Below are 68,020 nucleotides of genomic sequence, written 5' to 3'. Positions count from 1 at the left end.
TGGTGCGTGCATTTGCTGCTCCACTGAGATAAGGTCAGAGTATATCCATTGCCATTTCCATACGTTTTTCATTACGCAAAGTAGCGTGATTTAACGTAAGCGGTTCCGACGGCAGTCGTGTTCCCACCGTGCTTCAGGTAACCACTGAGCGATCAGGCCCTGGTCCAAAGCAACTCTCCGGAGCCTATGCTTAGAAACACCAGACGAATAGGAGCACACAAACGAAACAGGAACGCCCGGCTTTAGTACAGAACAGCCTTGCAGACGATGCCAGAAATGTAGACTTTCCAAATCAACTCAATGGTAGATACAACGAACACCAAAAAGAAGAAAAATAACTGGCCAGACAGATGGTGCCAGAATGAAACCAAAACTCTGGAAGTATGAGATGACAACACCACCCACCAAAGTACTGCTGTAGCACTGAAAATGAGACAATGACAGTGGCCTAGCAAAGGACACCCGCCACAGGCACAATAAGCCTTACAGCAGGGCTGTAAATTTAGACAATGCAGAAGTTAAATAAAACAATGGAATATTCTTCATTTTTTTGAAAGGAGCTCTGTCCATATTTTTTTTTTTCTCTCAGCCGTCAAGTCCAGAGGAATCAAGGCAGGTATCAGACGTCAAGGGAAAACAAAAATGACAGGAAGAACACAAGGTGGATGCAGAGCGGGACGGTAACGACAAGCCCGAAAATGCAACGTACATCAGCATCGTCCCCAGTCCACCTGTGACATCCTGCCTCACACTTCGTCTCCTTTAGAGTGCACCTGACCTCACTCTCTATTTTTTTTTTATAAAATGGCAAGAAAAAGAAAGTGTTGGGAGTTGGAGGGAGAAACGGCACCTGCTCTGGATTGTGCTCTTTTTGGTTCTATGTTCAAATTAATTCAATCAAATTCCGATAGATCATCGGACCGGTGTTAACAGCACCAAGAGGGGGCGGGGCTTATTTGGGGGAAAAAATCACACCTCTGGCCAATCAAAATATGGGATCTTTCTCTTCAATAAACCAAACGTGTCAGCACTGCACTTTAAACCAAAATCGGATGTTAAGTAAATGTGATAAGCGATGAATGGCGACGGCTGTAATGGAGAATGAAAGTACAACATGACACAAGTCAGGGTTATACTCGATATTCAAAATTGAGCCAGATTTCTGAAATGATTTTTAAATAAAACACTATCACAGACCTCTAATTTCGCCTTGTGCCTCAAATGGCTAATTGTCTGTCATTTGAGCCTTAATGACTACAAACTCATTTGTAATTTCATTCCATTCTCTTGCTGGATGTAATGAATCCAGTACAGAATTGTTTGATTCATGGCCACATTGTTTTATTATTAATGAGAGAGAGGCAGAGCTTAAGGCTAGCTTGAATTTTAATGTCTGGCTGAAGTGTAGCAGTCGAAACACCCGAAATTCAATCACACCTCTGTCTCAATACCAGCAAAGCCTTCAGGTTCAATCATCTGTATTATGGTTCAAAGTAGGTGCATTAAAATACCATTAAGCATCACACATCATTCAAGGTATTTGCGCTGCTAAATAACTCACGGGGAGACATTTTTTTCCCCTTCCTTCCTAAATACCGTGAATAGCGTCCGTTCATTTATCAAGAGCAAGGTGCACAAGAACAATACTGTACTTGCTGTCAACCTGATATGTGAGTAGTTATACTAAAATGCCCCATTTTCCAAGCATAACCTATAGTGATCAAACCTGTGATTTTACAGTATCCATACAGGGATGTATGTCAGGTAATTGTGCATATATAGATATAAATCAAAGGTGTAGGAAGCACTCTGAGAATTGTCCCCCATTCACTGAAGATTAAAAACAGCACCGAAAATATTTATCAATCTCTTAGAACAGTTAACAAATTCTCTTCCTGTATGATGTGCAACTCACCTGTTTACTTTTCTGAGTAACACATTAATGTAGTAGTACACTCTTACTTAATGTATTAATTAATCAGAAACTATGTGTTAGTTATGTATTAATCCCATGTTTGTTCATTATTAATCAATCATAACGATTCATGTATTTGTATCTGTTCATGATTTGTACTTGAGTAGTAACTGAGTTATTAAGCTACTTGTGCCCCCTAAGAAAAGTGCTACCATTTTCTTTGTAGCTGTTGTTTGTTTCTTGACTTTTTCGTGGATGGGGCCCTCTATTTCATTAGCTAGCTATAACAAGATTGCGTTACGAACTCTGCATTTGTGAGCAGCTCCTTGTCTGCCTGAGTGGTGTGGCAGTCCATAGTAACGCCCTTCACCTGCTTTTTTTCCCTTTTTACCTGAAACCGGACATGAGAAACTCAGAAAGGACAGCCGACACAGAGTAGACATTGTGCGATTGCTTGTCCTCCGTGGTCTGCTCTGTTGCTTTCTATTAATAAAAGATTTTGATGCATTTGTTTTCAAAGAATTCCCTAATGGCAGTCCTGTTTGGTTAGCTGGTGCGGCAAATTCTACAGAATCGGCATACAAACATCATAAAGACAAACAAAAGGAACAAAATCACAATAAGAGATGGTCCACTTCATCACACAAGCACTAAAAGCATACTGATAATCACAGATATGCCCTCTTTATCTTATGTCTTCTAAATCTGCACACTATGTAAAATATCTCATCCATCCAGTTCAGCCTGAAGTTCTTGTGTATTTCTCTGGATTTGAAACCAGGCCCCAGCACTTATTTAACTTATTCAGTATGCAGCTTTAGACAAGAATGACAGAGGATGGGGCAGCTTGTTAAATGTGGTGCAGCAGATAGTTACAGTATACTACTGCATAGCCCAGGCCAGTCAGATGTGAGGGGCGTCTGGTGGTTTCCACAGTCACCTACCCCACAGGGAGAATCCCTTCACTGGGCTGGAGTAAACCAGAAACCTTCAGCGGTACATAACCACCAAAACCACTATGACACCTGCTGCCCAAAACACACCACGCAGAGGGATGACAGTTATGCCTATGACAAACACTAACGACACTTATTTTCACAAAACAAACAAAAGCACACGACGGTATGCCAATACCGCATCACTTAGTAAACAAACATGACAAAACAACACGGTATATATTTCACCAGGGGCTTGTCCTTATATAACCCCGTGCTCAGGATTGTAACCCTAAAAATCAAAACCAAACAATACAACCCCCCCCCCCCCACAATAATCACAAAATGGGTGGAGACCTCAAACCCTCCCCCCCCCCAATGTTCAACCCAAAGTTACACCCTGGTCTGCGTTTTAAACACGCGTTTCAAAAAAACACCCACGGGCTGCCGAAAGAAACGGACACTTACGTTTGCACATACAACGAAATACATCTGCAAATGACGAGACATGCGGAACACTGAAGAAGTAAAATACGTCAGAAGCAAATGAAAATGAATATTTAAAGATATCCGCAGAGATTTTTTTATTATAGACAATATGTATACTACTCCCTAAATATTATGTTCTTACATCAGTTTTAAATCATTTTAATGCATTAACAAATGTTTATATTGTGAACGTGCGTGCCATTTGTTCAGAATAAGATTTACACTAATGTATTATAATATTTAACTCTCACACCTGCCCTGGGGTCAAAGGCACATGTCAGGTGACTTCTAATATAATTTTCGTAGGAGCGTCTAAGAGTTAAGTGTTAAATTATTACAAAGAAATCGTAAAGTCAAAGAGGACGTTTGACCCAGACCAACCCAATATTGAACGCTATGTAAATACAATGACAACTGTCAAGTTAAAATTTTATTTTATTGTTTTTTGATTATATTGTTCGAAATGTCATGACATGTGGGCGAAGAAGCAAAAAATAAAGACAGGGGCTGCACTGTTTTATGCTGGAAAGTCGCATGAAAGTCTCTTGTTTGAAGACGAGCGATGCCCATACTCTGGGTTCCCCTTTTAACGAGTCGCCTGTGCTCATCCTCATTATCACCCAGCTAAAGAGCCATCGCTAACACACCCATAGCCTGCATGCACATCACAAGTCCCTCTCTGGTCCTTCATTTGCATACAATTAAGAGTTCCAGCACCACAAACAGAGCCTGTTCTGTGTAAACCCGGCTGCTGTGTGACACTCTAATGTTGACTGAAATCAGTGAAAGGGCTGGATTAACAGAGAACCTGCATATTGCTTCTGGAAACAGAGGATTCTGTAGCCAGGCAACCATCCCCCCCCCGTCATCTAAAATCCCCAGAATCCATTGTATTCCATTGCTGCTCAGTTCCAGACAGTGCAGCTATTTATTAAACCTTATAAAAAGCACGATCAGAACAATGGGCCACAATGGGCCGGTCCGTATGTCCAAACGCACACATAATCGAAGTAGCATGGATGCCTGTTTTCGTATCACACATTCACACTGATCGGCACTCTCGAAATAACGTCATGCCTTTTTATTTGGGCCCAAAGCAAGTCAAAAGAGCTTCTTATTAGTAGACGACACGACTGAAAGAAAAAATAAAATAAAATTGTATGGTTCTTCCAAACTATGATTTATTCCCTCTTCAGCTGAACCTAAAAATCAATAATTTTCCTATTTCAGCTGTTGCCCTAAGATAACAGATTAATAACGCAAACCTATATAAGCTTGCAACTCTTCCCTGGTTGGGGGGCGAAAAAAATGCTTTAGCGCAATTTATTTGCGGCCAGCTATGAAAGCTTGATCGATACATTAATAACAATGTTTGTGCAGAACATGTCAATCCCCAGCTTTAACAAATCACTATATATTTAGAGACACATGACACCAGTCTGAAATTACTTTCCTGGCTTTCTATAGCTATGTAACCACACGCTTGTTATTTTGTGACAACCTGCTTGAATCCGTTGGTTTTGGAGAAAACATTCTTTTTGCAACAAAACTGTTTTTTTTCACCTTATAAGTAAAATTACAGTTAAATCATGCTCTAAACGTTATTCCCATCTGCTCTTAACAGTAAACACATCCCCAAAGTTAACAAAAAACCATAATGACTCCAATTTACTCAGAAAAAAATCAGATGTTGTAGCTTGGAACAAATTACCCAGCACAAAATGCTGAAAGATATTAAACAGTGGTTAGAGAGTGCCCAGTTCCATTACATAAAAGTTACACAAAATATGTGAATATGCGAGCAGTAACGTTTTGGGAAACTGAAGCTGATAAAGTCTGGTTCATCAAAAGAGACTTTAGTTACATTTTTCCTTAAAATCGTCAAGTTAGAAAAAAGTGAGACAGGTATAATTTCACTTCTCTAATGTGAACAATGTCTTAATGGAAAAAAGGCACTAGTGGAAAATACAATTATGCCAACAGCAGCACTTGAGTGGCAGTGATTCATCTCAGGGTAAAGCTGTCCGTTAATGGCTTCAGGCTCTCGGAACGGATGTGATTTGTTCCTTGGCAAAATAGTTTGCCATGCGGCATATTAATGTCACCATTAACATTGATGAAGGCAGCTCATTTGTAAGTGAATATACAGGCAGACAAAATGTGCGCAAATCAGTAAAAAAAAACAAAAAAAAAACAAATTGTTTTTGGATGTGAAAATGAAACCTGTGTCAGAGCCTGTTTTCTTACACCTTGCTGCTTTACCAATGAAAGTGGACGCTAATGGATTTGCTTGTGGGAGTTCTACTTGCACAAAAATGTTCTGAGGGCAGAATGAAAAAATGATTGGTTCAGAGAGTCAACCAATTAGATTGTAGAGGAGGTGGGTCCAAGAAACCAGAAGAGGCTGGACCAAAACATCTGATTGGTTGGTCCCGCCTCCTCTATGTACTTGGACCCGCCTCCTCTACAATCTGATTGGTTATCCTTGAACATTTTTTTGTTCTGCCCTCAGAACATTTTATGTATAAATAAAACTACCATGAGGAATGGGATTGTTTCTGCGTAGAATCCAAGTATGCTAAAAATATATTTAACAAATATAATAAGAAAAACTGTAGTTGTCAGTCTAACATTTTCCTTATATGTGTTTCCTGATATGCATTCATTAATAGTAGGTGATACAAGGCATGAATAGAGACAGTTTTTTTTAGGAAGAATGAGATAAGACAGGTGTAGGATGTTTGAGAGCAGTGTTTGACTTCAAAGCAGATCTCCATATGTTTAAGAGAGGAGCCGGACACTAAAAGTCAGATGCCAACCTGATTCTGACAGCCCTGACAACCATTCTGACAGGTGAACCTCTCTGGGCCCACTGAGATCCGGCGCTCGAGCGAGCTGACGGTTATGACACCTCGGAAAAGAAAAAATAAGTCTTGAAGCGAGTCATGCTCACTGTCGTCACTAGATTGTTTTAGCTGGTACAGGACCCACTGGCCTGATCGCCCTCCATCTCCTCAACCTACGAATTCCCTCTAGCTTCACCGGCCTGATCCTCTATGGACCCCGAGTTCCAAATTTGCATAAAAGGGCCCAAGTGGTAGTTGGTACTCTCCTGAATACGTGGCATTTATAGCGGGATACATGGAAAAAGAGAGAGAAAATAAAGAAGGGAGGGGGATTTCCTTTCATTTTCTTAATGATTCTGAATAATGAGGCATAAGAGAAAAGCAGAACTGTAATTTGTTTATGATTAGCATGCCCGGTGGGCGAGGCATGCCAATTGGGCTTGGCACCTACTTTGGGAGTTTTGGATTGTTGTTCATTTTCTCCATTGACTTTTTCATCGCGTTTTCATGCCGGCAATTAAAGTTGCAAAATACTAAACACTGTTTCTTCTATTGCTAGTGACATACCTAAGTTTGTTTGCAGAATCTGCTAAATCTTTCCTCTTGAAGACATTGGGAAGCCATGCTAGGAAGTGCTCAGAAAAGAAACAGAACGAAATTAAACTGCATTTAATGAAATTATGCAGTTATTAAATGAATGCATGGTGTTACGCAGTTTCAGACTCAACTACGGAGCATCCAGCTGACTTACCCGCCCCTGCAATACGCCCAGAGCCCAGTAAACATTTCAAATCTGCATATTATGCTAAGATCCATTCTGGCCATAACCAGAGGTTCTTAAGATGATGTAATCTGGAAAGAGGTGACCTTTTATCATTCTCTGGTTCCATCTATGTTCTGACTCTCCAGATGAGAATTTAAAACCCTTGAATGGTCTTTTGAGCTTTGTTATTATCCAAGGACCGAAATGTGATTAGAACAGCAAATTAGAAATGTTAAAGGAGTGATTGAAGCAATTTCATCAGCCTGAAAGAATTTACCATAATATGCAATAATATATATTTTAATATTGCATAAGACCTGTGACGGACTGGCTTTTGTCCTGCAAAAAGCCATGCGCGCATGCGGAGTTTGTCCATTTTCCTCAAGGTGTGTGGGCTTCCCTTGGGTACCCCGGATCCTCCCACGATCCAATGACAGGAAGTAGGCTAACTGCTGTACGTGCCCTGAGACAGGCTGGCATCCCAGCCTTGTTCCTGCTGCCGCATGGGATAGACTCCAGCCCCCTTTGTGTCCCTGTCCAGGATCATCCGAAGATGGATGGACGTTAATATAACTCACAGTTGCACAAACAGCTTGAGAGGAAGCATATTACCACTTACGCAAAACAAGCACCTAAATATACAATTCAAGACAAAGTGGAAGCATGGTTATCAAATTAATATGGGTGCAGTCATATAATATAATATTGATTTTTGCCCCGCATCACTTCAAAGCGATCCGTCTGACAGATTCTTGTTCACTGGGTGTCAGTGGATTTATACGCATACAGTATGACGGCTCTTGTCTGTGCGGCTGCTTTTTATAATATTCAATGCTGGGTTACTGGGATCCGGGAAGGGCAGGGCACTGGGTACGGAAAACACAGCCTCCGCACAAACAGCCAGGGGCAGCAATCGAACCCGTAACCCAAAAGGCGCAAAGCAGAAGTGCCACCCACTCCACTGTGTGTTTGTGCATCGATAACTGCAAATTCGCTCCTTTCGTGAGAAAAGTTGTGGTGACAGATACACGCGACAGAGATTTAATAAATCTTATTAGACCTGTCCTTTTTTAGGGATTAAATGAAAACAACCAAAAAGGCCTGGATTCGCTAAAAAAAAAGTAATCAAGAAAAGAGATGAGGAAAAACAGAGCTTTAAATATGAAAATATGAACACAGTATATGAATGCCATGCTTATAAGACTCTACATTCTCATTCATAACACATTATAAAGCATTCATAAAGCATTATAAGTATGACTATACATATTCATAAAGACATAACACATTATAGCCATGTTTATTATGCATTATGACTGCTTTATGAAGCTCTCATCTAATATAGATACATTCATAATGCAGTACAAAGTATCCTTCGTTTTTATACCGAACATTGTAATGCATTATCAGGGTATCTATAGTCTACTATAGATGACAGCTTAATTGGAGTGTATGAAGTATTATAATCAACACTATACAGTAATGTCTTACAACTGTCAGTAGATGCTGTAGCGCTTTATTAATTCTTATACTGACCTATTTATAAAGCATTATAGATGAGAGCTTCACTGGAGCTTATGAAGTATTATAATCAACTCTATAATACCAACAGAATATGTCAACAGAATACGCTGCAGTGCTTTATTAATTCTTATACCGGCCATTATAATGCATTATGTACCTATTTACGGTATATAGTGCATAATGGATGAGAACTTCATTGGAGCTTATAAAACATTATTATCTACACTATAATGCATTATGACTGTCAAAAGAAGATGCTGTAATACTATTAATTCTTATATAGATCATTACAATGTTTTATAAAGGTATCCATAGTGCATTATAGACGAGAGCCTCATTAGAGCTTATGAAGTATTATAATCGACACTATAATGTGCTATGACTGTCAATAGAAGACACTGAAATGCTTTTTTCTTATACCGACCACTGTAACACATTATGATAGTATTTATAATGCATTATAGATACCAGCTTCAAGTGTTACCAAATACATGTTATTAGCCATTTGTACAAGTACATATGATTTACTTATATCAATAGCCTGTCAAACCTGCTGTAAGAGATTCAGACACACATGCACAAATGGGCGAGACCAGGCCTTCTGGGGGGAGACAGTCTAGCCCTCCAGAAGCAGCTGAGGTTAAGGGCCTGGCTCCAGGGTCCAGCAGTGATACCTTAACCTGACCACAAGATATAAACCCATGACCTTCCGGACCCAGATAACCAAGCCGCTGGGCTGTAAGCCTCCCCAGCTCCCAGTCCACCTCCGGCTCCATTTCAGGGCTGCCTTACAGCTTCTTCATGAAAAATACAAAATAAAACAGCTGGTAGAGATCAAACTGAAGGAGGATCGACTGTGACCTCTGTAAAGTTACTCATCAAAAACAGCGGATTTTAGTACAATTATCAATACCAGACATTAGTGCATAGCTGTTATCATCCTTAAAACTTCTCAGGCAATAACTTTATAATTGGTGCCTGTTTAATATTACAAGTTTTTACCCTCAAATATAGTAAGAAAAATAAATATATTTCTAACAAAATAAATTTCTGACAAAACTGGTTGTTTTTCATCCGATGAATGATACAGATTTCCCATTTTTCAAACAATATTTGTCTATTTTCTTGAATCTTTTGAATCCACACTACATGCAGCATGCCAGGATCTGGTTTGAAAGATAATATTCCACATGTAAATACAAGTGTGGCTCATATTAAACCCATTCTGTCTGGCAATCAGGCCTGAGTCACTGACAAAGACGTTTCACACGTTAGCTACAGTATATGCTAACTATTATCAGGGTTCCAGGTAGCCTCATCCTCAGCTATTCTGCCTCTATGGCTTCAGACAAGGTTTCTAAGTCACCAATGCCCAGGTTCACTGCATGACCCAATCCCCATGCCTGGTAAACAATCCCAATGTGTAGCTATTTATGCTTGTTTAAGGCAATTTTTAACGTTTTTAATTTTTACAGTTCTACTTATCAAACATACTTCAACACCGCAATTACATCCAAATTAACGTCCCCACTCCCAAGTAATGACTCATCGCGTATTATTTCAGCACGAAATCAGCTGGAGGATACAAGAGGATTCCAGTCATTTGTACGCTTCCTTTAATCCATTTTACGATCATTTCATCAAGCCGACAAACAAACGGCAATCAAGCCCATGGACAAATATTTTCTTCCTTCCTTCAGACCGGGGCTCCTTGAAAATGTCTCCTAGGTGTTTTGGCCCATGACCCAGCTATTGATTTTATTTTCCTCTTTATATCCGTCTGAAATAACAGCGTGTTGAACTCCCGACAGCGGGGCCACTCGCAGAATGGATCTGTGCTCCTGTTAGTAAAGCCCAGTTTAAGGGGGGACTGTGACACAGAGATCTGCAACAGATCTGATCTACAATTCCAGCATTTTTGCTACTTTTAATGTGTTTATCCAAGAGGCTCTTTTACATTTCAAAATGAGTCAGTGCACACAGCAGAGTGCTTTTTTCTTCCTTCGCGACAAAAACACAGCATGCAATACAGATAATATCTGCTCCGGGGTTTCATTTCACATAGTAATAGTGAATTACTTTCAATATTTTAAAGTACAGGGCATTTCACAATCATCGCATTTGTTCGTGAACAAAGGAAACTTCCAAGAGCTTATTAGTACTACCTATTAAGACATGTTTGGCATGGTAATATACAGCATAAAATAACATTTCTTCACATAAAGTATGTAAAATGTGTGTAGTCAGGACTGATGAACTTGTTCACTTAACTGAACTGGCCACATAGCCTCCAAAAGAATCGCCTGTCGTTGTGTGAACAATTGCACGAAACCACAGTAACGTTGTGATCAGGATCAGAAACAAAAAACACAACTCACGGAGCACCACAGGTCATATTATATGTTTATGTATATGATTTATACCGGTATATGATTTATATTGCTTAAACACTCCCAGTTGGTTAGCTGTTTTGTACGCAATAGATGCTTTTGGAAACGTGATAGCTTATACCGAATTTCCCTTATGGATGTCACGCAGAACATTCTTGACAAACGTTTGTTCTTGGCAACGCAGGACATAATTGGTCTATTTAACAGTTATGCCAGTTTTGGTATGGCCAGATATTGATTGATTTAATTAGCTAATCAGCATGATCTGGGATTGTTTGTGATCTCCCGTGACGTGTAGCTGAAGAATGTAACCACTGCCTGTCGCTATTCGACACGGCACGCTATACCGCGTTAATCCAATTCCACCGCACTCCGTAACTGGGTACCATCCAGATAATTTAGATTTATTTCAAGGCGCACGCGTCATGTTTGCTGTCTTGTAGCTATTAATATCGCAGCTGACAGCCCTCCGCCCTGTTCTGTCGGAGGCACAGCGCGGGCTGTATATGCTGGAGCAAAAACCGCTAAAACTGACCCGTCCCATGATGGCTGACGCCGGCGGGAAGCCGTCGATCTGTCACCACCGGGGCCTCGCTCGGTCCTCATCGTGTGGACTCATTAGAAAGGGCAGACGAGCACGCCGCCTCGCCATTCGAATTCGCTGCCTCATGCAGAAACATGTCACTAGCAACAGGGACAAGTGGCAAGACTGGTCAGGGAGGTTCAGTCATTTCTTTACTTATTGGCTACACATTCCTCATATAACCTACAGCTAGTCATATATGGGTATTCAGACAAATACAGAAATTTATAAATTCTGTATACATCGGGGGTGTCAAACTCCAGTCCTGGGGGGCCGGAGCCCTGCACATTTTTGGGTTTCCCCTCATTTAACACACCTGATTCAGCTCCTTGTGCTAATTACCACACAGCTCTTGAGCTGAATCATTTGTGGTGGAACAGGGAAAGAACTAAGCTACACAGGGCTCCGGCCCCCCAGGACTGGAGTTTGACACCCCTGGTGTACATTTATAAATTCTATACATTCTACACATTTTTGAATTGTTGAGTAATATTTAATTCATATTGGTTCGGTGTGAGGCCCTTCCCTTACTGCAAAACACATACGACATGTATGACATCTACAAAAAATAATCTTCCAGCAGCATCTGGACAGGGTTTGGAGGGCCTATATTAGGAAATATAAGGTACAAGACAGGAGTACACCCGGGACAGGATGCCAGCCTATCACAGGGCAGCAGTTTAAAGACGACATGTAACCCAAATGCACGTCTTTGTGGTATAGGAGGACACTCATGTGGCGAGGGGAGAACAGGGGTCTGATTCAACCCAAAACCCTGGAGGTGTTCGGCCTCCGTGACACCATTAAACGATTTCCGGTGAAAGTAAATTCTCTCTATATTCAAACAATGAGTGAGCTAAATGAGATTATATAGTAACACAATATTAAAGGTTTACCGCGCCAGCGGTAGAAGCTTATGGGGGAGGAGGCCCTGACAAGGAGGCTTTAATACCATCAAAGACTGAACAAGACACATTTGAAAGGTTGCAGCCGTAGTCGGGTTCTGATAGCGAGCGCTAGAGTGTAAGTGCTCCGCTTTGATCCGCGCGCGAGAGGTGAATCGCGCCGCTCATTGAACGTCGACTAGCATTCAGAGTGCGGCGCAATTACAAACCAGTCATCGCATTTGACACATGCGTTAGTGTGCAGTGCCCCACGGTGCGGAGGGGAATACGCATGATTGCAAGGGGACGGCGTGCCCCCTTCGCGTCGTCCTGAACAGCGACGGCAAGCACAGAGCCGCGGAAAACGTTCTGTTATTGTAACGCTGATGAGTGGCACTTGTACTAATTAAAAGGTAATTGAAAAACAGTTGTTTCTCAGTATCAAACAAATGAATAAACTCCCACTCAACATGCTTTTCTTTTCTCTCCATAAGTCAATAGCAAAAAGTCAGTGGGTATGTCATGTAAAATTCATCGGTTTATATAACTTAACATAAATTCCGCATTCTTGTTCCGAGTCCGCCACCCACCTACAACCCAGACAAAGCCTAATAAAAAACCTTATTTTTTATAAACAGAATGGGAATCAAATAACTGTCAGCCCTCCCTAAATCCTTAACAACAAGGATCTGTCTGTGCGCCTGCATCATGCTGTAGTCAAGCCATTCTCTTTCACATCCCACCTCTTCCTTTGTCCGTTGCCTGGGAAACCAAAACGCACTGTCAAGTCTTGGTTGGCTTGCGAGCGAGCAGAGGCGCCCTGCTGCATGCGGCCCGGACAGGCTGCCATGCCGGACCTCGTCTGTGCAGCGGTCCGCAGTGGTAAAACACAGGGCCTTTTCTCCTGGGGTTCCCCTTCAATTTCCACCCCCCCCCCCCCCAGAGAGAAATCTACGGTGGAAATGTATGAATCTGACACACCACAAACACACTTTCTAAACATTGCTTGCTCCCAAAACGCCGTTAAATGAGAATCAGCCTGTCGCTACACATTTCTGTTCTTGCGGTTTAAATAATCCAGGCAGCTAGGAATAAATAAAACAAATGTTTCTTAAAAAGTGGCTTAACTGTAGATTTGAACATTTTGTACGAACTGAGACGCGCGTGAATTCCACAGGTAGCTTTACTGCGTATAGTGCGGGTTTGTACCCGACCATACAGACATTCAGACTGTTATCGACATTTTTATGTTATATTGATAATCAGATATAACACATTTATATAAAAGCCTGGGTCAGTAGTGACATGTACCAGCTAAGGAAATAGATCATTGTCCCAACCAGGAGGCAGGTTCAAATCCCAGGTGGAGAGCTGGTTGGATGTCCGGATAAGAATATCTGCAAAGCTAAATAAATAATGCTTTCCTGATGCTCCAAGGACTGCTGGACCCAGAAAGCCACAGCCATCTCCCCTTATTCCCCAGCCACTGCCCCCTTTCTTGGCCCCCTGCAGATACCTCCCTCCCCCCCAGAGAAACACCTTTCCCCGAAGACCCCCGAATGACGAGGGCACGGGGAGCGTCTTCGGCCTCAAGGCGGTACTCTAACCGCAAGTTCTCTTACTGGGATTGATCGAATAGGACCATTTATATTCAATACGCCACATATAAAATTAAATGTTCCTCGGAGACAAAAATAACTATTGGTATTTCAAGGACATTTGACAGTGCGAGATAAACATTAAAATAAATCAGCTGCACGTCAACCAGCCGTAAATGTTAAATGCCATCTGAGCACCAGGCTTAAGCTGAACTACCAAAATACTGGGTAAAAGTGCCTATTGCGGACTCCTAAATGAATGAAGATTGAAATGAAAAATACATGTTATTAAGGGTCTTATTTAAAAGCCCTCTCAGACACATATCATTCTTTGTGTTATAGTACGTTTGTGGCCATTTTCCATATAAATATCAATAGACTTGGGTGAAATTGAAGGTAATACAGATGTATCCTTCCAAGCGCAGAAAGAAATACTCCCATTTAGGAACATCGATCTCCTTACCTGATGCTGAAAATTTTGAACGGATTACCACAAGATTTGAGGATTTTATAAAGCCCGTACTGCACATGTAATACAGTGCTGCCGGGATTTTTAACCGCGTGGCTCTATAAACCATAATACCCAGGCATGAGCATTTTAACAGACTTCATTTCTATCCATTTCCCCATAACCACTTATCTGGTACAGAGTCGGGTCAGCATGAAGCCAGTTGTAGGAAGAATAAGGCACTAGGCAGGGAACAGCCTGGAAGCGATACCCGTCTATCGCAGGGCACACACTCACATACACAATGGTGCCGTAAGATGCCAGCTCATCTAACCACATGTTTTTGGGGGCCGTAAAAGGGTTTTTCCTGGGGAAAGAGTAACAATCGAAAACAGAAAAACTATAGAAAGAACATCTGTTAGACAAAAGAAAAAGAACTGCGGATTTATAATCCCTCAGCATCCCGTTAGTGGGCTAAATCGGGCCAGAGGACTTAATCTACATTACAGGCGATATGCTCCCTGGCCAGACAGCATGGGAAATACCCCCAGCTGCGACAGATGCCCCTTAGGGTGACCTCCCCGGGCCATGTCACCACCAAGTGTGAAAGGAGTAGTGAAAAATCCTGCTCAAGTAAACGTATTGTTACTTCTAAAAAGCTAAGCAAAAGTAACCTCCTCTAGAATCTACTAAAGTACAAGAGTAGCTTGTTTAAATGGTACTCAGAGTATAAAGTATTTATGAATTGTTTTTCTGCCTTTGTTTACTTTTTAAAAATGTATTTAGTAGATGCTTTTCTGCAAAGCGACATACATTTGGGTTAGACAGCATGTCTGGTGCAATTTGGAGATAAGGGCCCCTGCCCAAGGGCCAAACCGTAAAATCACGTCAGACATGGGATTTGGACCGGCAACCTTCAAATTACAAGCAGTCTCATGCCATAGAGACACACGCAGTCCTACAAACAATATGCACCATCTAAATAAACTGAAAACGGTACAAAAAAAAAAAAAACAGTAAGGACTCACATTTACAATAAAATGGGCTTCCAACAATTTTACCCTGTGGGCTAAAAACATTCTGAATGAATTTACTGCTACAAATTCAACATGTGTCTTTCTGACAGGTTAGTAAGTGCTTGGACCACTTTCAAAGGAAGGAAAAACACCAATGAGATTCTCACAACATTGCACAACAAGAACCCAGCAGCATCTCAAATTTACATTAATGTGGGTTTACTGCATGGGTCAACAATAGTGGGCCTCCGTTTTGAATCAGTTTCAGAATGAGACGATTCGTAAAATCTGCGCTGTCGATTAGGTGTACACAGTCACCCACCGCAATGAAGGTGTTCAATACAGAGGCAGGCAGGGCTGTGTTCAATACGAGACACTTTTATTTATTTATAGTGAAGCTAACGCGACACTGCAGTACCACAAGTTCGTATAGCTAGCATCTCACGTACACAGCAGCAGCATCGTAGCGGCGATAGCCTAAACCAAATTACCTAGCTAGCCAAGCCAGCTAAAAAAAAATAGACCGCAAATAAATAGTTTAACCGAGTATTGATAGCTAATGATAAACTATGTTAAAAATCATCACAGACTCACATCTTTGTTGGGTTTATAATGTTCGTAGATCGCTAGCCTAGTGTGATGACGCGTCTTGGCATACCATCATGGAGAAGATCCTGCAGGGGTGACCATGGATGTACTAGTTCTGTAATTGAGGTACCCCGAACCCCCCCACAAGCTCCATGACTATTAAGCTATTGGATGTAGTTGAACAAGGACTGCTGTTCCCAAACCCATCCACCCACCCGCCCATCTTTTGTCCCATTCAGGGTCGCAACGGTTTTCAAGGTGCCGTCTGTATTGCGTTTCAGAGGCAGGCTATTTGCATAACCAGTTGACAAAGAAAGTGTTTCAAGTCCCACCCCAAAGTACCCAAGTACCCAAGTACCCCAGCGGTTTGGCACTTTCGGTACTGGAACTTCTGGTACTGGTATTCAACTGGAAGTCAAAGGAATAGCGAAATTACTGAAAGTACCATACCAAAAGTACGGAAATTGGTGCGGTGAATTGTTTGGTCATTGCATAGTAGATATTGTTTGTAGAGTTGAGTACAGAGAGAAAAATGTTTACTGAAGTGTTCTGAAGTCAATGTGTTGCATTTGTATAAGTTAAAAGAGCTACAATGTAACTTGTTACAAATAAAAAATTCCACAAACCACAAACAAAAAAGGGGGCCACAGCTTTTGCTCATTACATGAAGGAGCTGGCCTAGAACATCGAGTAATCAGTAATTAAATTCGGCCATGATCCGGACGAGCTCCATCTCTCTTGCAGCAGCAGACTGTTGAAACTCCCGCAGTACCTGAAGCTGCCATTCGCGCTGCCAATCCTCGCGGTCCTGCGCCCTTTCCGACATGGCTACTATCGTGTTTACGGAACGAATACTTTTTATCATAGCTGTGAAAAAAAAATCAAAAGACTAACAATGAAGTCAATTTACGTTTTTATAACCCTGAAAGGGGAGTTCACCCCAAAGCTGAAAGAAAAATATGTTTTATAGGTTTATTGAAGATAATCCACAGACTTTGTAGTGAGCAATTTAGGGTAAGAACTATTTTCTTCTACGGAATTCCAAACACCAATCGTATCACTGCGCCGATGATACGAGCACCCCGGTAGTCACAAGCTGCACTGTAGTGTGGTCCACTGTGTGAACTACTGCCCACCCAAAATTTCTAATTGCCCCCCCAACTTGAGCAGTCTAGATCCTGGCTTGATTGATACATTTACTAATTCAATTCAATTCATTTGCAAAGCTTGCAATGTTGTACTTCCTTGTGCAGTACAGAGTAAAAAACATTTTACAATACCCAGCAGACTATCGCAGTCCTTATGAAATATAGGACATGAAAACCAGTGTATTTTATATAATACTTGTAGTCTGACACTACATGCATTAGGCTTACATGCATTATTAGGCAGACAAGCTAACATTATGCTAACAGCCAAAAAAACGAATCGGGCATCTTCACACACATTAAAATCAAAAGAATCAAATTGCAGTATCGATCCGCACACCCTTAGTTACAGCACTCAAGTAAAAAGTGCACCAATTTTCATTTGCGTAATAAAGTAGCAATTCTGAAAAAAGAAAAGATTTACTTACAGTTAGGATAACACTTAATGTTCTTTACACCACTGGTCCCCACCAGTAAAGTCCATGGCCTGGAGAAGATGTTCTGTGAGAAGATTTCTGTCCTATATCTTACACTGCCATGTCAAGACAAAGTTTTTAATCGGGTTCAGAAGTGGGAAATATGGTGTCAGGATGGCTATTCTTAATTGTGGATTGTTGCCAAAGTGTTTACGGACCCGTGACAACTGTGGTTGTACCACATGATGTCATCAGAAGGACACTCCGTGGTCTGGTTCAACCAGAGAATCCCAAAGACCACTGAGAAACGTGGGTAGATGTGGGTATGTGGTAGCTATACCGTGTTGGCTTGGCAGTGAAGGTCTCTACCATGCCATGGTTACAGCACAGAGGGTGATATTACCCACACGCATGCCAGGGACATTCAGCAGTCAACATTGCACCTCTAGACCTATGTGTGAAAAATTAAGCTTGTTAGGGTGCGATCCATGACAACTGCATGTTATTTATGTTGGACTGCAGTGACTGGAGTTCTGTGTATTGTAAGACATGTTGTCATGCAGAAGCCAGTGATGGCTATAAGGTTAACTGTACCCTGCCATGAAATGAGTGCAAAACTAATTTAGAAGGTCAGCTGTTTGTGTTCATTGGGTGATTATTATAAGTTTTGCCAAAACAATTTTCCTTTGGGTATCTGAAGAAAAGGTTTGTGGTACTGAGTCCAGATTTGTTTTAGTGAGTTAGTGATTTAAATAACTATAAATATATTTAAATCACCATCATACAAGAATAGAATTACATCTCCTTTTCTTCTTCTTCTTTTTATAACAATAATAATTGAAGATCATGTGGGCAACTGTTTGTGAAATATGTCTTAGCCATTGAAGAGAAAAACGCTGGTACAGTGATCCCCCGCTATATCGCGGCTCAGCCATCGCGCCCCCGCTATATCGCGGATTTTTCCCCGACGCGTCACAGTTCTCTGCGTATGGCGTACCTTGCTTGTGATCCGATTGTTGTGAGCAAACTTTTTGTGAGAAATATTTTTTTTTTTACATATTCCATTACGTATACAGAGAGAAAGAGAGAGAGAGATGTGTGTGTGTATATATATATATATATATATATATATATATATACACTCACCTAAAGGATTATTAGGAACACCTGTTCAATTTCTCATTAATGCAATTATCTAATCAACCAATCACATGGCAGTTGCTTCAATGCATTTAGGGGTGTGGTCCTGATCAAGACAATCTCCTGAACTCCAAACTGAATGTCAGAATGGGAAAGAAAGGTGATTTAAGCAATTTTGAGCGTGGCATGGTTGTTGGTGCCAGACGGGCCGGTCTGAGTATTTCACAATCTGCTCAGTTACTGGGATTTTCACGCACAACCATTTCTAGGGTTTACAAAGAATGGTGTGCAAAGGGAAAAACATCCAGTATGCGGCAGTCCTGTGGGCGAAAATGCCTTGTTGATGCTAGAGGTCACAGGAGAATGGGCCGACTGATTCAAGCTGATAGAAGAGCAACTTTGACTGAAATAACCACTCATTACAACCGAGGTATGCAGCAAAGCATTTGTGAAGCCACAACACGCACAACCTTGAGGCGGATGGGCTACAACAGCAGAAGACCCCACCGGGTACCACTCATCTCCACTACAAATAGGAAAAAGAGGCTACAATTTGCACGAGCTCACCAAAATTGGACAGTTGAAGACTGGAAAAATGTTGCCTGGTCTGATGAGTCTCGATTTCTGTTGAGACATTCAAATGGTAGAGTCAGAATTTGGCGTAAACAGAATGAGAACATGGATCCATCATGCCTTGTTACCACTGTGCAGGCTGGTGGTGGTGGTGTAATGGTGTGGGGGATGTTTTCTTGGCACACTTTAGGCCCCTTAGTGCCAATTGGGCATCGTTTAAATGCCACGGCCTACCTGAGCATTGTTTCTGACCATGTCCATCCCTTTATGACCACCATGTACCCATCCTCTGATGATTACTTCCAGCAGGATAATGCACCATGTCACAAAGCTCGAATCATTTCAAATTGGTTTCTTGAACATGACAATGAGTTCACTGTACTACAATGGCCCCCACAGTCACCAGATCTCAACCCAATAGAGCATCTTTGGGATGTGGTGGAACGGGAGCTTCGTGCCCTGGATGTGCATCCCACAAATCTCCATCAACTGCAAGATGCTATCCTATCAATATGGGCCAACATTTCTAAAGAATGCTTTCAGCACCTTGTTGAATCAATGCCACGTAGAATTAAGGCAGTTCTGAAGGCGAAAGGGGGTCAAACACCGTATTAGTATGGTGTTCCTAATAATCCTTTAGGTGAGTGTATATATATATATATATATATATATATATACACACACACACACACGCACATCCTTAGCCCGGCATACACATATCATATGTGTTTACAAAGTGTTTTTAATACGTTTACAACGTAGCATGTTTAAAACGTGTGGGAGGAGTATTTTAGGGCTTAAACTATATATATATAAAAAAATAATTTATATGGTCTTTCTATATCGCGGATTTTCACCTATCGCTGACGGGTCTGGAACGTAACTTCCGCGATAGGCGGGGGATCACTGTATTATTTTTTTTTTCATTAAATTAGCACCGCCTCTCCGAGCTGCCTTTTGTAAACCTCCTTTACGGAGACCCACTCATTTCAAATCTCCACATACAGATTAATGTGATTGTTCCTCACTTCATTCAGACTTGGCTTTAATTGTAATAGATTTTTTCTTTCGGGCATTTTTAGAGCGATCTTGATGCTGAGGATCTTTATAAGAAAGTCAAAGCTGCTGTCTGCATGTTGCGAAGTTGCTAGCTGATTAATACAATAGGCCATTTGGCTTTTTTTATGAACAGAACAATAAGTGGTGATTTTATAAACTATGTTATAATTTTCAAATCACTGTGTATCGTCACATGTCATTTCAAGGAACGTTCCGGATCATTTGCATATATTGAGTCAATCTGATTACAGAAGAGCTTCGTTTTTTCATGCATACAGCCTAAAGGCATGATGTCGGGTGTTAAATGTATCCCTTTAGCAGTTCAGAAAGTTGTTTTTTAGTAATCCTTATTGTTAGTGTACACAGATGGCATGAATAAGCATTTTAAAAGTGTGATTTATTCAGGTGTAGTTCACAAAGTCATTTTCAAGATCAGGATAATTCATAAGACCTTCCCTCATTATTTCATTATTTTTGTCAAACATTATTATGATTATTATGCTGATGATAACACGCTCTTGAGTCCATTGTTTGCTTTTACTGGACAGGGATAACATTTGATTAATGTAGTTTGAATTCGTGATTTGCGTTTGGAGTTTTGAAATAACGAGATGTATTCAGAATCTGTGTTATGGAAGTTGCAAGATAGCATTTAAAGCAAATATTAATTAAGTAAATGCAGGTCAACTTTCATATCATTTTCTTCTGTTTTTTTCCCCCATTTGGATCTCACACGCTGTTTCTCCATTCGGTTTTGATGCAGCACGTAGTGTTTGCAACCACCTGATGATAATGTTTTGGGAGAAGCTCGGCCATCATTAGATTTCTTCAATGGAGCCTCGTACCATATGGCAATTTTATAACAGCATTGGCATATGAATTGTCAGCTGGCAGAGGAAGCCACCATGCATTTATAAAATCAAGTATAGTCATATGCACCTGATAGGGAAGGTTTTTTTTTTTATGTTCTTGGCTGGGCTGATATTATCAGCTGAAAGTCCTAGGTGATCCTGTACTCGCTCCACCTGCTCGTAATTTGTGCCTTCTGTTACCTTGGCCGGAGAATAAAATACGTTTTTAATCTGCGCTATGCAGAAACATGCCGCGGTTTGAACGATGGGAGTCATGAAATCTAACGGCTCCACGTCGCTGCCGTCTGTGTTCAGCGGTATTTATGTAGATAGGGCTTCCAAGCACAAGCTTGGGGCTACAAAGGTTGATTTTGATGTCGTCCCTTTATTTAGTGGAATAAGGTGCTATAGGAAAAAATCTAAAAGGTCAAGTAAGTATATGGCTGCATATTTAAAAAATTACATCCAGCCATGCATTCATCTTTAACTCTTTTTTTTTTTTTTTTAACCCAGGACAGGGTCAAAGTTAAGATGCAACCTGGATAACTGGGAGTAGGACGGCGGACATTTAAACGACAACAACGGAAACCTATTGCGTTGTTTATCAGTATGTATGTCTGTGTGAATTATTCAGGCGGAGAAAATTAGGAAGTGCTTACCAGAATGAATAAATGGGGCTGGTGTGTTATTTACCATAAGTTACGCGTTTAGAGAACAGGGGCTTGTATCACAAAGCCGGACTTCTTGCTTAGCGGGATAACTTGTCGGCTTTAAGGTAGCCCAGTTTAAATGGACTTTATCTTCATTCATTTACATTTAGCCCAGACTACCTTAAATCTAACAAGTTATCCAGCTAAGCAAGAAATTCAGCTTTGTGATACAGGCCCCAGTTTACTTTCATTATTATTATTATTATTATTACTACTACTACTACTACTACTTCATTAAATCATTAAAATTATGTACTCTTTGAATTAATATGCATGCGTATATTTTTTATTCACCTTTGTTTGAATTTGCATTAAAACAGAATCAAAGGAATCGGCAAGAACAAAGAGAACCGATCATGTGACCAACATCACCAGTGCGTTACCAAGTACATTAGTGTAGAGGTACCCCAATGTTTCAGCAAAAACCACACTTGTATCCTACATACCAAAACAGATACAGTATTCTTACTGCATGCTAGGGGTAATGAGGAGGATTTCTTCAGAAATGGGTCACAGAGGATCGGGACTGAGGGATTCGGAACAAATAAAAGAGAAGAGATAGGGATATTTTCTAACACTGTCCCAAGAGGGAAAGGGGGTTCCGGTGTAGTGTTTGACAATGAGAAGCCAACAGCACTGGAAGGATTTCAAGGGGATGCACTCAAGCAGGGAAGTCTGTGAAGAAGTGACACGTAATGTGAGATTTCAGCCTTTCAGAGACTTACTTGCCAGTTCTGGAGCCTAACGGATGAGTAGCAGATGAGGTGGAGTCTGAGGTCTGACGCTGGAAGCGGGGGCAGTACTTAGCCACCACACGTGTCAGGGATGGAGCAGACAGATATGTGGTTTAATATATACTGTGAGCTTCTACATCACAGGAGCGGCAGGCCGAGAGGGATTGAAACGTGATGACACAGGTGGACCTAGGAAGAGGAAGAGCTTATTGCCTATAACTCCTTGAATCCCTGCTGTAGGCCACATGCACAGTCTGCAATATGAAGGTTAAGCGAAGTGATACCTTCAAGAAAACGGCCATCTATACATTTCCCATGTGTGTTTATCTAAAAAGTCCTGATTCGGCATCTATCCCCAGAAACATGGATCATGCATGAGGCGTCAGCCAGGCTCCCTGAGAAAGCCTATCGAAAACAATGCATGCAACCCGCACTGAAGCTGGCTTACCCATCCATCTTCTAAGCACTATTCCTGGGCAGGAGCCTGTCCCACGCAGCACAGGTGCACCCTGGGAAGAATTCCAGTCCATCAGAACGTGCGCATACTTTCTGTGGTCTAGAAACGCCAGTTAGCATGTTAGCGTGTCTTGGGGCTACTGGGGAATACCAACATGACACAGGGAGGCCTCCTCGCATGCATGCATTAAAAAGCAGAACCCCCAACTCTGGAGATGATATATGTGCTAGGCCACAACACCTCCCTTGCCAGGCGACCAGCCTGATAGAAAACTATAAAACACTCAGGTAGCTAAATGCTAATTCCCAAATGTAGCAAGGAAGCCCGCTAACAGTTTTTACGTTACTAATGTTACAATTAAGGCACGGAACCCTTCAAAGTGTCCAGCTACAGCTAAGACTAATAATACAAAAACAAATGAAAGGCATGTCAGAGCAGAAGATAACACTGGTGCTTTGCATGAAAAATCACATGGGTTCAAGGTTCGATGGCATATTTGTAGTATGCACATATAGCCCTTTTATGAAATAAAATTTTATTATAAAACAATATTTTTCAACATTAATTGCATTAAAAGGATGTTCGGTAAATAATTTTAACAGACAGAACCTTTATGTAAAACGCAATGAAATGTAAAACATAGAAAAAAACGTTTTCAATCAACTTTTCAAAGAGCTTCACGGAACATCGGGGAATGTTCTGGGAATGTTCCCTGTTAGCTGCGAAGCTATTGACTCAAGGCATGAATGCATGTCTGTATTCTTACATTATACCTTCAAACTACGGTCCCCAGATGGTAATTGCGTAATGACAGCAAAATATTGTAAATGAAGAGATTATATTTACAAACATAAGTAACGTGATATTTAGTGTGGTGCATCTGTTGTATTTCACGCGGTTGGGTGTGCATGTTACCTGCGGTCCATGAATCTGCTGTATTTCTCTCAGTCCACCCCGCTGGGCAATAGGCTTGGAGGTCAGCCATTTATTCACAATAGGCTGTTGGAAATATCACTTCAGGGGTTACAATCCCCTGGTGCCCTTGATCACAGAATTCCATTATCAGAGCATTGCATGATGGTCCATGGGCAGGTTAGGCAATACTAAATAATTCATCCAGTCACCCAGTCAGATGAATGTTAAATTCACTTCTGGTCTTGTAGTGGAGTTTGTACCAAATTACACTCTGTCATATTTTGGCAACCTGATGGGTCATTTCAACTAACATTTAATAACGTAACGAGAATTCCCGTTTGATCCATATACTACTTGATTTTTTTTTACTCTCAAAGTTACTTACTTAAATGTTCCGCCCGTTATTGAGCTGCACTTATTTGATAATTAATACGTGAAAAGCTTTACTAAGAGTCTGTAGATAAAGGTTACAAAGACAGATGATTATGAGCCAGCCAGTGGTCAGGCTTGACAGTAGTACATGAACTTTAAGCAAACTTGTAGCTTGCTGGGTTGATTGTAACACGGTTGTGTTCAAAACTGAATATGCGAGAGGGACTGAAAATTTTAATGCAAATTCACAAATGCATGCATGGAGCACTTAATGAAGATGTTTAATTTGTTTATGAGTGACTAGTCTTCCTGGGGTGTATAATATAGGCAGTAATCCATCCATTTACCCATTTTCTATACCAATATAGTCAAAGCAGTTTATTAATTCAGAGATGTGATGATTTTTTGTCCTTCATTGTACCTCTGGTTATCATTGTTTTCATTGTTTTTCATTATATGGAACGGCTGATGAAATTGGAATCCTGTCCACAGAGGGGGAATTCCAGTTCCATTAGGAGGACGATAAATGTGATGTGGTGGCACAGTGACTAGTACCTTACACCTCTGGAGGCCAGCGTTTGAGTCTCTACCCCGGTTCTATGTGTGTGGAGTTTGCATGTTCTCGCCGTGGGGTTTCTGCTGGGTTCTCTGGTTTCCCCCAACAGTCCAGAAACACACAAAGGTGAAATGGAGTTACCAAACTGTAGACGTGCATCCGGCATGGGTGATTCCCGGCCTTGTGCACCCTAGCTACTGGAACCGGACATATGGGTATAGAAGAGAAAATGAATTATAGAGGCAGGAACATAAATGCGATAACAAATTGGGGAAGACGAAGTCGAGCAAAAATTGTGGAACTGGAACTGTTTTAGGACACCAGAAACGTACAAAAATATAATCATTTCATTGATGCAAATTATTGTCTTTCAACAATCAATCACATTCCACATATCAAATAATAAAGTCAGTTTCACACCAAAGTTATACCTCGTTGTCTTTGGTGACGGTGCACATATGCATGTGGGTATAAGTTGAAGTGGAACGTATGTATGGTTTCAGTCTCTGATGTATTTCCGTACGACGAAATTGATGTATATTTACATTTGCATTGCATTGCAATGCTACAGTGCATGAGTGATTGGAAGATCTCAGTCTCCCTGGTAAAAACAAGCATCTGCAAAGAACATGAATTACAAATAATGGAAATATGTGGGTGTGTTCGATCCAATTAGAATTCAGAAGGGCGCATGACACGCGGGTAATTTAAATACATTTTTTATTACACGTCTTAAATGATGCACCAGGAAAGTTTGGTGAGGGAACATTGATCAACTGTGGGCAAATCTTGAATCCCAGGTTAAGTGATGACATTGATTGAACAGCGGGTTTGGAACTGCTTCACAGGTGAGCAATGCAACGCTCGGATATGGAATGACAATAATTGCACAGAAAAGTAAGCTGGAGCGTATGAGCACAGGCGGGAACTGATGTGAGTCTCGGTGCCAGGAAGAGGAGGATAGTGAGAAGGACCGCTTTCAAAAGCGTGAACAAGCTAATATTTCACTGTGCCGTTTTTTTCAGAGAGGGAATGAAAACTGGCAACATGATGGTGGAAATCCAGGAAAATTGTCTGTCTGTCCTGTGTAATTATTCTATCAACATGGATGAATTTATTATAAGAATGTAGCCTAAATATCAAGTACTAAATAGATGTTATTGTCTATCCATCTAAATTCCCGATCACTTATGCCAGTCCAGGGTGTGCAGGCAGGCAGTGAGTGGTTCAGGGTTTTAGGGCAACGTGCTTGTGATTGGAAGATTCTTGGTTTGAATCTTCTTGTTGACAGAATGATTTCACTGTTGGACCTTCAACCAAGGTCCTTAATCCCCAATTACTCCACTTGGGGACTGTGGACTCTGATGCAGAGGTGGATCATTCAGTTTCCCAAAAGTAAAAGTCCAGACCAAGATTTCATTTCAACCAACCAGTTGAATACTCAGTGACTGTAACTCTTTATTCTCATTTGATTGGTTGGAATAAAATCTTGGTCTGGGGTTTTACTTTCTGGACCTGAACTACCCAGCTCTACCCGACGTATGTTACTTTGAATAAAATCCACTTCTGAGTATGTAAATTACAATCTGCATTTTAGAGATGGCAAGTTACCTGATACGGGGAAGACGTGCAAACTCCACAGCGCTAAAGCCAAGATACTTTTTCTAATTTCAACTTCACCCATTTGCAGAGAATCCTCCCTCAAGGCAACAATGCCTAGTTTCCACACCAGAATCCAGAGCCTTAGTCTCTCTGCTGTGTGTCTTGCTACAGGTGAGCTGAACAAGCAGTGGTGGGGGGTGCTACACAGGCCGCGATAATTTAACAGGGGAAAACTCAGAGCGTAGACTATTAGCATGCAGTCCATAATTATCGGGGGGAAAAAAATAATTAAATAAGACCTGACGACAAGTGTGCCGAATTGATGAGATCAAAGCCCTTGCCAGGACAAATTCTGTCCAACAAAAACAGGTCATAATATAAAGAGAGAGAGAGAGAGAGAGAGAGTAGAGATAGAAATTGGGGAATAGAATCTCCACTTGTGGCCCTGAAGCTTCATGGCCGTAACTGTCAATAGACAGCCAGATAAAATTTAATGGAAGAACTGATTGCATCCTCTCGCATAAACCCTAAATTGTTGCTGATGAAGCTCAGGGAAGGGGGAGGCGAACACTTCATCATAACTGTAAAAATGGCAGCAGGCTGGTGGAATGAAAGAGAGGAAATCGCATTTATAAGATCTCGACGGCAATAGCCAAGGGCCTGTATTGAGACCTGAAAACACACTCATGCCGTTATTTATACATTCAAAAGCATGCTACGCGTTTTATGAATACAACCATGGATTTCTCCTTCAACAGTCATATCCTTCCACGGCGTGCGACGAAAGCTGGAAAAGGAGGTGCAGCTATTTTTTCCCTTTAGATGCTGCTGATGTCTCGCGGAGCTGGGATGGTGGGTAGGACCACACATGGTCTTCTGCAGCTGCTGAATAAATTGGACTAAAAAACAAGTTTGACGTTTAAAGATGTCGCTGCCAAGCTAACAGCTGGCACTCAGCTGGATATTCCTCTCTTCATTCCCGTTTGCGATGTCCACTAATGCTAATGGCTGCTTTTATCCGTAATAAATTTTCCGCTCATTCGAAACGCGTCAGGACATTCACACATGCTGCATGCACTAAAAATGCACTATTAGAGTTCCCCATTATATTAATATCATATAAGATAATAGCTCAAACATATATCAGTATTTCTACATTATATATTGTACGTATTTATTTAGCAGGCATTTTTATCCAAAGTGACACATAAGTGAGGATCAGAGAGCAGGTTCAGACAGTGTCCCTCGAGCAATTGGGGTTAATGGCTTTGCTCAAGGGTGATATCACTCGGGGAAACACAGGATTTTAACTAGCAACTTTCGGATCACAGGCATGGGCTCATGGGAGTCTTACTTACACAGAAATGCACTGAGGACAGAAAGAAAAATGACTGAGAGAAATTACCAATCACGTTGTAGAGGAGGTGGGTCCAAGCAACTAGAGGAGATGGAACCAACCAATCAGTTTCATGGATCCACCTCCTCTGCAATCCGAATGGTTGTCTCTCCCAACCAATCATTTTTCTTTTTGTCCCCAGAACATTGTTTTGTAAGTAAAACTCCCATAAGCGAGTCCTTGCCCACAGACACACACCATCCCAAATATATTTGTTTCTATATGGTTCTGGTCCCGGAACCTTTGCAGTGTGAACTGAACATGATAATCACTGTACTATGGAAACCGCAGTATAATTGTGTCGTTAAACACTGGAGTACTTTTTCTTTATACAGGATGGCAAATTTGTTTTAAGTGGACAAATGGGTTTATTAGCCGTCGCTGTAGAAAAACATAGAAAGATATAAGCCGTTTCAGTAATAGATGAGCATTTAAACTATCAATAACTGAAATAGAATATAGTTATAGATGCTTTCATGTAAAGCAGCAGGATCAGTCCCTGGAGCAACTGGGGTTAAGGGCTTTGCTCAAGGGCCCAATGTTGACATAACTCTGTCGACTTTGGAATCTGAACCAGCAACTTCCTGATTGCAGGAAGTGCTAGAGCTTTGTAGCTTAGCAATCTAATGCTAACTCAGACTGAATAATTACAGAGCTTTCAAACTACAGATATGAAGCTAGGTGCAGCATTCCTGCACAGCAAACCTCTCTGTGACTTATATACTAATTAGATCTTATCATTCCGAAAAACATGCAGTAAAATCAGCACATCCGCCAGCCTCCTTCACTGGACATGCACCGCTTCTCCTCCTTCAAATCGGAACTAAAGACATTTCTCTTCCATACTAAATCTATATAAATCTCTGATTTTTCTCCCTCCTGTAAAGCGACATTGCGATTGTGAAAGGAGCTATATAAATGTAACTTAGTATCATTATTATTGAATGATACAAGATGACCATTTAAACTATCATTAACTCCAATAGAATATACTTGCAGATGCCTTCATGCAAAGCAGCAGGGTCAGTCAGTCCTCAGAGTAATTGGGGTAAAGGTCCTTCTTCAAAGGCCCAACATTGACATTAATCTACCGACTGTGGGATCTGAACCAGCAACCTCCTGATTGCAGGATCAGAGCTCTAACCCACCAAACCACACACCATACACATGATAATGAGATGTAGGTGTAGTGGACAGGGGGTATCAGAGTGGCATGGGTACCTTGACAGATTCAGGGGGCCCAGCACTTTACAGGGGGCCTTTAATACATAAAATTACATAATATACTGTAGGGGGGGGGGGCAAGGTGATATTTTGTCAGGGGGCCCAGAATGTCTAACTACTTCGCCGGTAGTGGAGCTCAGAACATACATGTCCACTATGACCATAACATCCTTAAGCTAAAGCAAACGTTAGCCGGAGAGTTAGCTTTGTAGCTTAGCAATCTAATGCTCTTCCCTGAAAAGGTTCAAACCTTGGTCAGTACCACACCTCAGACTGAATAATTACAGAGCTTTCAAACTACAGATTTGAAGCTAGGTGCAGAATTCCTGCACAGCAAACCTCTCTGTGACTTTTGTACTAATTAGATCTTATCATTCCGGAAAACATGCAGTAAAGGCAGCACATCCGCCAGCGTCCTTCACAGGACACACATGCCATGACCTTTCCGGAACGGTCGCTGTTGTTTCGGCATCGTCTGAAAGGTCACAGGTATGTTGGCTAAGCGGCTCTGCTATGCACATTTAAATCACCTTCCCGGGAGAGAACAGACATTTTTATTGCACGTTACCATCTTGAATTCCGGCTGTCGTCTACGAGCACCTTGCTAAATTTGTGAAACCGTACCGTTGCACTTTAGTTAAGCACCAGATGTTTTCCTAATATATATTTTTAATGACAAATATACATGCTGGCAAGAGGCGGCATTTCCATTTATTACAATAACCGCATCCGTGACTAAATGAAGAATGTTTACAGTTAATGCAAGCCTTCTCTCAGTGGACCTTAATTGACATTGTCTTTGATATTGATGGTGGTCTGCAGAAATGTTATAGTGGTAACATACTGGTGATGTGCATTCCCAGGGTGGAAAATAATCACATTCAAATTCAGATTTCCACGCTTTGCCAAGGCTTTCTTAAGTATGCATTTTATTTGAAGCCCGTTCTTACAAACAGCCCAAGTTATGAGGGATAATAAGCACATTTTAAAGCTACTGCAACACCATGACTAAAGAATAAACACTTAAATTTTGCTTTTTAGCCCATTTGGAATAAATTTATGCAGTTTCATGTGATTTTCATCTCATCGTAACCCGAGTCAGTTGTGTCATTTCGCTGAGAGTAATGGTCTGCGATGAGACGGATGTTTGCTGTGTATGTCTGTTACTCATCAGGCTTAAATTATGCCAGGAGAAGCATCATTTAAAAATGTCTTTTGTTCATCATAACTTTAAGTACCATGCGAAGCATCATCCTGCTAACTCAGCAGTAAAACACCACCAACAATCAATGGCTTTTATTGTGATGTCTAAGATGCTTCACGAAGAGGCAAGTCTTTGTTATGTCACTGACACAAAAAACACACGTGGATGCAGGAATGTTCACATGTTAAGCCTTATTGATTTATTGCTATATATATAAATATACACGTATATATTTTATATGTGTTTATTTCCCAGCTAAAAAATAACGCACAATACAAATCATGCAGTTACTTTTAGTTCAGTTACTAATGTTTCAGTTTCTATGTAGAGTGGATACTGAGACACAGAGTATAAACTGTATTCGGTCGCTGAATTGCAGTCTAAGCGTAATACGATCTCTCGGCTGCCTGAGCATCGAGTGGTAGTATGTGGGCCCAGATGGAGATGGACAAAGGCTACTCACACATTATCTCAGCACATCTATTACTCATTCAGCTCTGATTTAAGGTAATTAATTACGAAGGCAAAATGTTTCCTGGGAACTGAAGAAAATAATCTGTCCTTGAGGCCGGCATTATTCAACAAACAATATGATATTAAACTATGTCATGTCACCGGTTAATATTCAGACCATATAACTGCTCATGACTATCTAATCTACTGGGTTAGTCACCTAACTGTAGCTGGCATTAAGTGTGCGCTACAATATGTCCAAGAAGTCTCAGGCTAGCTAAGGATGTGAGAAGATGTGCTACCTGTACATTTACTGATAGCCCACACACTTATCCAGACAGAGATTTAGCAAAGACTCGATTTTCAGGGACTCTGATTGGTCAAAGCATGTCATCCATGACAGATATACCTCAGGCTGCACACTTTGCCAGCTTTGTTTTATGTTTGTTACCATGGTGAATCAATGTATGCTGAACATCTATTGTTCTCCTAAACTGCACAATATTAAGCTGTATTTTTATATTATTTGTACCACACAAACCCTAACCTCTTTTCATGTATCAATAAAAAGGTTTGATTTGAATAAAATAATAATTCACGATTTACAGGCCATTATAAATGCTTTAGTATTCCAATCTGTCCATTCATCCATCCATCCCTGCATCCTTCCATCCATGCATCCTTCTCTGAACCACTTCTTTACAGCTGGGGGAACTGGATCATCTCCAAGGCAACAGGGGAACATCCTGGATGGGATGGCAGTCCATCATAGCGACACACACATGTAATTACGAGATGTCAAAAGACCAGACAGGAAATCTTCAGCTGAAAGCCCACATAACATGAAAATTACACCTAAACTCCACACACAGCAGGGAAGTGACCGCGCTGCACACAGAGCCGGCTGGCCACCCTTAGCGCAGGGTTATTCAAATCCCGGTCCTCGAGGTCCGAGCCCTGCTGGTTTTCCAGCCTTCCTTTACCTGTCAGTTAGGTGTGAAGCCTCTGACCAATCAGAATCAATAATTATTACACCAACTACCTGGGAGAACTGAAAACACGGCCTGGATTTGGAATCGAGGTCCAGATTTGAAGAACCCTGCCTTTAGTGTTTGTTGGCTTAATGTCTGATTGTATATATGAACATTCAGAATGACAGAACAGTGACATACAGCAGCTTTTGTGTAAGATAATATAAGATAACTGTTAGTTTTCGGGATCTCCTGCTTAAATGTCCACATTGGATAAGTACCCTGACCCCACTACATGGTTAAATACCTGTATAGCCATGTTGTTTTTGTTTTTACTGTTTTTGTTACTTTTCACGCCTACGTGACGCGGCTCTTGCCCATTCTCCTCAGCAGATTTGCAGAAGCTCTCCTCGGTCGCTCGGGGATCCCTTAAGGACGGCACTTTTTTTTTTACACGTTTTCGCACGGACTCTCGGTAGGATTCATAGCAGGACTTTGGCTTGGCCACCCGAGGACGTTCACTCTCTTATCCTAAATCCACTTTGCCGTAGCTTTAGAGCCGTGCCTCAGGATCCCCGTCCTGCACAGGGGTACGGTTCCGCCCCACTGTTATGTATTTAACAGACTGGAGCAGGTCTTTCCACGAGGTACAACAACTATGATCTTTTCCAGCAGGGGTGTGCTTAGCCACTTATGTTGAGATCTCAGCGGGAACCGGGACCCAGACCGAGCCTAGAGCCAAAGACTCAGACTGTTCTCATATCAGTTCTCCCAAAAAAAATCACCCCTACACTGTCACATATGGTTCAGTTCCCCGAAGGCTGCTGCTTCCCTTGATTCTAGGCCTCTGCTGGAGGTCAGCAGGCTTGGACTCGCACACGTCCTCTGAAGGCCTTCCAGACGGGCGTTCCTGCATACTCACTCCTGCATCCTCTCCGGCTGGGCTCCGCCACACTGCTAGCTGGTAGCGGAATCTGTCTGCCTTCTGAAACATGACTCTGCCAGTATACAGCAGGTTGCTATGTCGCCTGAATCTACGTCGTTCTCCTTGGCACCTACAGATGACCAGCGAGGACATAAACCCTCAACGCGCATGGTTAGCCTGTATGTGGCTACACATCCGATACCTTTATCAAATTCGAATTAAGTCTTATATTCAAAGATATGACATGAAAAACTATTTCTGCTAACAACATCTGTGAGTGATGGGCTGGCAAAGCTTCATGGCGTAATACTGCCTTGGTGTTGTTTTCACAATTGAAATACTTTTCGATAGCTGTTGTTCTATAGCGCCTGACGGTCTAGGTTTACTTTTGTCGACTTGTGCTCTGTCAGTGGAAGTTTCTCAGCGGCAAGCTGTGATTTTTATCTTGCAGGTGCACTCCCTGAAGTATCGGTCACCACGGCGACATACTGAATTCCGGATTGAGCTGTATTCAGAGTTTTTGCCTTGGGAACAATGTTTTTCTCCCCCCCCCCCCCCCCCCCCAGTTCTCCAAAAAGCCATTTAATCAAGGCGTGAAATTTCAGGCCTGTGCACCTTCACTCTGGCTTTTAAACAAAAAATGGCCTCCGAGTTCCTCATTGCAATCATACAGGCTGACTGTCTCGGGGGAAGTGGGGGGTAAATGCCTAAAAGTATTTGTGCTTGCTTATTCGTTTGTTCGTAATGCGAAAACGACACATTTGATTTTTATTATAACTTTTTAAAATGCATTAACCTTTTTGAAAAACAATAAAACAGGATGAAAATTTTATTTTAGCCAGGCTATTGACATATAATAATGATTAGTTATTAATAATGAACAACAGTTACCTTATGGTGTGATTTTTGCTGCATCGAATGTAATCTGGCTTTTCTGCGGACTGTGTCGTAACATTTAGTGAGTACAAAGGTTGAAAGGCAAAACCAGCTCCCATGAGGATAATTATTTTTTTTTACTATAATCATCCAGAAATTATACTAATTAATACAGGGCTACCATGGGGAATACACAGCCTGAAAGAATAGATTACTTCATTTTTAGTAAAGGATGGAAAAGTACTGACCGTTAAATCACCGCTGCACAAACAAGTCGCAATTGAACGTCAGGCCACACGTACCAAGATACAATACTGCCATCTGGTGTTGCCGAAGTTGAGGTGCAAGTCTAAAACATTCATAGGTTTCATTTAACCTGTGGCATTCGAGGTACTGTTCAATCATAGCTAAGAAATCATTAAATATGCAGACTTTCATCGTAAAATTGCTATATCTTAATGCTAACTTAATACATTTAGTATCACATATATTCTATAAATAATAAAATATATTTAAAGCGCATTTTTTCCCTATCTCATCCTGTGCTGTGTGGATTAGGCTCTAGCCCCCAGGACCCCAAACTAAGACATGTGGTTAGATTACGGATGCAAGGCCGCTGTATGGGGCCCAAAATCACTACCAGCGCCCCTGGATGGATGGATGGATGGATTTTACTCAACATCTTTAATTTCATTTAAAAGATAATTATTTCATTTCAGCTACAGGTTGGGGAAAACACTAAGCAATTCCACTGCAAAAAATTACATTAATATTCCATATTTTTATTTCCTGTTAATTTGTAAATATTTTTTATGCATGGAATGTCACAAAATCAAATTGATCAACATTAAATGCACATCAACAATGAGAAGGTCCAGCAGTATCTACTGACTGTTACGTATAAATGCAATCCTGTTTTGGGTAAAATGTTCACCCATTTTCAGGCCTATTTTACTACACAGTGAATCCAACCTTACCGCATATTCCAGTATATGCAATAACATGGGCCAGTGAAGTAGTGAACAGTGAAATAAGATTGCCACTGCTGTTCACTGCACATTGCACTGCACAAGGACGCAAACACATAGGCGAGTGTGTATATATTTATCACTTTTTGAGCTTGGAATCTATGCGAGGAAGCAAATGATACAAGTCGTGGGATACCTTGAATGGAATGCCAGACCATGATAAGACACCCACTCACACACTATGGGTAATCTGGATATATGTGCACACACACACGGGAATGAGTCAGTCTATGGTAAACTCGAGATAAGTTCCAAACCGAAGTTCCTGAGCGGTTTTTAATAACGTGTCAGCCCGACGTTTGCCATTGTAAGCATTCTGGTAGCGTTGAGTGGGATTCAGACAGTTGTCATGTATTCTTTGTGCCATCATAGTGCCTCTGGAAGAGCTACGCAGCAGACAACACTGAAAAGGCGTTCAATCTGCCACCGCAGTTTAATTAGCATCGCAAAACCAATAAATAATACTCTCACTCAAGGGGCTGCTCTAGCATTCGGGCTTTGTTTAAATAATAGTAATAATAATGAAAAATCCCTTTTGCTTTCCAAAGAACAAGTTGTCTTGGGTATGTAATTACACATTGTCATAATAAGTAATCTATTTCCCAGAATATGAGCAGCAGTCGTATGCAGAGAAAGACACATCTTAGTGAAGACAATCAGACACTCAGAAGCGATATAGATTTATGTTTCTCAAGCGCTACCGCTAACATGCTTTTGTTCGTGTTGTTTGTATAGCATATGAGCTCTCCATTAATCAATCATACCTCACTGTGTAACTGTAAAGATGTCGGGCGAAGTCCAGATCTCTCTGTAATTTTGGGAAGGATAAGAAATATGCCTGCTATTGTTGTGTTATTTATAAGAAGCATATTAGATATGGTCCTCCTAGTACTAATTTTAAACTAAGCGGTCATGATTTAGTCATATAGCTTCGTGTTCATCAGAATATAGCTCATGGGAGTTTTACTTACGCAAAAATGTTCTGAGGGCAGAAGGGGAAATGATTGGTTCAGAGGGGTAACCAATCAGATTGGAGAGCAGGTGGGTCCAAGTAACTGAAAGAGGCGGGAACAAGCCATCTGACACTTGGTCCATTTGACACTTATTTACTTTGCAGACCACTGCACAGTTCACACTGTGAACTGTACATTACAGCCCCTTATTGCTTGCACCCTCCTCCTCTACAATCTCATTGGTTATCTCTCTGAACCAATCATTTTTTGTTCTGCCCTCAGAACATTTTTGTGTAAGTAAAACTCCCACAAGCCAGAATATATTCCTTTGCCCCTTTCAAGTTCTGCCAGGCACCTGAGAAAGATTTTGGCACAGAAAAAGGACAATCTTGGACTGTAAAGGTGGCTCACAACTGGATCAGAACCACTTCTTCAACGTTATATCTTCTGCAAGAAGGCTGATAACCAAAACGCCAAGGAACAGGTTGGGTTGGGGGGTGGGGGGGTGGCAATTGCACCGCTGAAAGACTATTCTGACTGTGAAGATGGCAGCAGATGAAATGCAGTGCTGGCCTATCGAGCAGAAATGTCGGTACTAATGGCAAGCTAGCTTATACGTGTATACACATTCCGGAGAAATCTATGACCTTTTTTTTGTTTTAAGGATCCACGTTCTTACATTTAACACAGCGACTTCACCAGTAGGAAATGATTGTTATATAGAAATGCTAGGTTGACCTAGGACATGGCATGTAAACTTCCATATCAATCTAAAGCACCTAGATTTCAATTAAGCACTTGCTGTGTGCTGATTGGTCAGTCTCCTATAATCATGCATGTGTCACTAATGTTAATGTGAAACAGCTGGATGAGTCTTTCAGTCAAGGAAACAAAGCAGTCAAAGCACAATGAAGAGGAATAAAGTAACTGTTACGTGATCAGATTTTTCTTCACAGTAGAGCTATTTTAAAATATGCATTCAGTTGCCGCCTAAACATAAACAGGTTGAATGTGCAGTGGTCTGCAAAGTAAATAAATGTCAAATGTTTCGTCTAAGGGTCTATAGGGTTAAGTATGTTATGAGAAACTGCCCGCGGCCTCACAGACTGCTGGTGCAACTATGTTCCCCGCAGGTGTTTCCGAGTTCCCTTAACCCCATGGAATCATGGGAAATGCGCCAGCTGTAACTGAAGGTCAAGCGCCCCCCCCGCTCCCAGGCCGTAACACTTCACCCCTGAAAAGGATGCACTTACCAGCACTCACAAAAGCACCCTATACACAGTTTGTGAATTCAGAAACCAAATGCCTGCATAACACCATAAAAGCCCTGATTCAAGCACCAGCATTACTAAAAATATTAAAATAGATTACTTTATTATAGGCTATAAATTTTTTTGCCCTAATTTTCAACCAGAACAATCCCATGCTCCTGAAGGCAGGGCATGAAGCAATGCTGAACTATCTGAGATTTTAACCACTATGCTGTTCATCATTCACTCTGCCATATGGGTACAGTTGAGACGGTTATTCGTATGCAACAAATGTAGGTTCTAGAATGTTTTTTTTCCCCATAAAAATCAAACGAGCATAAAGCTTGAAGGAGAAGAATTTTAATACTGGCAAATAAACAATGGTAGATTTGTTTTTTTGTGGACAGGTCAATACTGCTTTGTTCTGATTATGGGCAGAATTACTCTGTATATTAACCATCATCTTTTAATTAGTTAGACTCAATGTAGGAATTTTGACATCAGGTACATAATTTAAAGAGGAAACATTATTCAACTGAAATACAATTCAATTAATCAATTCAATTGCATTCTTCTGAGAGGGGACCACTATCATGAAAACGCTAGGACACATTTCAGGTCTCAGTCTGCAGCTGTGAACTGAAATGAGCTATGTAATGCACACTATTGTCAACAAATACGATGTTCGTCTGGGAGGAAAACGTATTTTCACAAAGACAGGTAATTCCATTGCTGGCCATGCTGTCTATATTGTTGTAATAAAACTGAATACATTCCATGGCCTATTACAATGATGCCTTGATTCAAAGCATTTTTATTCCCCTTCAAGCTACTAAAATTGCAGTTTCTCTGAGCTGGAGCTGATAAAGGAGCAAATCTTCACTTTTTCCAGACACTTTCCAGTAAATCTGAAAACAGATTGACTTTAGTAATAAAATCTCCCCGACGAAAAAGCGCTCGATAACGACTTTAAATAAAATGCATTCCAAGTTGCACGCAGAATGATTTGCAAGTAAACTCTTTCATGCAATCATTTTTCTTCAAACAGAAAGTAACATCCTTACGCAGATCAGTGACCATCTATCGGCCTGCAAGCTAGTCCCTCAATAATTAACTGATTCCACGGAAAGGGGAAGTGCCGTGGCGTTTGGTTACAATTCTTCACTCAGCATGCAGACAACAACAACAAAAAAATAGAAAACTATCTCTGAGACGCAGGTGCATGTGAGGCCGCTCCATTTACTTCCAGGGCATTTGACACCTGACACTGTTTCAGCTGCATTCAGGCCTAATGCAGAAGCAATATTCTTCAGCGGTCCCTTGACCTCACTCTGGAAGGGAAACTGTCAATTGTTCAACTGGGGGATGAAAAAATGCATTTCAAAAATCCATTGGTTACTATTGTGTCATTTTATGTTAAAAAAAAGAAAAAGGGTAAGCAAAAATGCGCTAGTTTGCCTAGTTTTTGTTTGCTTTGCTCAGTCTGTTTTCCATCTGCCGTGGCTATAGAAGTCACCATGAATGAAGCACTGCTTAAAGGGAGAGCTGTTTTTTTTTTGGACAAACTAGTTTTTCTTCCAAGCGGTCAGCTGGTATCCTATCACTGCTCCTTTGCTATCAGACCGGTATCTATTACAGGCTCACGAGGCAATTCCTTTTGTGTTCTTCTGCTCCGTCTGGCCTTCTGGCGCATCCTGTGGCCAAAAGATGCACTTGTCCTGCCAGCAGGGTAGGGGGCGCTGATTCCCCGCCCCCCAAAAAAAAACCTGCGATCGATGCCTTGGTTATGTTTAAATGGCATATGGGTCACAATCAATTCTGACAGAGAAAAAACAAACATTTGGATTTTGTTAGGATGTATGGCAACAGTATCAGGTTGACATGAAGAATTACTGGCAAACCGTGAAAACAGCTGCACCCAAAATACCAAACAAGTAAAGGACAGGCTGCCAGAGTTGGGTAATTCAGGCCCAGAGAGTAAAAGTCCAGACCGGGATTTTGTTTCAACCAACCAGTTGAGCATAAAGAGTCACAGTCACAGAGTACTCAACTGGTTGGTCGAAACAAAATCCCGGTCTGGACTTTTACTCTCTGGGCCTGAATTACTCAACTTCGCAGGTTACATAACGGGACAAATATTCTCAATGTTATCTGAGACGGAAATTCATCTCACGTTAAGAAACTGAAGTTGCAATTGCAAATAACAGACCAATACACCGGCTCTTCCTGTATTTTAATGTTATCAGCTATTATCACTACAATTTTAACATGTTTCTTGTCATAAATCATTGAATATTATACAGTATATCAAGTACATAAGAATTTGTAATAAAATATTCGATTTTCCTGTGTGTCAGGGCATCCCCGAACATGTGAAAATAGTTGTTTTCCTCATCAAATTTTATTACATAATTGTTTTAATATAGAAATGTCTCCATTTGGTTGTAATTATACAAAAAGGCTGGAAAATGCTCTTTATAGTGTGACTTTCCTTTATACTTTAAGGTGCAAAATAAATTATATCCAAAACATGAAGACCATATAGCAGAATGAGCATATGAAATGAGGAAAAAAAACCAATGCCAACAAAATATTTAATGTTTATTTATCATTAGTACGTTTGCATGTGTACATATGTGTTCATATTATATTTACAATAAGAACACACAACAGACAATTTAAACATTTGAAAACATTAAAAAAATATCCAAAACCAGCACCAATTAGGTCATTTATAGTGGTGGATGCCGGATTTAATGGAAATTGAACCTTTATCAAAATGTATACCTACAGGAAAAGTACAAGGCAATCTGGTAAGTAAGGGATTATTTCAGGTAGGAAAGAGCACTTATTTACTATGTCCAGGAGTGTAAACAAAAGAGTGAACAGTATCTTGGATCTCAACAGATAATTAACGTTCCAAAATGAAAAAACTGTCCAGGAACTCAGAGGTTGCATACCTATCCATTTTTAGACATTGTAGATCCACAAAAAAATCCAGAAGGAAAAGCAACTTTTTTTGTGTAAAGTGCTAATTTGCAGCAACTTTTAACTGCTCTTCCTTACAGTATTAATACTGAAAAGATACAAAAGGCCCCTTCAGTCACATGTGCATTGTTTCTCTTGTTTTCCGCCATTTCTCTAGTCATGGCCTTTAATCATCCGCATACATACACATATACAGAAAAAAATGTTTTAAAACCCCTGCAAAGATGTGAATGTGTTTTTTTTATTTCTTCAAGTATTGACGTACATATAAATCAGATTTTCCACTTTCAGATGATTAAGGCTCATAGTGAAATGGCTTTTCAAAAGGTAAGGCCACAATTAATTATTTCCCCTCATACATTTTATTGCTTGTTTTACAAAAAAAAAAAAGACTTATTAGGTTTGTCAGAAATGATTTATCATACCACGTTAATAAATATTTAAAATGTTTAGTGCAACTAAAGACCCTTAAACGTTACAACAGTTCTGTAAAAGTTATTAGCTGCTTTAAAACTTTTTAAACAAAACTGTGTCATAGTTGTAAAAAATTATAATAATTCAACAATGGAACAGATAGCTGAACTATAGACTATATTGCAGTGCTAAGAATGAAGGGCATTTCACAATGTATCAATATGGGAAACATTCTCCTTTAGGGCTTACCTGTTAAATCATGAAACAATTAATCTTGATGGACTGTAACAGTGAAACAAGGGCTTATCCCAAAAATGTTATTTTGAGTTAGATAGATACAAAAAACCAAAACTTAACAGCCTGCCTGCCTTGATGATCTGTGCTTACACAAAAAAAAAGTTAATTTTGAGATGGAAGTGAGCAAATGACCTTTGCCAATGAAACCAGAACAAGCAAATATGCTCCCAAACTGAAATGTTGATGTGTGAATAAAATAAAATAATAATAATAATATAGCTCAGAGTGGCATACATGAAAATATGAACAATTCCATTCATTCCATGATGCCATTCATTTTAACATAAAAACCTATATATAACCTATAAATGTAGCTCAACAAATAGAGCATTTGATTAACAATGCAAAGGTTGTGGGTTTAAAACCTGCAGAGCATACATGAATCATAACCCTTCCCTCTCACATAAGCCACTTTGGATAAAAGCAGCAGCAAAATGATCCCACACAGACAAAAAAAAAAGTCAAGAATGCACAGTAGATAGAGCTCCAAAAATTCCAATCACTACAAATGGCAATTATACCCAAAACAGGGTTCTAATCACATAGTATAGTTACACAATAATGATGAAAGTACCGTGTTCAAGAAAATACTTTGAGACAGTGGAATGCACGGTGCGTAAACAGTCAAATAAGTTACATGGTATTTTATCAACCAGCCACTCCCCAAAACTCACAAGCAAAAAAGTCTTTTTTACGTTTACTTACAGCTATTTACGAAGCTGCTACGGGTTGTTCTAATGAAACAATCCCATGGTCTACATTTACTATTATTACTTTACATATGAACCTAGATTTTTTCAATTTCACTCTTGTCACTCTAACCTTTACAAGACCTGGCTTAATTGTATTAATGCTTTACTGAATCTGACGCAAACTCATGTATAAGTGAGACCTACCAAACACAATTAGTTTTCGGCTGATAATTCCTAATTCGCTGCTATTATGACACTAGTAGATTTTTATTATTATAACTCTTGTAAAAGACGAACGTTAACATGTTTTCACTGGCTAAAAAGGGGCTTATATAGTCAATCATTGGACACAAAGTGTATGGATATATAAGAAAACACAGACATACACACACAAAGGTCACTTGCTCAACTAATAAACCAGTTACACTTATTTACATATGTGCTTACATATGTTTAGTCAGAAATAGATTCTCATTTCTGAGTATTAGTTACACTAAATGTAAGGTATAATGCTATACTCTACATAGATGTACATTTTTGATTATGAAACTCTTCCCCTCGACTGACTTGCACATTATTTTTAGGGAATGGTTCAATCAATGGTTATGTTCCAGTTGGGAGTGATTAAAATGAAAATTTGTGTGTGCGTGTTGTGTGTGTGTGTGTGTGTGTGTGTGTGTGTGTGTATACACACACATGCACTCTCAGAAAAAAAGGGTAAACATTTGTACCTTTGCTTGTCACTGGGGCTGTACCTAACTATACCCTTAGCTGTAGGTAATAGTACCTTTTAAGGTACAGAAATGGACTCTGATGATCATATCTGTACCATTGATGATACATTAAGGTGGCTTGTACCTTTGGGATGCTCCTCAGAGTCCATTTCTGTATCTTAAAAGGTACAATTACAAGGGTATAGCCCCAGTGACAAGGTACACATTTTTACCTTTTTTTTCCCTCCTCCTGAGTGTGTGTGTGTGTGTGTGTGTGTGTATATATATATATATATATATAATAAAAATAAATGCAGAGTACTTTCCCCTTTACAAAAATTCAAAATGTCCCAAATCAAAATGAATTCAATTGTTTATTCAAATATTATATTGCTTATATATTTACGTACGTCTTGTATATATTTTATATATATACATAAAATATGTACATATAAAACATATACACATACACATATGTACACACATACGCAAGCACGCATACATAAATATGCAGTCATACGCACACACCATTTGTTAGGATTTTGATGATAGGGTGTTACAGTACTTGTTAAACTTTCATTCAATTGCTGCCAAACAAGTATTGTAGTCAATTAAAAAGTTTTTTTTTTCAAGACTAGATTATAACATTTCGGTCCTGCCATCAAGTTAGTGTGACCAATGATACATTTTTAAGGAGCTCTAACTACATATTAGTGCCAATTAACAGCATTACACATTTTTCTTTGTATGTCTAATCTACAAAACATATCAATCCATCAGCTAGTGGACTTGGTGACGTATCTATCCAGCAGCAAAACAAGCAGTTTTAGAGGATGAGCATGTTGTCAATGTAATAACTGTTAAATAAACCGGAAGCGTTACGCTGCCCGAGCCAATTCACCCAATGGTGGGAGTGCCTCCGTGCACTTTTACTTTTCACGACTTAAAATCACTTGTAAAGTGCTAGACATATAACAGGAAAAGGGTCCATCTTTACTGCTTCTTTATCAGTATGAGCTTCGCAAATGTTCAGTGCTCAAATTACGTGGGTTTTCCGAGGGCAGGTCTGACTTCCGGAGTTATTTTTCCAACAGTGATTCCACCAACAAAAAGGCTGAAGACGTTTTTGGGGAAGGATGGGGGGGAAGAAAAAAGTCAATTTTCCTAATGGTTACTTCTTTAGCGTATGACCTTTGACCCATCCCCAATGTTTTGTCGTATCTCACGGCGATGTTATTTTAATGGATTTTATTTAGAGATGCCCTTTGAAGTGTACCTTCCCTGCAGCGTTTCCGCTGTCGGTGTTGCGCCTGCCGCCGGCCCTATTTCACTTTCTTGTCGTGCTTGATGTGGCTGATCCGTTTATGCTTCCCGTTGGGAATGCCGTTGGAGCAGTGTCCATTGGCCTTGCCCGCGGCGGACGCCGAGCGGCCGCGCGTCACGACGAGTCTCGCCACGCGGTAGGCGGCGTACGCGACGGCGAGCAGCGCGCCTGCCAGCGCCGCCACCACGTCCAGCAGGAAGTACTGGTGGGTGGGGATGCCGTAGACGGCGGAGCGCAGGTGGTCAGCGCCCCTGTGCCGGAGGATGTAGTCGATCCAGTAGACGGCCCGGCTTACTGGGTGGCCGGGCTGGTCTTTGTGGATGTTAGACAGTAGGCGTGCCTGCTGTCGGTAACTGCGGATCAAAAGATAGAACAATGCAAGACTTGGGTATCGAAGGCAAATGGGGTATGAAGCATTTACCCGTACAAATCACATTATTATAAAACAGCAAAATTACTAAATAAATAAACCACTGAATGTTTTACCCCGGAACTCCAACTGACGAAACTCACTCGGCCCTCATGTAATCCAACAAACTACTTTCATTAAATCTCTAAAAACGCACAGAAATTGTACTTACAAACTTAGCCTGTGCACGTGTCCCGTGCACTGAGTGAATGGCGCTGGAGGAAGTTTGATTTTTGGTTGGTGGGTGGTGGGGGGGGGCAACATAATTTAAATATAAAAGGTCTGTTTGCTCCCTACGCCCTTGGACTGAGTGACTTTTAGAAATTAGCTGTTAAATGCATATAAAACTTAAAACTACCCTGGACTTATCACAGTAGCTTTTAGCAACATAGCTGCGTTACATCCGTACAGGATGCAAACTGCGAATAATCAAAACGCTGCGTGCGCATCAGTGCTTTTCGGACTAAATGCAACAACTAGACAGCAGGTGGTGCTCTTGCTCCAGAGCCGAGAAACTCAATCGGCGACGCAGCTTTCAAATGATATATTTATTAGTGCTCTGTACTCAATAGACAATTACGATAAGACTTCTTACTTTATCCCTTTAGCTTAAATTATACAGAGCCTTAACGTGTCATACAACCGCAATGCAGTAAAATTAACTATGTTTGCCTTAGAATATCAAGTACAACCATATATCTGGTAAAGATCCTTCTTTTCCAGTGAACACAGGATATAATTTGGCTGTTTGTTATTTAACATGCTTAATCTTGCAATACGCCATCGGTGGCCAATCCCATCCGCAAAGGGCCAGTGTGTGTGCAGGTTTTTGGGATGACCTGTAGCTCAGCTGCTCAAACCCAGGTGTGAGGACTCTTCAGTCAATCGGTCCTCTAATTAGTAATCTAATCAGGGAGTTGCAGCAAAAACTTCCACAGCCGACAGCCCTTTCTGAATAAAACTGCCCACCCCTGCCATAGGCTGTAACAGCAAAGGCCCCTTAGCGCACTTACCTGGCCAACTTTAAAAAAAACATTTAGCGAGTTACAAATAGGAAATCAAACGTCATGGACACTTTGACGGTGATTCATGCTACCTGTCGTCTTTTATGACCTTGACCATAGCTTGGTAGAGGTCTTCTTCAGTCATCATCTTCCACTCCAACATTATCCCCATGCCTTTTGCCTGTACTCTCGTCATGGTGTCATAGTGGTCCCCGAAAAGCGGGATCCCCACCACTGGGACGCCGTGGTACATGGCTTCATAGATGCTGTTGAGCCCCCCATGGCTGAGGAAAGCCCTGATATTTTGGTGACCTTGAAAAATACACACAGCGAGCAGAGACTGTTAACAGGCACACCGACAGATCGTTCACATGTGCACCCACGTCCAAGTACACACACGTTCCTGTTCTGTTCAGAGTCGAACAGCAGCGATTCAATGTGATCTAATAAACTGTAATCAGAGGTGCACAACATGCTTCTTGCCTTTGGCCGTGGGACTGTTTGGCGCATGCGAAGCATCAAGTTTATTCATGCAAGGAAGGGTTTCGAACAGTTAAATAGTTGCGTGACATATGAGGATATACGTTAATTACGGGCCGTGATATTTGGCGTGTGTTCGCTAAATGCATCTTGTGAACTTGCAGGAATAGTGTGGCGGCCATTTGCATTTATAGCCTTAAACTACTGACACCTTAAGAAAATGTAAAAAGGACTGGAAAGAAAATCCTCATTTATTGCTTTGGTGGTGTTTTCAGGTTACTGATTGACCTGGAACTGCACAATGAGTGATGTATTTCTTTCTAATGATCCACATCACCTGTTCCAGCCATTCTCAGCCGCCCAAACGCTGCAATTCAAGTCAAATTCCTTGTTACTTTCAATAATGCAAAATCATAATGGATGTGCTCGCAGTGATTTGCGCATATGACCTTATATTACAGCAGTAAAAGAATGGACTTTCTTCATATGATTTTTTCAGGAGGAAGCAGTTTTACTTCCATTCACCCGTTTGTTGCTAAGCAACAGATGAAAAGTGCAGAAAGAGAAGGTTCAGTCTGTCCGTGAGTTATGGCTTTATTACGCACATTTTAGCCTGAAGCACAAAAAAAATCTGAGCATTTCTCTGACAAATAATTATAGGTTTCAAAGAATCTTTGATATTTCATCCACTGGAATATTAAGAGAACGTTAACTACAAAAATAATCAAACAATATCCAGAACATATATTTTTGACGATCTAATATCTATGTGATTCAGGAATGTAGTATAGTATTCACTGTGTCCAGAAAAACAGTCACAGGCTGTGTGGATGGATATAACATAATACTAAATCTGTAGGTACATGCATCATTAGTCAAGAATCAAGTGCCCAGACGCACAGGGATCTCGTTTGGTGTTTGGAGGGTAACATCACTAGGAAACACAAATCCGAGCGGCTCTGGAGAAAGTAACATCTCTGGTGATTTTTTTCCCCCAGACTGACTACATCCGGGTCTGCAGCTCTGCTGGCTGATGGGCAACACAGGGTTTGTGTTGTGTCCCTTCTAACAAGAGACAGATTGTCTACAGGCACCCCGGGGAAGCAGGAGAAGAGCGAGGACACATGACAGGGTCAACTGCATCATTTAAAGCTCACGAAAGGGTGATTAAATCAATGCCAGGAGCAACGGCGATCTGAGTCCCCACAAGAGGTATGGTAGCGGCTTACTGAAGGACATTAGTGACACATTAGTTAAAACGATCAAATTAAGTAAAATGCATAGGAACAATCGCTGCCTTCGAAGTGCTAATGACAGCCAATCCTAAACGACTTAACAACCTAAAGATCAATTAATCTCTAATCCCAGCGAACATTAAATCCCTGGATTTTCTAGTTGACTGGTGAGGAAATTGCCAAGTTTGTTCAGCTTGACGTAAGTGGTACTGAAACACACGCCCAACTTTCCCCAAGCCAGAAATTTCTGGTTCACCTCCAAGTTTTAACGCTGGTGCAAATTCAGATAAGACACAAAACTAAAGTCTGGCCAGTAAGAGGCAAATAACATATATTAATGTAATCTGCGTAAATATGCCAGTTATTTAATGCTTGGTTGTAATGATACCTACCGAGAAGGTCATTCTGAGGCATCCAGTCCACCAGTTTGGTGTTGTTTCCCAACTTTTTGGGTGTCATTCCTGAAAATCTGAGACAAAGCAGTATAGATCAAGTAAAGGAAACATGTATTTTTGCTGTACACTGTGCACAACGTAGCATTTACTAATTTACTAAATGTAGCTTTCTGACCATTCTTAAAGAGACCATTGATTAAAAAAGACCATCATCAGCAGCTCCTCCTTCAGATCATTGGGTAAAACAATTCCTGACACTGATAGTATTTTTTTTTTCCTCTAGTACATGCTTCCCATCTGCATGCATCGACTTCCTGCGCCTTCCTGTCACAGGAGAGCACGACGCAGCGCCCCGCGCATGCATTACTGCAGTGACAATAAACGACAAAAGCAACATTCAGAATGAACGGAATCAAAGAAACAATTCAGGCTGATTCCTCCCCTTCCCCCCTGGCGTAATAGACTGCATCGCGAGAAGCAGCTGCCGTTGCCGGGGTAGGCCAAGAACCAACATCCCCGGCCGAAATGTAAAACGGCAAAGAATACAACTTATTAAAATAGTAATTTACTTAGTCATTTACTTCCAACCCAATTTGCTCGTCGTGCACAGTGTGTCTAGAGCATTTGTAGCTTGCGTCTCGCAATGAAACATCCCTAGTTCGGTGGTTCAGATTAGGATTGCGTTAATAATCATTCCAACTAATGGGACCAACATTAAGTTCTCAGTAAAAAGTGCAAAAATACAGAAACAAACTAACGAATTAAGCAAGCTGTTCCAGATGTAGGCTGTGCCATTTTCAGCAAATGTCAACTGTAAGAATGAAATATCCAGCAAATAACCTTTTGTACTACTTTCTGTAAAACACATTCTATAAGTGACAGCTAGCAAACCAACTAAAACAAATTAGACAAGAGACCACATATTTTACATGATATTGCTTTCGGTCACTTCCTGTGTCCCATCCGGGCCGAAGCGTCGGGGTAAATGTTGCGTCCTTTGGTAAATGCAATTTGAAGGAGCAGACCTTGGATGAGTAACTAAATAAACCTACACTTACTAGCCAACGACCATAAAAATACATTATTGACTGGATGTAGCAATTATTCTTTGTGCAATGTTCTGTAGTACTAGCCACACCCTATGCTTCTTAAATTTATTTCAAATAGAGAAAGAAAGCCAGCTTGGCATCAGCTGTCCTTCATAACCAAACTTCGTCTTCCAAAAAGACTATTGTTATTGAATCATAAAATACTGCACAACTGCATTACAGCTGTATGCCACATAAAGACGTTATGGTCAGCAGACTGCATGACTGTGATCCCATAAGATTATAACGGAGCAGAAAGCCGTCATAGTGCAAGACATTACTAGTGTCTTGGTGGTGATGCTTGTGTAAACAGGCCCACTGCGCTGCCAGTCGTGTAAAAGTATATTGCAAACATAATATTTGATAATGATAACCGTTTTACAGGTTTATATATTAGCTGTACTTTATTGTCGTTATAGTGTACTCTTTCTACCTATAAAAAAAAAAGTGTATGTGAATGTACCCATTTTCAGTTGTTTATATGAGAGTCTTTCAGTAGCGTATGTAAGTGCTTTCACATGTGTGTGCAATTTTCAGTGTACTATGTGAAGGATTTTGGTTTCATATATGTTTATGCATGGTTTCACATATGTATATTCATGGTAATTCTGAATAAAGTCCCTAGCGGCCCCTCATATGAAATAGTGTGCCGTGTTACACGTAGTGCGTAAGTTCGGACAATGACTAAATTACCGAACGACGTATTTCTCGGAACGTATCCCTGTCGTCAAGCAACACATGACTGTACACTGATTTCATAATGTACCCAGCAAGTTAGCGTGCGCCAGTACTATTTTCTGCAATTGAATATACTTATGGGATACGCAATTCTAGGAGTTTAAATTTAACAACCTAACGTGATTTTTAGTTGCTACAGGAAGCAAAATGAGATTCTTGTGTGCACATTGGTTTGGCTGACTTCTGCCAAATTTTATCTCCTGGTCTGGGGTGAAGTCAGGCGAGAGTAAAGCGATTCTCTGATAATATCTTGTGTGTTGGGGAAGGTGACTTATATTACGATTAGTCATAGCAGTAGCTGGGTAACCAGCGCTGCCATTTACATTTGGTCAGGTCCTTCCACCATACAGTATGCAAAGACATAGCTGATGCAAGGTTCATTTCCAGTCAACATTCATCCATCTTTCATAGCTGCTGTTTAAGTGCAGGATGAGCCTATTCCCGTAGCTATAGAACATGCCGGCCATTATCTAGACCCATTCTTCATTCCAGAGGCGCTGGCTGTTCTTTGAGCACCGTGAGAAGGTGCTCAGCTACAAGCGTATTGCGTCACACCAAAGGTACAAGATCCCCATAAACGACAAAGTTGCTGCTATAAGCCACCCTTGCGCACCACAAAGGCATCTTACTGGAAAGACTACCTGTGAATTTGTTAACATCGTTGCTTCCCAGAGGCACCATGAATGAATAATCGAGGTGTGTCTCCTTTATTAACCCAAATCGGTGTGGCTTGCTATTTCTCCATTCCTCTTTTCTTTTGTCGAAATTTTGGCATTTTTCTAAGGTTCCTCACTATTCCTCATTAACGTGTTTATTATACTTAGTGTTTATTTGATGAGTAATATTTTGCACCGAGGCATCACCCCTGGGATGCGGCATTAGCCGTTGCTTGCTTTGGGAATTCTTTTACGCTGATTCACGCCACGAGATAATAGAGCCCTTAACTCTTAACTGCGGCCACGCGCTATAATCTGTCCTGCGAAGCAGCCATGCCGGAAAATCACAACAGGCTCCACAAACAAATGTGGGTTTTCTTCATAGATGTTGACTTTACAAGCATTCTTAGCAGGCCGAAAACTGTCAGCTTTTTTATTTGTAAGCAGAGAATGCAAAGAGCTACGGATACCGCGACGTCGCAATAAGTTCACAAACATTCCAAGAGACCGCAGACTCTGTTCAATGCTGATTAGGCTAATTATAATTTGGTAAGCTTACTACCAATGATTTGCATTACACTAATATAAAACTGTAGACAAACACACCATTGTAATTCCCAGGCTATAATAGCGATAAATATATGTAATATATATAATACTAATACTTATATAACTTGATCAATGGTAAAAATGCATTGTGTCCATTCTGGAAATACAAATAAGTGAATGACTGCTAAAACTCAATGAGAAAAATCTTAATACACCTTACATTTGACCATCTATAACAAGCAGAGTAACTGTAGTTTCTAGTGGCCCATTTGTAAGAGCACAAAGGCTAGTGAAATCTCTTTGTGCACCAATCAGCCACAGAAGCTACTTCACCGGAAAGATCAAGTTCAGCTCCTGACTAATCCCAGACATGTAAACCGGATCGTTATGGAGTGAGAGCAGCATTTGCTTCGCCGGACAGATTAAGCTATTAGCCACCCATGTGTCGGGAATTACTCGAGACCTGTGGAAGGAATTAATACATCGAGGACCAGGTCTTCAGCCAAAGTGAAGCTGCAAGCTGATACATGCTTGATTTTTCTATCAGAAGAAAACAGCTGCCATCCTATGTCACAGCCCTCCAATACTACAGGCCAGATTCACACAATGAATTTTCAACTGAATGGACATCAAAGGTCTCGATCTTATTTCAGGCGGAAGATGGAACTGAGCACCAGCTACAAGTAATGGCTACAATGCAGCGCATGCATGTTTCTATCCTGTTTGACTGGTATGGAGCTCAAAGATATTACAATGCACTATGATACCTATCGAAACTATTTCCTCATTCAAAAGGCGATCACCTAGAAACTCAATTGTGAAGTTTCATTGAGTAACATTTCATTCTCTAAATGACTATCTGCAACAAAAAGCAAAGAAAAACCTGTGCAGAAGATATTGTTACTCTTAAGGATTATATTGAATTTTCCATTTCGTTGAACTTTCTAATATGCGTTTAATTTTCTGCATCAACGAAGACGTGCGTGACAAGGTAGCCATAAATGTGTTTCTGTAAAGCTAGTAGTGTCTGAAAGATGATGACGACCTCATTAAAACGGGGCCGTAAATTGCTAGAATGTGCGGGGGCTGGGCACCTCCCTCAGCAGGATCTGTGTCAGCATTGCTTTAAACGAGGCCGTGAAAGTCCTGATGGCTGATGTCATGTTCTCAGTTCAATCGCTGATCATGCGACTGAGACGTGAAACTGAGCGACTGAGGCGTACCAGTTGGTTGAGATTGCTGTGGATGGGGGACATCTTATCGGCAACTACACCAGTTGCGAGATTCACCAGTTACATCACTTCCCCCCCCCCCCCCCAGTCAAGGGAGCTGGGTGTTTGGTCTTGCTTGATGAGCCTCCCAAGGGATTGAGCAGGTTGTGCTCGTTAAGTTACGGACTGGATGTTTTCTCATGTGAAAATGTGGCACAGTTACTAAGATACTAATCCTCCCCACGGAGAATACCGCAAACACAGTTGTTCACACCCATTTGTAGATGCTTTGCCTGGAAACTTACACTATATGCTTAATATTCACCATGAAAAAGATGGTAAGAATTTGCAATTTTTACATTTTATATATTTTTTTCCCAAAGCGATTGAGGCAAAGAGCACATATTTGCTATCAAAAACTAACTGATGGCCATATGAACACTAAATGTCAGTGTATAAGTACCACGTCAGAGATGTACGAAACTCACACATTCAAATTTAGCCACACATAAGAGGAATGGAAATGAAGTTTAAAGTTTGCATCCTAGGGCATTATTCACATCTGAAGGTAAGCGCAATGGGGAGGAAACAAAACAATCATGAATATCCAATTAGCATGGGATGCTGTTAAGTAGCAAAGATGTTTCCATGGAGTAATCGTCAGGATTCCCCCATTAGCTGTAAAATGTCCGTAAAGACTTATAAAATGTCTTCGGATTTGATTTATTTTTTATGTGTATCGGAAATGATTTCAGTCCGAGTTACCTCTTTGTACATAACACGTTGGGTGTAAAGTAGAGGTAAGGAGTGTGTAGTGATTACAGCGTGTTGCTGCACCAACCACACGACGAACCACCTCAGGGATGAGAACCTGAGTGCAGCCGTGCGGTGGGTGATACCTCAGTACCACACTAGTCCGAAAGGAACAGTGTGAGTTTTTTCCCGGTGGCTGGAGTGTCGATCCTGCCACCAACCCCCAAATGTTCCCTGGAAGTTGGAGGACCTGCTTATAGGGCTGGATGTAGTTTAACATCATACCCAGGAGGAAGCAGCTACAGGTTAAGGGCCATGCTCAAGGGCTCAAAGGAGTAGGATCACTCCTGGCATTCACGGGATTCGAACCAGCAACCTTCCAATTGCTGGCACACATCCCTAACCTGAGGCACCACTCAGCCCACAAATGTACATACAAAGTTCAAGATACAGCACTTATCTTGATTATGCAAGAGCCATTTCATCCCTAGGAGTCTGAGCTTAATGCTCACACAGAAGAAATGTGAACATCTTTAAGAATGCGAGGCATTACACATTAAAGCGAGGGCTTGTACTGTTCTATTAGATACATCTGCCTGTTGGCATTTACAGCCTGCTCCTACAAACTGAGAATCAGGTGGACGAAAATCGAAACACAGAGCATGCAGATGGAATAAAGAGGTTCGGCTACTGTTCGACAGAGCTTTAGAGCTTTAGACACGTGTGATCTGAGTGATTTAGCGTGCTGTGATTACTGGTGCCAGACGTGGTGGTCCCAGCATCTCAGAGGCACCCACCATCATGTATAGTGTGGAGCTTACAGTGGACGGTCTGATAAACAAAAAGATATTCCAGTTAATGGCACTTCGGAGGGCAAAAAAAAACCCTTAATGAGAGTAATCTCATGGGAATGGCCAGACTCATTAATGCCAACCCGAGTGCAAAAAACGTCATAGACCAAGCTCCATAAGGAATGTTTCTGACACCTTGTTGAATCCATGCCTTGGAGGATTCAGACTGTTCTTTAGTCAGAAGGAGGTCCTAACCTCTACTGGGCAGATTTACCTCATACAGTACATTGGTTACTGAGTGTATATTTCGTCACTGATCACCTAATATTAATGTGTGGGTGAACCCACCCATCGATGAAAGGCGTAGACGTTACATTTCGACAGACACGTCTGAATAGAGAGCTGTAATCAACAGGGTGCCTGACCTTGCTGTCACTTTCTTCTACCATAGTCAGCGAGCTTCCCATGTAATGACGCTGCCCTAACTTCCGTCGATCGTGGAAAACGCTGCTCATCCGCTTGCTTGGTCAGAAGAGCACTTTAAGTCAAAAGATTCTGCAACGTGAAACGCTCCACTCAAGGCCTCAGGAAATCATTCCTTCCGACGGCCATCAGACTGTTCGACAGTAAATCACTCCGGGCACATCTACAGTTATACCTATTTTTATCAATACCTATTTTTTGTGCAATATTTTACAGCAAAATTTGCACATTTTTCACCTCGGTCATCTCCATATGCTTTTTAATATAGAAATTGTATGTGGCACAGAGTTTCGTCTGTTTGTGTCTTTTCTGTATCTGTATGCTATGCAGTTTGTAATTACACACAATTTCCTCCAGGATAATAAAAGTATTCTGATTCTCATTCTACTGGAACTATCCATTATTAGGTCACGTGTAGTAGTTCATAGCCAGTCTAAGACCTTAAAAAATGACAAAAACCATACCTCCATATGACCTTCTGAGGAAGACGGCTCAACGCTCCTGCCAGTTTCTCGGCAATGTCATCAGACAAGTACTTGACGCCGGCTCCGAATGACACCAGCACAAACCCATTTTTCTCTGAACTGTTGGCCCATGTCAGAAATTCCTAGAGAAAAGAGGAGTATACCTTGTTAACACAATATGCAAGAATACTGCAGCGAAACAACAAACTTTCATTTTGGCTTTAAATCTGCTGTAAAAGGAATCAGTTCCATATAAATTGATTAAACTTTACCCATGAAGATCAGATTTTTTTACTACATTATTATTATTATTATTATTATTAGTAGTATTATTATTATTATCATCAAAACAACATTAGCAGCAGTAAGTAGTAGTTATAGTAGTAATGTTTGTATTACTAGTATTATGACTTTAGTTATACATAAAAACTAAACAAAGTTAAAAGCTGAGAATCATCCGGATTAGAAATGCACTTTGTGACATAACTTGCGAAAGACAAAATACCACAGAAGAATATAACGCCTCTTCTCATTTTTAATTAAAATACTACAAGCAACCTCTAAGGCTTTTTTGTCGGTTTCCACCACCAGCTAAGAAATGCCAATTTGGGTAAATGACCGTTCAGGGGAAACGGCTGAACACGCCTTTACCATTACAGTTGACAGGGTTGCTACTCCTCCTATAAATTTCCCAGAGCAAGAGGTAACATGGATGTTGTGCAATACCTACAGGCCAATCACAACCAACAACTGAAGCTCTTCATGAACAGATGACCCAAAATGCAATAAGAAAATAATTCGCCTACAGGGAAAGAGAGTATTGTGATAGATTACTGAATAAGCAGCGGTGCATGGGGGGGGGGGGGGTGGGGGGGCGTTGCCTGTGGTTAAACTTGCCAAGCTTGCTGCTGCAGATTAGCGGGCTGACATCACAGTTTTTTTTTTTTATCATCTGAAGCGAAAGATTGATCTGTGTGCCAGATAGCCTACAGTAATGACGACATGTCACAGGCCAGTGATCCTCTTCTCAGTGGTGAAGGAGCCGACGGAATTCCTCATCCTCCATTACGGAAAATGCCTGATCGGCCAGTGCATTCTCTACTATTTTTAGTAGAGCACTTGAATGGGATAATATTGAGTATTGAAAGTTGTTTCTTTTTTTTTTCATATATATATATATATATATATATATATATATGACAGGTCTGCTAAACATTATAGTTATGCAGAAGTATGTTTAGCGAACCGGTTATGTATACAAAAAAAAAAAAAAGATTATCCCATTCAACTGCTCTTTTACTCCCCCGCAATATTTATATTGCTAAATACACAAAACTGAAGACAAATACAACGATTTGTAAGTTGAATAGCAGTGGATTTCCACTTGATGACCAAATTAACAGACTCAAGTGAATTAACGACAGAACTCATTGCAAAGACAGGACCTCTAAAAAAAAAATATCTTAAAATTCCCAAATGAAGCGGATTTAGATTTTTAGCTGTTACAATGTAACAGTTATTTTAGAAAATGCATTAGGTACAATCGGCCAATAAGGCCTGGTGCTCTTCACCAGATTGTATTTGGCGCTTTAAATGCTTTAACTTTACATCAGAGGGCAGTGCAACCGAATGGTTAATCAAACTATGAATTAGGCAATGCAGCAAGTGGACTGAATCACCTCAAATGCTACAGATCAGAGTCTCACACCTGTCGCTATCTGCTTAATAAAGAGACGAGAAAATCGACACGCTACACGGGATTATTTAGGAATAATTTAAAACTACGCAAATGTTTCAAATGCGTGTATCCGATATATTATGAAACATCGTAGCCATGAATGATACAACAGCACCGTTGTCAGTTGCTTGTTCTGCAACACGTGCCTGCACCTGTCGTAATGGTACAAATTCCAGTCCTGACAACCTAGCGTGGGTGTGCGCAGAAACTAGATCTCAGCCATCTGATTATTTCAATTCCTAGACTCATTGCACCGGCCTCTTTAAGCAGTCCGATTCATTTTTTTTTTTGCGTCCGTAAATATGTCATTTAGCATGCAGACCAGGAAAGCATAGCGGAGACTACACAGTAACATTCAGAGTGTAATGTGATTTTAAAAATCTTTCATCGTAAAACTGATATTTAGTTGATCACAAACATACTCTATTTCTTCCATACTGTCCATTTTAAACCAAACACCAATGAATTAAACATGAATGAAACATAATTCCCAGCTTCAGGTCTCTATTACTTTATTTAGTGTAATTATACCCTAAACCCGGCTCAGCAGTGGGCCGGTCAGGGTAACCGCTGTCCACGCGGTGACTGCACCCTTTAAGAGCTTGTATAATTTGCGCTTTAAAAAAATGCTTCATTTCAGCAAATCGCGGACGTACAGCTGCATATAAGGGGGGGGGGGGGGGCAAGCTGGCCTGGCACCGACAAGCAGCTCCAGACACCAAACACTGGATCCTGTGTCTGTTAGACAAAGTAAACAATGACCACATTTAAAAAGGGGACCGCAAAAAAGCTGAAGGATTTTACAATGCTTCATTGGAGATGTGGCATTCCAGAAGCGCACAGTAGATACTGCCGGCTTCTTCTTCTAACCCACTTATACTAACCTCTAAGTCACCTCCGAAATGACTGAAGCGGCTTTTAATAGTCTTAGAGTATATGCTAATTGTGGCACCCCCAATCACAAATTTTTATTACTTTGCAGGGGGATTTTTTTTTTCTTTTTCAAAAAAAAACTGAAATAAGTACATCATTCAATCCTTCACAGCACAGTAATAACTAACTGAAATTCTACTACAAGATGTTGTATAGCAACAGAGGTCTTGTTTGAGCACTGGAAACTCCTCCATTCATTTTCTGAAACCGCTTGTCTTATTCAGGGTTGCAGTGGGTCCAGAGGCCACAGGCACAAGGCAGGGAACAACCCAGGATGGAGGCCCGACCCGACACACTCACATACACCAACCCAGGATGGAAGCCCGACCCGACACACTCACATACACCAACCCAGGATGGAAGCCCGACCCGACACACTCACATACACCAAGCCAAGATGGAGGCCCGACCCGACACACTCACATACACCAAGCCAGGATGGAGGCCCGACCCGACACACTCACATACACCATTCAGTCATACATACAAACCTACGGACAATTTGGCAACTCCAATTAACCTCAGCATGATTCTGGACTGTGGGGGGAAACCAGACCACTGAGAAGAAACGCCAAGCCGAGACGGGGAGAACATGCAAACTCCACACACGGAACCAGGGGCGTCAGAAGCATTTTGAATGTGCGGGGGACACACTGGCATGAAACTAATATTTTATGTTAAATGTGGGGGGGTCCAAACGAATAACTATAAAACAGATTTAATGGTGGCGACGCCCATGCATGGAACCCTGGCAGAGACTCGAACGCTGATCCCAGTGGTGTGTGGCAATGGTGCTAACCACTGCACCACCATGCCCCCCATAAAAACCTCTAAGGCTTGGAATCCTAGTACAAGATGTTGTATAGCGTTAGAGGTCTTTGTGTTAGGACTTTGGAAACCCATATGGCATGGTTACAACCCAGACCCTTTATACACAGGACATAAACACCTATTTACGTACAGAGGGTTAACCAAACCAAGGGGCAGACCAAGCTCGTAACATGAATGACGGACCAAAATGATACAAAAACCACCAGGAGCAACAACACACAAACATGGGCAAAAAAACAGCCACAAGTTATGGCGCCGAGCATCGAAAATCAAAACTCCTGGCACTGGCTCCTCCAGTGTCTAAATACTGTCGCCCAATGATGACATCATCGGGCGGAGACAGTCAGACGGGCTGGTGAAGAGGTGCAGGAGAGTAGGAAGGCCTGGACTGGAGTCAGGAACCGACCGACCTGCACACATGGAACCATACACAACAACAAAGAACCTGCCCCTAGCAGTTTGTAACAGGCATTAAGCACCCACCTGTGGAAGCGGGTTTGGAGGTTTAGTAAGAATGCCTCCAACATATACCACGTGAGGTAGGGTGGGACGGGGGAACTCCAGAGCCATGTCGGTGCAAAGCATCCACAGCCGGCTGCCTTGTACCAGCTCGTGCATTGACGTTTCAGGCTGGATGTTGTGCTTCCTCATGATCCAGTCGTACTTAGGTAGCACCAAAAACTGCACCCCAAAGCGGGAAACCATATAGACAGCTGTGTTTATAATCCTCTGGAAGAAGGTCATCTTGTCAGTTTGCAGGGAGTTAAACTCTGGGACGTAGGACAGAGGGGCAGGTGCGCCAACTTCAGCTGGGTACCACAGTCCCGTGCTGAAGACTGCATACCTAACCCCCAGGAGGTGGGCAATGACAAAGCCACACATCTCGTTGGGGTCAACAAGGAGTAGGTCAAACTTCTCTTCCTTGAGGCGGGTCATTAGCGCCTTGCTCCCCACCATGACGTCACAGTTCTGGGAGTAGTGGTCCAAGATGTCGGACAGCTCCAGGGCCGTCCAGCGTCCTGAGAAGATATTTTTCACCTTGGACTGCAGGAAGTTGTCCGCGGACGTGCTGTTGAAAATGCCGGGGTAGCGCTGTAGGCGATAGTGTTCTGACGGGGGCACGTCTCTTCCTTCCGACACCAGGAACACAGTGTCGTGACCCTCTCGGTGCAGGGCGGAGGCGAGGGTTTTGAAGATGTACAGGTGGCTCTCGAACATGATTGGAGGCACGATGACGATTTTGGCAGCCCACGTCAAGCTAGCAGCAGCACACCACAGAAAGACAGCGACGGCGGCACACAACTTCATGGCTGTGCATCGAAAAAGGGGAAAAAGAAACAAGAAGCGGTGACAATCCGGAACAGGAACTTCTCCGTATTTCCACCATAACTCATCATTCCGTACTAATTCCCTCCAAAACCACATAACAAAACCGCTAGCATTTTAGCTAATCTTCTGAAAGCTTTTTCAAACACATTTCACGTCTTTGTTTCCCAATAACGCCACAATGTCCACTCCACCCCGAACGCTAACACGTAAATTTAGCACACAACAGCTCATGCTTTTGTGTGCTTTTGTATTAGCGAAGAATATTCACTTGCAATAAAACCCTCAATTTGCCTGATGCAAATATACTAAAGGAAAGGCAGAGAGAAAACAGCACCACCACTGACAAATACTTCATCATAACCGCATATTGTTTACATAGATTTGTTTTAATTTTGCATTGTTTTGTTACTCTATTATTTGATTGATTTGCGAAACCCATTTTCACTATGAAAACTTCAGGATGGACTTTTTATTACGTAACAATTCGTCAATCCCCCAGTATTCAATCTTCAAATCGTAAGAAATTACGATTCTCATAAAAACTAGGCCTGCTAAGATTTTCTGACATTAAATAAGGCACATTTATATCATAGTTGTGATTTATCCACTATATAATGTAGATAAGTTACAAAGGTAAATGAAAATTAACAATTTGCACACATCTGGGTTTAGTTTTATTGCAGGTTTATTAAAATATTTCTATTATTATATACAGTTTAGGGTACAATCAGTTTATTTCAAAATGCAGCAGTAATTACCACAGTCTAGCTAATCAGCCAACTTCATGCATATTAAATACTTCAGCTGCAACACTGTTAACACTATATAGGTCCTTACAGTTAATTAATATTCAAAAGAAAAGCCCTTTGAACTGCATAACTTTTGAGGGAAATCTTGATATATTCAAATGTATGTGAACTAGTGTGAAGTGAGACAAAAGCCAGCTGGTTTGTGTAAAGTATTAGCAAAGCTCTATCAGCAAAATTACAGAATTGCCGCCACCCATTCGCAGCAGTCCCACTTTAAGAAGGTATTGCGCACAGTCAGGTGTCATTTGTCGTCATGGCTTCCCTGACGACAAAAGATGCCCAGGGGCGGCGGGGCAAGCCACGCCCCCCATGGCTTAGGTGTAAGTCCTTAAACCTGTCGGACTGGATTCAGCTCCTTGATTTTCGTACGGACGTAAACAGTGCAAGGCACGTACATTCAGTCCGAGATGGAGGAGATTGCTTCGCGATTGCAAATTATCATTTTTAAATAGTTTTGCTTGCATCCGTGTCTCACTGAAACAGTTTCGCACGTGTGCCGTCTCACACCCCCACCTAAAGGATGTATAATTTACTTAATAGTTGTAGACCAGAAGTAACAGCATCCCGTTTCATTTTACAAGCACGCAGATATACAAACAATTTAAATGTATTGTTTTGCCACCTAACACGGGAAGTGAGAGGCTTGTTAAAACTATTACCCCGACTATCGTGAACAATATGCAAACATAACCACATCATATTTTGACCAGACATCGCATACGATTCAAAACAAGTTAATTCAATAAAACGTTCATTCTTTCAACACGAAAAGAAAAGGTAGCCGTCTCCATGGCGTGGCCGCAGAGCCATATTCGTGGCATATAACATATTCTAACATTCTCTTATTCTTTTCTAGAGGACGCCCCACCCCCGCCCAGGTGCTGCTGTTTAACCGAAACTCATTATGTAAAAGGGACTTGATGTGTGTTTTGTTGTGTCACACAGGAAGACGCGACAGTATGAAATGTCCTTACTATGCGTATGTGTCATTAGTCATTTCGCAGTCAGGTAGTCTAGCTGAAATAAACCCCATATTCAAATACGCACGAACTACACAATATTATTATTTATTATTATTATTATTATTATTATAGTAGTAGTAATACTACTACTAATAATAATGATGATGATGATGATGATTATGACAAACACGTTATGATTCACCTCCACTTAGTCACTCGAGTTTTCCGTGCGATCTGAACATAAAGACAGAAGTTGCGCTCCGGCTGTAGAGAAAGGCGCACCGCACCGGGCTCAGTAACCCGCGGCTCCGCGCCCGCCGGGATCTGTCCGCAGGTGGACCTGCGCGCACCTACTGAACTCCCACCCCCCCTCCCCCTGATCCCTTCCTTACCTTGTTAGTTGACCTGGACTGGCGATTATTTTGAGTCAGCTCCCCGAAACACGCCAAAGTTTCAAGTTATGGAAGTATATCCAGTTAAATATTCCCCGTGCGGCCCGAGAGCCACCTGTTACCAGTCTGAGCTCGCTTCCCAAAGGTCGGCGCTCGGGATCAAACTCCGTCTGCCTGTTAAAAGGAGGCGGAGCAGAGTCGTCGGAGGGAATGGCGGAGGTTTTTTTCTTTTCTTTTCTTTTTTTTTTTTTGCTTAACAATGAATGGTAAAATAAACCGTACACTATGTACCTCGTAACCGTTTGAGACTGAACAACCGCAAGACCGGAGCTGCTTACTGGTTACCACAGATCCCCAATCCATATAACTGCCATCAGCAGTCCGTGCATTTCCTGGAACTTTGAGCTATTTTCATAAGGGAGGAAAATATAAGCGATAGAGTGCATGCATTTTATGTGAGCTGGGTTGCTATTTATTCACGTATCAGGATTGTTTTATAGCTAAAACAATGGATTGGGAGTTTTAAAAAAAGTATGTATTCAAACACAACACATTGTGATCTAGTGGGATAGGCAGGGCTCACGGATTAAGACTATAAGAGCAGCATTGATGGGTTAGGCCTACGACACGAGCACGTACCGCATTTATAAACAGTGACATTCCTAGTTCCATGGATGCATTGAACAGTGGGCTGCATCCTTCAATGTTATGGACGGTTTAATGAATGAAATGTGAGGTTTTTCAAGTTAATTGATGTTGGTGTTGATAAAAAAATAAAATTCCTCGTGTGCACGGAGCACATTCCAGCATATATGTAATTCCGCCTCAAACTACAATGTATTTTCACTTCCCAATCTGATGACTACTTTGGATCCGTCCCATTATACACTCCAATGACAGCATTTTACTCATACATTCTACTATGTATGCATTTTGGGGTAAAAGATAAATAAATTGATATTGAACAGCCCTTACACGTACCCCAATGATCAGTCGCAGGAAGTTACCTTTGACCTACAATTGATTCAATCTTTGATTGGTGCAGAAGCTCATATATCAAAAGAGTACAGTTTTAAAACCATGCATGATTCTAACAGTGCCTGTGCGGTTTGTGTCAGCACACCTGAATTCGTGATGGAAGGACGGACGGGGTACGCAAGAAAACAAAGATAAAATCACGTGGTTAATAGAATAAATGCTAGTATTTAAACAAATAATAATCACAACAAAAGTGTTATTGCATTTACATGTATACTGTAGGCTACGATACCTAAATACCATATCCGTTGTAAACGTTTAATTTCATTTATTTTTATTTCATTCATGCTGATCTCTTTTCCATTTATTAACCAGAAATACTTGCAAAATACTTGCGGGAATAAGTGTTGCTTAAACAGCCACACATTATATCATTGATTACTGTATACTACATGATTGTTCACCAGTCTAGTTTTTTTGACACAATACTGCAACGTGCTTTTCCTTGGGAATGTCTGCCACCTGCTGGCCAACAATAAAACACAATCAATTCTTCTGCCAAGTTAAACCCCGCTGTGTCGCCTTTCATAGGTCGTAGTTCAGCAGCTATTGTTAATTGTTTGTGTTTGAGCGGTATCATTTGTTGTAGCGTTTTCAATGACTGTTACAGAAATATGGTTTACAAATATCTGCATTACTCCCCTTAAATCTCAATGTCACATGACTTGCAGTGGCACATTATTTAGACTTTATATTGCTGTTGTCTGATAATAATTTACTGATTGCTGTAAGTCAGTCTTCATGCTAAGAAATGAATGTTATTGGGTATTTGTGAGTACTGAATTCCATTTTTTATTTGGGGCGTTTATTGACGAGACTCTAGTTTTTCTCGAGAACCTACAGGTTTTGAATACATTTGACTAATTGGTGTTGTATTCATTTACACCAGTCTCCTCCATCATTAATGCTGTACATTGGTCAGACAATTTTCAATTTTGCGATCGCGAACACTCTCTTGGAGTAGTGAGTATGGGTCAGAAGTTGCTGACGTCACCCCTAATACACGAAAAAGCGAACATTGTTTGTAATAAACCGCACATATACATTCTTATCATAGCAAAATTAATGGAACTCCAACCCTCATCATTAAATTTATTAACTACAGTAAATTTTAGCTCTCCACTAAATCATTGGTGAAATAATATATTAATGACATTATTTCCTGAACTTATTTAAATGATCTAAGTAACTCACCGTCGTGTAATATACTGTAATAATAACTTTGTCGTAGTACAGCATCGAAGAGTCTAAGAAGTTGGACTGGTAGTAGATGGTTGTGGGATCAAGATTAGTGGATGAAACATCAGCAACCTTCAATCTGCTGATTACTCCATATATTTGTATGGAAAAATGAATCGTCTCAAGTTACTTATAAGGATAGTTAAAAATCAGAATAGGAAGATGGGACTTCAGATAAATTTGAAGCATACAAATTTTATGACCACTTCAGCTAACTTTCGTCTTGACAGTGAAGTCACAGATGCTACAGACAGATCTTTTCTCCTCGGATCTGTCATTGACAGCTGTCCAGGAAGGATCTAGGCATCAAGAAACATATTACAGAGTAACATTTGGCAGACCTGCCATGAATTCTTCAAAAGCAGGGCTAGACTGGCCATCTGGCATACCGGTGTGTGGGTTGGTAAAATTTACCGTGCACCTCCCCCCCCCACCACACACACACACACACACAAACCTCTCCAGGCACAATGTATCCCTTGAAAAAAGTTACTATTGAAGACACTCACCCCAGTTAGCAAAACTTATCATGGGGCCAAGGGTGACCCCACCATCACTCCCAGTCAAGCCCTGTTCAAAACTAATGCAGCATCTCTAAGAACTAAGACAAAAGGTGAAGAACATGACGGAGCAGCATCTTAGACTTTGAAGGACACAATGGGAGCAAATCAAACGGATCAAGCCTGACGTTTCGTAAGAAGCACGATTATGCAAAGACCCAGTAAACTAGGGAAGTCTGCAACTCCTGGGACTGTGGTACAGGAGAAGAGGATGAGGAGGATAAAGGTGGAGGGACCCAATCATCACAACAGTGAGCAGGAGGCCACCTGGAACATTGAAGATTCCAGCAGAACATTCCAGAGGAGCACTGCCTGCTTGGAGTTCAAATCAACTTAACGGCACCTAAAAACAACAACAATAATAATATTAATAATAGTAATAATTATAATAACTAACAAAATTACTACCTAATCGATAATAAGGCATTCTCGTGTACCTATTTGTTGCACATTTTATTAACTAAGAAATAGCAAACCTTTCTTCTCTGCCAAGTCGATATCTTGTATACACTACATGTAAAATCTCTATGAAGTGTGTAATATATTTTTATAGTCTACGCACACTTATACAGTAAAAATAGCTTCCCTTCATAACTTTTTACAACTTTTACATTTTCTGTGTTCAGTTTTGCTCTGATACAACGCCTTCCACAACGCCCATGGCTACATACCACTGGAGGCAAAGACACCCTACCAAGCTCTAGTGCTAACAATGACTTATTGATAGGCTGTAAGTTACCAGCCATACAAACAAATGTTTCTTTACAACACAGACCATTTGTACTGCTATCGCTCCTTGGGGTCGTGGTTGGGGGGGGGGGGGGGGGGGGGGCGGAAAAAAATGCCTTGAGTCATCACATTGCTTTTTAGTTTTATTGGTCGATATTCAATATTCAGTTGCTACTGCGATGGGTTGGCACCCCATCCTGGGTTGTTCACTACTTTGCACCCGTGGTCTCTGGGACAGGCTCTGGACCCTGAATAGGACAAGTGGTTACGGAAGATGAATGGATGGAGGGACGGATGGATGGATTCAGTTGCCACCCTTGTATCTAAGGATATGGCCTGTCTCCCGTTTTTAATTTTCAAGGTGGTCGTTGCTCATTAATAAACAGATGACAGGTGACACGAAAGCTGTAAAAGATGACTTTCAGTGCAATTATTAGGATGGAAGATTAACTGATTTATAATAAACTCATTGTAAAAATTAATCATTGTAAGTGGCTTGACACTGTACCCATGGACCTTTTGCCCCAATTCGTAAGCATGTCATTATCAAAGTTTTATCTATGCCAGATATTGAAACTGACACCTATATGTTCTATTTGTGTGTCATTAGCAACATTGAAAGCAATGTTTTGGCTTCTGAAACTCCTGAAGTAGCCCTGACACAAATGTTTTCTTTAACCACTTAATGCTAATTGATGGGCAGAGAAAAGCATGTATAGGATTAATTATAGATGTGGTTTTAGGTTAACCACTGTGTAGCCTAATTTGATGAAAACCTATGTTTCGATGGAATATAACAAATTAGCTATTGACGCATTTTAGCTACATAGAAGAATTTTGAAGGTTCTTACAGTAGTTTAACATTATAATAAAGTGTCACTCTTGTGATTAACTCTGTGGGCTGCAAAATAACAAGGACTCCAGTTTGACTGGAACCAATGATAGAAAAATTGTTGTATAAATAGTCCTGTTCATGACATAATGTAAGCATCAGTAAGCTATCCAGCATTTTGTACCCACTGGAAGAAAAAAACACAATGCTTATTGTGTTAAGCTGTTCAGAAGATCTATTAAAAGGAATCACAATGTTCTTTATTGTCTTTTGAGTTTATAATATCATTTGCTGTTTTCAGTGGTGCGGTTTTGTTTGAATACTGTGTCTTGATAATTTGTAACAATATGATTATGAGTGGAAATAGGATGAATTGCCAAAAATTATAAAACTAAATGCGAGATGCTGTATAAGGAAATTACACTGGGAATGCTAATCTTGCTAGAACTTTCTAACTAAACTTTCCAAACTAAATCAGGCTGGGCTGGTTAACCGTAGCTGCAGTCCACGTGGTTGCAGTAAATGGATTCTCTGGTTTGCTGTGTAAATTTGTTCAGTGAAGCTACAGCTCTGGAAAAAATTAAGAGTGCACTCCATTTTTTAAAATGCCTTTTTTAAATACTGATTTAATTGGAGTTCTGCTGGGAGAGGCTACACTGCGAGGCAGGAAGTCAGCTTCCAAGCTCAAAGACAGCAGTACACAAGAACCAGGTGAAGCAGGAGACATTAGCAGTGACCAGAAACCAGCCTGGCAGAGAGCAGAAGCAACTAAGGCCAGAGATGACTGTCAGCTTATTACTGTTAGTGTCTCATAAATCAGAGGATGACCTCAAGTGACCTTCAAAAGGAACGGGAAACAGTAAGTGCAGGTGTGAAGTGCACTGCTAGGTTCACAGAAGCAGGACTGAAGTCCCATAAAGCAAGGAAGAAGCCCTTCATCAATGAGAAACAGAGAAGAGCCAGGCTGGAGTTTTTTTTCCAGAACATTCAGATATCATCACTAGGAGAACTGAATGGAAGAAAATGACGGTGAAGAATTTCAATTTTATTTTCTTCAGTGTGTCTCCTGAATTTTAGACTTTAGGCTGATCAAAGATGAATAGAGAGCAATAGCTTTTTAAGAACAATGATAAAAGAAGGAGCTGACTTTGTTGGGAATGATACCAAAGATGCTGATTACGCAATTTCCATAATAAGAACAGTGGCCTCTTCGATATTTGAAAAGTTTTTCCGAAATTTTCAGCAAGACTGTACTTTTGCAATGTAATCCTGCAAGCTCCTATTAGTGCTCTTTATGAGTGGTCTCTTTACATAACTTTTCTGTCAGTATTCCTCAGTGGTTATTACTGTAAGTTGCTCATCCAAAAGTAAACCGTTCCCCCACTGTCCCTGAGTGTCCCAGAGTAGGTGGGAGTATCAAGTGAGACATTTGAGATCCACATCAATTGTTAATCAACCGTTGATACTTAAACTAGATACCCAAACTGAAATGTCTGTGAACAGAGTGAGACGGAAGTTATATGGATGCTGTAGGTCCCAAAGCTGGACTGTGTTTCTAAATATTTAATATGATGTAGCTGATATAGAGTGATGATTTGTTAAAGGCCTCTGTTAATCATTTACATTAGCTGATTCAGGGTCTGTCTCAAATGTTATCACATTAAATGGCTGACTTAAAGGAACACTTCACAAACAGTTTCATAGTCATTTTTCTTCAATAAATGGCAGGCGTTGTCTTGTCAGTATTCTACTGAGGCGATTATTTGCATTTTATAGCATTCATGCCTCACTGAGACTTGAACTACACTAGCGTGGCCGTTCCGCATTAATGAAGTCTTGAGGAAAAAGGCAGGGACTCTTAGTGGTTTTAGAATGAATTGCAAACCTATTATGCATAATGTAGATGCATAACATGGATGATTTTTCAGTAAAGATGAACTCCATGCTGTAGTTGGTAATTTGGCTGCTGGAACATACTACAATTGGCAGAAGTGTTTGTTTGTTACAATGGACTGTTTTGTTTGGCTTTCATGAGAGTGCCTCACTACTCCAGGTTTAAGGGTTCAGATCCAGCACCCACTGTGTTCACTGGAGTTTTCATGTTCTTCCAATGATTTTTGCCCCTCCCCCCCAACTTGCAGTGGGGCAGAATGGAGTCTATGATGCCCATATGACGTGTGCCCTGTTATAGACTGGCATCCTGTCCCTTTTGCTGTCTGCTTTACTGGACGGGCTCCAGACTCACCCATACCCTGTACTGCGGGGATCCAACACAGTTTAAAGATTTCCCTGCTCAAATACACATACACGACCTGGTATTAAGATGTGTTTGAGCAGGGAAATCTGCAAACTGTGTTGGACTATGGCCATCCAGGACTGGAATTGCGGAATCCTGCTCTACCAGAAAGGCTTTTAGAAGACAGATGAAACTATGCAAATCGTTTTGTAAAACACAACTTTTACAAGTTAAAAATAACCCTTTTCAATTGCTGAAGAATGCATTTTGGAGTTGATCCTGTTGGTGTTGGTGAGAATTTGAATTTGGTCATCTTAACAAAGTCAAATATGTTTAATATATAATATTGACAATAGAGTTTGCATAGGTTTTAAATATTGCTATTTTATATCCATCATATAACACTTTTGTTTTCATCTGGATTCTATTTATTTCAACCATTTCCTTGATACTTTGGTCCTTGGTGAACAGTGCTAAGTCTGGGAACTGAAAAACAGTTTGTGTTCCGAGGATAATTTATCAGTGACTCGGAGCACGTAGTTACTGAATTTGTAAAACTGGGTACGGTGTATTCATGTTTCCATTTTACATAAGGTATTCAAATGGGCAAAGGCTGCATAGCCTGCCTACAGAAGCATTTTTTCAAGAGATGCCAAAACATTTTTGTCATTTTGAAAGAGCCTCCGTTTTTGTGTTATTGGCGCCATCTGCTGGTAACGTGCATATTTAAGGAACTTGAAACTACTATACTTATTCTATTATTAAATTAAGTTACTTTATGTGCTAAGTGTTGAACTGCAATAATAAAGGTATTACAGCTACTGAATTTTTTGACCAAATACATGTTTTTTTCAGTAAATCTACAGTTAAGTGTTAATCTCTCTCACGGTGACACGGATCTCATGATTTTCATTTA

The 68,020-nt window shown here is 40.9% G+C and overlaps 1 protein-coding gene across 1 annotated transcript; it reads right to left on the bottom strand.

Annotated features, from left to right (window-relative positions):
- Positions 1-39,372: 39,372 nt before the first annotated feature.
- Positions 39,373-60,798, bottom strand: ugt8 (UDP glycosyltransferase 8). Its single transcript, XM_023799330.2, has 6 exons — positions 60,471-60,798; positions 57,462-58,288; positions 53,477-53,619; positions 46,741-46,817; positions 44,726-44,945; positions 39,373-43,573 (listed from the first exon to the last, which is right to left on the bottom strand). Exons 2-6 carry the CDS (start codon positions 58,284-58,286, stop codon positions 43,219-43,221), a joined length of 1,620 nt encoding a protein of 539 aa, XP_023655098.2. The 5' UTR covers positions 58,287-58,288; positions 60,471-60,798; the 3' UTR covers positions 39,373-43,218.
- Between the last annotated feature and the right edge of the window lie 7,222 nt (positions 60,799-68,020).

The sequence above is a fragment of the Paramormyrops kingsleyae genome, chromosome 25 (assembly GCF_048594095.1).
Source record: "Paramormyrops kingsleyae isolate MSU_618 chromosome 25, PKINGS_0.4, whole genome shotgun sequence".
Lineage (NCBI taxonomy): Eukaryota > Metazoa > Chordata > Actinopteri > Osteoglossiformes > Mormyridae > Paramormyrops > Paramormyrops kingsleyae.
This window is presented reverse-complemented; position numbering and strand designations above follow the sequence as displayed.

Bases quoted from the DNA above. Each gene is read 5' to 3' on its own strand.
- ugt8 (XM_023799330.2), bottom strand. From the start codon at position 58,286: ATGAAGTTGTGTGCCGCCGTCGCTGTCTTTCTGTGGTGTGCTGCTGCT. The intron at 53,620-57,461 runs GTGGGTGCTTAA...TCTTTTCTCTAG, and splicing joins CTCCAAACCCGCTTCCACAG to GAATTTCTGACATGGGCCAA. The intron at 44,946-46,740 runs GTAGGTATCATT...GTATTTTTCAAG, and splicing joins GCCTCAGAATGACCTTCTCG to GTCACCAAAATATCAGGGCT.